Source organism: Sturnus vulgaris, chromosome 12, assembly GCF_052056855.1.
Source record: "Sturnus vulgaris isolate bStuVul1 chromosome 12, bStuVul1.hap1, whole genome shotgun sequence".
Classification (NCBI taxonomy): Eukaryota; Metazoa; Chordata; class Aves; order Passeriformes; family Sturnidae; genus Sturnus; species Sturnus vulgaris.
The window spans coordinates 5,275,174-5,347,262 of record NC_142254.1 but is presented as its reverse complement, the minus strand read 5'-3'; positions in this window follow the sequence as shown (position 1 = coordinate 5,347,262).

Below are 72,089 nucleotides of genomic sequence, written 5' to 3'. Positions count from 1 at the left end.
CATATAATTTGGCTGCACTAAATGGATCAGTGAGCACGTCCCTTGCATATTTTAAAGTCCCTCAAAGTAAAGAGTCATGCAGTCATCTAGCTTATTTTCCCTCTTAGTAAATAATCAATTCTTTCGAGTGTATATTTGCAATTACCTCCATTTCCATTTGAGAAACTAAGTTACAGTGAGTCTCAGTGGTTTGCTAAAGGACCACTCAACACTTCTGGCAGACCAGAGAAAAAGCCAGGAAGGGAAAAGACAGCTAAAGACTTGGATACTCAATGTTTCATCAAGCTGGCAGCAGGTTCTTGGACAAAATAAAAATACTGTTCCACAGAATGTTCAATTACACTTGGGAGTTCAGTATCATTTAATATTATGGACAATAAAAGTGTAAATGGGTTTGAGGAAGGAATTAGAAAAGTCGATCCCCATGACATGATGACAGATCCGTACCTGTTTAACTAACAGACTTTTTTTTGTATTGGACTGAGTACAAAAGTCCTCTTGCAACAGAAATTACTCCAGCCCATGGGATGAGGGAAGAAGGTTCCATACCTATTCCTTAAACACTACCCCCATTTTCCACCCTGCTCACTCTGGAGATGGGATGTTTCACCCCAGAGGATTTGTGTGGAGGTCACCACTCCAGCCAGAGGAGAGAGCAAAGCTCTGTTTCATGAGGGAGATCTGGCAAGCAAGTGCTGTTATGGTTCTGTAATGCAAACAGGATTTGCAGGGAAGGAAGAGCTATTTTTGTGATTTTCCTCCAAGGTTCAGAGACTTAGTTCCTATAAAAAGTATCATGTCTTAATTCAGGATGGCTGGTTCAGGACACACCATGGAAGAAGCAAACAACAATGGCAGGTTTACATCATGGCCAGAAGACTAAGCTGGTTAAGTCAATCCAAGTTTCCCCCTTCCACAGACAGGAAATTAGACCTTTCTGCCCTGATACAAACACCTACTGCACACCAGGCTGCCAGGTGTGGAAATCAATACGAATAAGAGGAGAATCAATAAGAATAAGAGGAGACAAAATTTCAAAAGGAGCCTTTCCACCTTTTGTGACCCAAGCATGGTGCAGTGGTTGTAAGGGTAATTTTGAAACTAAGGGCATTGCAGTGCTGTTTTTGCTTTGCAAAGCAAATGCCAGTTCTCCAAGTGCAGTGGGAACTGATGGCAGCTCAAGGCTATATCCATTTTTATTCCATGAGTGTACCAGGAACTAGTAGTGCTGGGAGGTGGTTGTGGAAAATGAGGGCATCTAAACAATTACTTGTTTACATAAATATTCTAAATATGCCTTGAGTAAAGCACTGGGGTTATAGAACTAATTACTCTGCCCATCTCTTACTGTCTTCCATGGCTCTACCTATTCCCTTTCAGGGTGGATATCTCATTTTTCATATGGATTTGTATTTGCCCTGGCTTTTATTGATCATTATGTGAAGGTCAAACCAGATATGTATTTTTCTCTTCTCAGGATCCTATTTCCAATGCTACAATTATTAAGCAAGTGCATTATTAACAAATGCAGGGAAAAAAAAAAAAGAAAAAGCAAATTGAAATAAAACCAAACACAATCAATTTATTTGCATGCTTATTCTTATTTAATGATACACTTCAGTGCATGGCTAGTTATATACACTGCCTTGCAGTTAAAGAAGACTGTACTCAACTCACACCTTTCCCTTTCTTAGCTCAGGGAGTTCTTAGCAGCAATCCCAGTGAAGATCTCCCACATCTTGGCTTTGCCTTTCAAAGGAAGCTGGACTCCCCACCAAAAACTCCTTATCTTAGTTTTCCTCTCATTTTCATACTGCTCAGTCATGCTTCTTACAGAGTCTTTACTTTTTTCTTTGTTTTTTTTTTTGTTCCCCACCATTAATTTTTTAAAGCTGGCAAAATTCTAGCTAAATAGAAGTAGCCAGAGAGAATGCATTTCCAGTTTAGTCCAAAATTATTGGTGTGGTGCTTTTTTTCTCATAATGAGAAAATCCTCCTTATCAATTGAAACATTTTGTTCATTTCACACCACTAATCTTTCAGGTTTTTTCAGGACTTTTTTCCCCTCATAATCTTCTAAGTTACATTTAAGTAAATTTATCCATATTTTGCTATTGTTTGCCTCTTAGAGGCTGAAGTGATCCTGTGCTTGCTAAAAGATATGTAGGAAGAATATCTGTGATAGCCCACTTCTGATATGGAATTGAATCCATTGTGGAGCAGCACTGTGAGAGCCCCACCACAGCCACTCTGCTCCTGAATAAATACAGACCAACATTGTCAGCAGCCTCTCCTCTGCTGCTAACCCTGTAACTTGGCTTTAAATGGACTATACTTTGGCTCTGAATGTTTTCATTTAGGTCCTTAGCATTACCAAACCTTTCAGATGCATCAAGGAAACAAAACTGAAACGCCAGTGAGATAAATCTATGCTCCCAAACAGGTGCTGCACAATCACGTGCAGCTCGAGATGCCAGTTCCCAACATCTTATTTCAGCAAGTCTTACAGATAAGAAATTTAACACAATCTCACCAAACACAAGCTGAATAAGCTTCTAGGATTCATGGATTTTAAAGTAAGCAAGGAGAGCTGTGATTATCCAGTTTGATTTGCATTGCACAGGCCAAAGAATTTCACCCAATAAATCCCACTATAAAATGAATTATTGCTTCTTTCCATGTAAGCAATCCTTAGATCCAGTAAGTTGTGGCTGAATTATAGCACATCTTGCAGGAGGGCATCCAGCTTCCTTCCATCCCATAATGCTTAAAAGGCCAGGCACGGAGCCCAACAAGCCATCTCCTTTCCCATTTCCTAGTGCTGGAACTTAATCCAGCTATGACGTGAAGGTAAACTTATGTTGTGAATATTGCTTCCATATGCCACTGGCCTTATCCCCTGCCAGAATGATACCTTTCCTCAGGGAAAAAAGTGTTTCTTCAGAAATGATGGCTGGGATAGTGGGAAGAAATCAGTCAACAAGAGGATTGCAATCTACAGAGGAAGTTCTTCCTGTTTGGATCTTATCCCAATTTCTTTCACAAACTTGGAGAAATTTGAAAAATAAAGCAGAAAATGGAAGGAGGTGTGAAGACAAAATGACACAGGGCAAGAATGCGAAAATATCTCAGATTTATCTTGTGGCCCTCACTGGAAATTTTGGAAAATAAAACCCTAGACATCGGGAGTGTGTGGTGGGTTTTAAAGCACACAGTCACTGGCTCACTGTCCCCAGGAGGATGAGGGAGAGAATCAGAAGAGAGAAAATACATAGGTTGAGATGAAGACAGTTTAACAGTAAAGCAAAAGCCGTGCACACAAGCCCGGCCCAACAAGGAATTCATTCCCTGCTGCCCGTGGGCAGGCAGGTGTTCACCATCCCCAGGAGAGCAGGGACACATCCCAGGGGAGGTTCCTCGGGAGCACAGACACGTTCACTCCAAACAGCAGAACTCGGTCAAACAGGCTCCGACTCCTCTTTGGGTGCCTCCTTGTGTCTGCCAACAAACAGCAGCATGTGAAGAGCAGTAAATTCCTCACCTGGAGCTGGTTTTGTGGGGTAAATTTGAACATTAATCTGAGCTATGTCTGGATGAATGCAGAATGAAAACGGTCCTATTTATTCTGCTGACAGGTATCTGAAATCAATTTGCAGCCTATTTTGTGTATCTATTACATAATTGCAACAAGGAATATGTTTAATAAGCAGAATCCCAACAACTCCAGGGTGGAGGAGATATTTTTGTTGCTGTAGGTGTTTGCCATTGGTGACATAAGCAAATACAAGATGTCCCAGCTGCAGCCCATTCTCCCGCCTGACTCAAGATTTTAATGTGAAAATGGCTATTTTTAGGCTGGAGCTCATTTGAGGTTGTTCTGTGTCCCCAGCATGTAGCTGATTGCTGATAACCTATTTGGGGGAGTGGGGGTGAACCAGTGTAATCTGCAAACATTATGAATCAGATTGACTGAAAAGCAGAACAAAAGCTGCAGAGACCTTTCTGAGATTCAAGTCCGATCTCTGGTACTCTGCCTTCTCTTGAAGATCCACTCTTTAGTTATAAGTGACACTTTTTTCACATTTTAAATAGCTAGCAGAAAATAAAAAGGTAAAGACCCTAAAATGCTTTTGCCAGACTAGTCAATGCATTTAAGATTAAGCTGAACATTTCTATACATCAGTGACCTTTAAAATCTGTTAGGAAGGTGAGATGTTAGGATTTAGTCTCAGCCAGGTGATTGATGTTTTTTTTTTCAACTGCAAAGCAAAGCTATAGCCTGTAGTCTAAAGCCTATTTATAATCCTCTTTAACAGCACTTGGTATAAAGATACAACTCATTTCTTTGTGAAAATAGCCTGGCTCTGCAATAGTGTGATATATTGAAAGAAAACAAAGTAAGAACCTGGAGCTTGGCTCCAAGGTATGTATTAAAGAAGTGTCAATAGTTGCCCTGCATTTGAAGGAATTTTGTTAATATGAAAACCTGATAACATTCCTACAAAGTAAGTGTCAATAAGGGTGTTCATTCATCCACTTACCTTCACAAACAGATTGGCAACAACAATAAACGACAACAGAAGCAGCTTTGTGGGTGGGGCGTTTGTTTCTCAGCGTGCTCCCCTGGATGTCACTTGGTCCCACTTGCAAGTGCCAGAGCAGGAGGAGCAGTGTGAGGGACAGTGCCCAGTGACACTAATGTTCAGTGCAGCCCTTCACTCTCCTCAGCCTGCTCGGCTCCTCCTGTGCTCCAGGAAAGCTGCACCCAGCTGGAAATGGACCTGCCCTTCCATCAGCTTTTACCACACAGCTTTTTCATCCTGTCCTTACAGAGGACGTGGGAAGAGGGAGAGAAGTTCTCTTGCCTTCACTGAGGTAAAGAAAAGGCTCAAATTCAACCCCTTGGCACCTGAATGTCCTTTACAACGACCCTGTCTGCTTTTTGCCACCTCATTATCTAACCCTGGATTGCATCTCCAATAGTAAATCACTGATAAACCCACTTTATACCATCACCACACATTTGCCTTCCTTCTGGAAGACCACACTGACTTTTTTTTTTTTCTTTTTCCTCCTTCATTGTGATTTTTCAATACACGAATCTGTAAATAGTGCATCTGGAAAAGTGTCAAAAACGGAAGGCAAAATCTATTTGTTTTACTTTAAGGGATATACCTCAAAGCCTGTCCTAATGCACTGCACAGGGGTTGAAGTATTAAGCACACATTATGCACTCGAGTTCCAACCCTGCCATCACTGAATTGCTTGATTGCGGTTGAGCTGCAGTAAAAATTCACGAGGAAACACATCCCTGGTGCCTGAGGGCAACTTCTGTTTGAATTTTCCAGTGAAGCAAGAGGTGGGAGCAGGGCTGAGTTATTGCAGGCTGATCTCCCGTGCATGAGGTCCCTCCTGGCCAGTCAATCCCTACGGATATTGTGAAAAACGAGGTTCACTTTCCTGGTACATTTTAAAAGGTTTAATAAAAGACAATAAGAGACAAACGATAAAGCAAAAGGTTATACGCCCCACACACTAACTCGGAAAACACTTTCTTAAATGCATCAACATGTTGCATATTCATAGACCTTCATGCATTATTCAAAATCATTCCCCCCAACCTGTAAACCAACTTTTTCCTTGTGGCTCCATCTTGTTACACATTCCCTGATCAATAAATTCCTTCCCTGGGGTTCTGGTGTCCTCACCCCTATCTTTATCCAGACAGGATAATCCAAGGATGTGAAGAATATCCTGATTATCTTTTTACCATTCTCTGAGTTAGTTACATGAACAGAAGCTTTTTACATCACCATGTTATAGTCCAAGAAAAATATATTTATCACGCTATTTCGAAGTTTTGTTAATAGCAGGACTAAAAGAAACTATATTCTCACAGCAAAATTTTCCAACATTATACCTATACATTCATTTTAATATTTGCAAAAAGCCAATAATACAACATGTACTTATAACAGGTGTGCTCCTGGCTGCTCTGTGCTCCCCCTACTCTTTATCTTACAGGGAGCAGCGTTCCTCCCTGCCAGCACCCAGCCTGATGGGGCTGCCTGCTCCCTCCACAGCTCACACACACCTTGGTCTTTACCAGGCAGCAGCTCCCTGCACTCTGCACCTACCAGTCACTATTTGCAAGCCTTTTTCATATTTGGTAACTAGGGGAGTTAATTCTGAGATTCCGCTCAGGGGAGTTTTAACATGAAAGGGTTGCTGTTGAATTTAACAGTATCACTTGTCTTTTGCAAGGAAACAGGTATTTGTACAATAGCAAAGTATTCTTTGCAATCACAGGCAAAGAGATTTTTAGATTGTGCATGGCCAGAGAACTAGGTGTAAATGAGCTAAACTAATTTAAAACCACATCAACCTTCAGGCTCTGAAATGGAACTTCAGTTGCTCTGTCTGAATACCACTGGGACTTGACTGCAGGGCAGACCCCCGAAAAAGCCCAATCAAATATATGCTTGGAAAGGGTCAAAAGACAAACTTAAGGGCAATGTGATCACATCTAGGGTTTCTGTGGGCAAAGAGAAGGAAATGTTAACCAATGTCTCAAAGGAAATTCTGAGTCAACATGCTGGAAAACATACCACTTTAAACGTTTTTGTATAACTTTAGTCAAGGGGTTTTGTTTGCCTTTGCCCCGGGAAAAAGAATGTTAAGTTTCTTTCCAGGGCATTGTTCCACCAGGTGAGGTCTGATGAACTCAAGTATCAACAGACTGGGAATAGCCCAAAAGATCAATGGCCACCAGTGGCCATTAAGGTAGCACCAGTGGCCATCCACAAACCCACCCTAGACTCTGCCTCTGGCACAGCTGGAGAACTTCTGGTCTGGAAAGGACTGAGAAAAAAATCGAAGAATGAAGATCTAATTAATGTCGGGAGCGAGGAGATTCAGATCCAATGGGAAACTGAATAATGGCAATTGCTCAACTCCTGACCAATGAACTTTAAAACATATCTATGGGGTTTGACTATATAAAATCTGGGAGGAAATCCTGCAGAATCATGTGTCATGGAATGATTCTGCACACCCGGGATATGTGTGGATGAGATGATTTCTGTGGTACATCCTGGCCAGATAATAAAGTAATGCCTTGATTCTCTAACATTAAAATGTTGTTGGAAGGCTTTTGTTTTTCCTGCAGTTTCGGTGACAAACATAGTGGCAGGACTGATTTTATTCTGTGTAGTGAGTCTGGAATGTCCCAGTTCCTCTGAAAGTATTGCTGGAGGAACATGGTGTATATATTTATTTTACCTGAAAGCAATACAGGAACATTTGCTGTTACATCTTGATATGAAAATGTTAACTGGTAGTGCTGCACTTCTCAGGGAAAGAAGCAGAAAGGAAAGAAAAAAGCTCGAGTAGCAGGTAAACATCCCTGCCACTGCATCTTTCTCTGCATGTCCAGCTTTTCTATTTTGGTTCTTTGCTGAAAGGAAGTACAGGACCATACTTAAGACACATGACTGTCAGCATTCATTAAGACCAGTGCTTAATCTCAGCTGACAACATCAATGTCAGAGTCGTAGCTGGGAGCTGGCAGCATTTCAATAGAGGATTCTTCTGAGCTCTTACACACTACTTCAATAAATAATCCTACCGGGAAATATGGAGAGGAGCATTTAAAATGATTTTAGCTGGCACGTCACTACAAGGTTGAACCACCATGTAGTGATGTGCCCACTGCCTAATTCCACTGTGAAATGTTGAAATACAGCTTTTAGCTCCACAGAAGCATGTAGGCCTCTATTTACATGCAAATTAATGCTATTCATGTGTGAACTACAGCAGGTACTGATTCTGCCAGATGGAATAATTTGGGGATGGGCCCATTCTCTTTCGATGAGGGCTGCATGTATTCTCACATGCTGAAAATAATTGTTGGAGTTTCTATGTCACCAGAACTCCCAATTAAATAGCTATTTAAATAATTTACTTTTTTTCCCAAGTGAAACATGGTCATGCATGCAGTTGTGTAGACTAAAAATAATGATGGCAGCAATCACACTTCTAATGCCACTATTAGCAATAACACCATTAGCACTGAGGGACAAGCAGGTGGCTCAGGACACAGTATCAGGAAACCTGGATGTGTCACTGCTCAGTGATTTTGGACATGCCATTTCATCCCAGAACCAGAGAATGTAACAAACTGGAAAGGACCCATCCAGACCAGACAGTCATTGTCTCTTTCTTCCCTTTGTTTTCATCTGTAAATTATTCACAGAAGGTAATACTTTACTCAGTTCCTGAATTGAAGTAGTCAAAAACCCCATAAATGTTACTGTGGCATTTACATGCATTTTGCTGCATTAGCCCCCACTTGACCTTCACCAGCAGAGAGGGTCACTTGATTTTAATCAATGGCAGCCCCTAATTCCACAGAATTACGATATTGAAAAGCAGTAGGTGGCTAAACTAACTGATGCTAACAGGCCTGGTTTGGCTGATGGTATTTTATTTGAAGCACTGATATGCTTAATATTTGTTCAATTATCATCAGCAGAGAAATCAGGATATCAGAGTGTGAACCTCCTCGACATGCGGTGGTCAACTTTATATGAGGCAGCAACAAACACAAGACCTGAGAGGAATCAACAATAAGATCTGCTGATCTATTTACAATGGGAAGTTACAAAGGATTTCTTAGCCAGTGATTTTCATTCTCTTGAAGTTGGAGATGCAGGGACAGATTTTGACAGTTCCGCAAAGAAAAGGATTTAATTAAACTGAAGAAAATGAGATAAACTTTGCATAACAAAAGAAAGGAAAATACACCCATCTTACATAAAGAGGCTGGGATGGGATGTGAGGGGCTGTCCCCACCTCCTGCTCTCCTTGAAGCCCGTTCCTATGGTGTGACCTTCCAGCCACTGACAGGGCAGTGCCCTCCCTGAGTCTGCCCAACCTTGTCTGTGTCTGCAAAGAGCATCAGCAGAGCAGCTGTGGAAAGCAGGGTTTGGAAAGGAGGACCCCAAGTGAAGAGAATCAGCTGCACATTCACAAATCCACAAATGCAAATGACTGGAAAGATCATAATCAAACAGCAACCAAAAAACCCAAACCCACATCAGAAAATCTCTAAATTCAGGCTAAATATGCAGCCATTAGGAAGGTCAGCAGAGCCCTTTCCTTTTCCAGTTTTTCTTATTCCAGAGCCATGTCATGAACATTCAGCTTCACTGCTCCCACTCCCTGGAATACTCCCAAATGCCTTTCCATGTCAGGGGCTCTGGGGCCAGTGGATGGGTTTGCTTCACCTGTCAGTGATGGTGAGCACTGCAAAGCACAGACTTACCATGGAATCATTGCAGTGGGAAATACAGCATCATCTTCCAACCACGGAAAAAATCCCCTTATGCTAATCCCTAATTCACAGTCAAAGATATTTCTCCCTAAATATAAATGGCCTTTCTGAAAGGCCGTTTAAAAATAAGATCAGTCAAATATTCCTGCAGAAGGGAAAAGAAAAACCTCAGTTGTGAGAATCAGGTGAATGGCACACATTCTGATACTACTGCCTGAATGTCTTTTTCCTTTACCAGAGATAAAAGCAAAACAAAACTAAACAGGCAAAGTCCATTCAGGGCTTTTGATATTTTTTCCCTCATGTGATTGATTTTAGGAGACTAATTTTGTTTTGTCTTTTAATTTTAATCTCTCTTGGTCAAGTCTATGAGATAATAATAAATTCTGAAAGTAAATAAAGGGCACTACCCTGTAGCTGGTGTCCATATCTGTGATTGTTGTGTCTTCAGATGGTTGCACAAGTTTGTGAATGAAAAGGCTTTTGCTTGCTTGCTAATCAGCACCCCCTGACAGACATGGAATCAGCACCTGCCTGGGACATGAGACATGGAAAGAAGCCCTAAAACCCAGGAAAAACAATGAGCAGCTATTGTGTGCTGCACCTTTCCACAGCCACTAAAAACTCCTGCAGGAGATGACATGAGAAGCTCAGCTCGTTCTGTTCTTGGTCTCTGAGAGTGACCAAGGAGGGAGCACAAGGAATGGGAATGCACAGGGAAATGCTTTCCCTGCTGTGCTCAATAATTCAGTCTCTGTGACAAAAGATTTGAACAGACTTGCTTTTAGCAGCCACTAATATGCTTCTCCTTAAAGAATTTAATTATATTTTGAATCCATGTTTAATTTTATTTTCCAAAAAATCTTGCAGCGATTTCACAAATTAATTTTACAGTCTGTGAAAAAGAACTCCCTCTTCTTTCTGTAAAATGTACTCACCAGTAAGATTGCTGCTTATGCTCCTGCACACCCATCTTGAAAGACACTAAAGTAATAATTCCTGATGCTTTTCCTTCATACTGTTTATGATGTTATCTTCTTCCATCACGTGCATCCCTTTCATTTATTTTCTAAGCCAAAGACTCCAAATCTGTGATCTTTCCTCCTATTTTGAGCATTCTTGTTGCCTTTCTCCTGTTTTAATATTCTGCCCTGAGCATTACTTTGGGCTTCTCAGTACCAAATTTTATCTGCTATTTCATTAGTTCTGTGAGTTTAAGGTCTAAGCTTTTCAGTTTGCAGTTTGACTATCCTGATAATTTTTTTATTGCCACTACACATGAACCTCCAGGATCTCAGATAATGTACTGATTAGTACAAATCCTAGCTGAAAGCCTTGGAGTGTTTCCCTTCAATAGAAAAGCAGTCCATGTATTCCTACCCTTTATTTCTTATCTTTTAACCAGTTTTTAATACTTTAGAGGACCTTTCCTCTTATGCTTTGACAGCTTAGTTTCCATGAGGGTGTCTCATGAGAAACCCTGTCAGGAGTGTTGAATGGAAACCACTTGGATGAAATGTTTGTTATCAGGAATTAGAATATTCATTCAGGATCAGCAACCTGTGGAATGCACTGTTTGATTTCTGGAGAAAAGGAAAAGGAACTGTGAATCATTTATAGGATGTTTCCTGACATCGTGTGTCAAAGTAGATGCTGCAGATGATATTAAAATAGCATCATTTCAGTAACTTAGCTGATGTTTTAGTAATGTCTGGTGAATAATGTAACTGGTATTTTTCTTTAAATTCTATATAATCCCACTTTCACGATGTCTTTATATTTTTAATTTTTTTAATATATTTTTAAACCGAAAACTAAAATGAAAACAGGGATGACCTGACATTAGATAGAAGAAGCTGAACTTGCCCTCCAGCACATTTAGGAGAGGCTGAAGAGAAACAAGAGCCAGAATTCAGCGCTGGAGCCCCTTGGCAGCTCCTGCCAATCCTGGCTCAGAGTGCCAGCCCTGCTTAAGGCTTAAGGCTGAGACAAGAGCAGCCTGTCCCCTTTGCTGGTGTCTGCTGCACTCCAGGAGCTCTGGCAGATGCTGCAGTGCCACACACAGATTTGGGGACAGGCCATGCTCCCTGCCAGCCCCTGGCTGCTCCAGCCTGGCAGCAGCAGCCACAAGAAGCCTCACTTTAGCACTCTGCCCAGCCTGGGGCCTCTCCTTTCCAAAAAACCTCGGAAACACTTCAAACCTGCAGTGCTCTGAGCTGGGGCTGCCTCCTCAGATCCCAGCAAGGGCAGAGAAGAGAGACACAAAAGCAGAGAGCAGGTGGGCACTGAGAGCCCTCCCTGGGCAGAGCCTCCCTGCTGACCTCTGTCCTGCACTGCTCCTGTCTGTGCCATGCACCCCAGAGCCTCTCTGCTGGCATTCCCAGCCCTTCCTGCACATCCCTGGGCACTGCTGGCACTGCTGGCATTGCTCCTGTCTGTGCCATGCACCCCAGAGCCTCTCTGCTGGCATTCCCAGCCCTTCCTGCACATCCCTGGGCACTGCTGGCACTGCTGGCACTGCTCCTGTCTGTGCCATGCACCCCAGAGCCTCTCTGCTGGCATTCCAGCCCATCTCAGGGCACTGCTGGCACTGCTCCTGTCTGTGCCATGCACCCCAGAGCCTCTCTGCTGGCATTCCAGCCCATCTCAGGGCACTGCTGGCACTGCTCCTGCCCTGCAGAACTCTCTGCCATCCCTGCAGAGCCACATCCTCTGTAGAACAGGACAGAGGCAATGGAAATTCAGGCTGCTGACACTGAGGAGGGCCCTGCCTGCCTGAAATAAAAGTTATCCTTTAAAAGTAGTTTGGAGACCTAAGCAAAGTGAGCAGAGAATCTGTATGAGCAGGCTTTCACATCTTATTTCCTTCTGCTCAGGGCACAGAGAAAAATAATTTACCAAGGAAATGATCTCACAAAGACATAACGTAAGAATTAGTAATGTCTAAATTTAAAAATAAAACAAAAAAACCCAAAAGAAACAAAAAAACTCTCTGTATATTTTCGTGTAATTTCATTTAAATAATCATTTTTATCTTGAAAAAAGCCAAGTTAGATTTATTTTATTTTATTTTATTTTATTTTATTTTATTTTATTTTATTTTATTTTATTTTATTTTATTTTATTTTATTTTATTTTATTTTAAGCTTGTGTTACTTCCTGATGAATAATCACATGGAGATAAAATTCAGATTCATGTGTACAAGGCATTTCAGGATATAAAATGTCATTGTTAATTCCCTAAGCCATACATTGCAAGATTACCAACATTAAGATTGCACTTAGAAGACATCTGCAAATGCTAAGGACAGTAAAGGTCATTAAATAAAATTAACATTTCCCTGTACTTCTAGTAGAATGAAGAGTTTGAATTCCGGCTGCAGGTGTCAAGCCCACTCTATTTTGCCTCTCCAGTCATGATCATATGGGAAGTTATCTTTATATCAAGGAAGCTTCCTACAAGGTTTATCTGGAGCTACACAACAATTTTAGAATAAAAACTAAACAGGAAACTTTTGAAGACAACCTCCCCCCCGGCCAATAATCTAGAAACATTTAATGAGGGAGAATTACTGCTCCTTAACAAAATGGAGAAAGATTAGAATACTTGATGAGAACATTGTTGGAATTTTTCCTTTCTAAGGTGTTCTGTGCTGGCTGGGAGCCATTTACTCCTGCACTGCAATTGAAGAGAACATTTGCCTCCTTGGTTTTCCACTCTAATATCTCATAGCACAAGCAGAGCTTTTGTTATGCATCAGCAGCTGCCAATATTTTAATGAAAGGCTCCAACAAAACTGGTTGTCCTTTTCTTTTCATTTCTTTTAGCTGGCAGCTCTTCAGAGTTCCACTCCCCAGTTCAAACCCAGTCTGCTGCAATCTCTATCCACCAGCATCTCCCAGTATTGTCCCATTACAAACTGATTGACTACACTGTCAGAGCCTCTCAACAAACTTCCCTGTTTCATTTAGTCTGCAGGGCTTTTGTCTTCAGCAAAGCAAATTCCCAATTCTACTCTTATCTCATATTTAACTGGAAGGAATATTCCACATCAGATGGGTTCTGCTGAATCCAGATATATTTAGCAAAGTCTCTAAGTCTCTCTTCATCCTATGATCTGCATTTGTTTCTCAACATGTGAGGCCTTTCTTTGCCTATTTATATAAAGTTTCAATTTTTGACATATATATATATAAAATAAACTATTAATTTAAATTCTTGTCCGAGTGTGTATTTCTCCAACACCCTTGGATGCTGTGGTAGGCACACAAGAAAAAAGCCTGTGCTTAAGACATATAAATCTGCAGAAGTTAAATACATGGCTACACGCTCCCTTGAACTCTCAGGGACAAAAAGGTCTGTGGGCTTTTTGCACTGTTTTATAATATTGGTAACAACAGCACTTAACCAGCTTCCTTTCTGGTATGATATTCCAAGGACCTTTCAGTAAATCAGTTGCAATCAGGGGAAAAAAAATAAACCCTTGAAAGATAATAAATGTCAATTCATTTGTACAACAAGAATAATGAAGCTGATTGCAAAACACAGGTCAGAAAAAAAAGCAGTGGAAACATTATGAATTATATTCCTATTCATGACATAGAATTTAAAAGCACAGAATTTGCCAAGTTTTAAAAAATTCCAGAGAGCTGATATTTTTTTTACCCAATTCTCCTTGCTTTGCTGATTTATCTGGCAGTGATATGTCTGCAGAGATGTAACACTGCTTGGCGTGCTAAATAGTGTCACTTTCTTCTGATTCTGTCGAGTTTTCATGTTGACTAGCACAAGGAAATGTTAACCTCTCCTGTTCTCACTCCTTCAGTGTGATTTCTAATACTTCTGACACAATCCCTTGCATGTCCTTATTTCTCTGTAATTACATTAACACGATGATGTGCCTTCATCTGGGACTTCATCAGGATTTCATCTTGTAAAGAAAAAAAGCTCTGGATCACTGAAGTACCTTTTTTTCTTATGGAACCACCTTCAAAGCCTTAACCCCAATGTTTCTAGAGATCTGTCAGCTTAGAAGTAACACCTGACACCATCAAATTATTGCCATTATCACATCCAGGGCAGTCACTTCTCCCTCCCCTGCCATCCCAAGGTTTTCAGAAAACAAAAAGCAGGGTGTCTTTCAACTTTGAAAGTTGTTAGCCACATGTGTGTCTTAGATTTACCGAATTATTCCAGTGTAGTGTCCCAGGAAGGTTTGGCAGAGACTGATTCCACCAAGGATGACACACATCAAACTACCTTCAGACATGCTCATTCACCCATCAGATTATAGAAGGCTGACCCCGGAATTGCTGAGAACTAAAAGGAGTCAAGAGAGACTTGGGTGTGTGTGATCTGGATGCCAGGTCATTAAGGCTATTCTGCTAAGACAAAACAGAAGGCTATGATGCAGACTTTCTACCTCAGGCTATGAACTTGTCATCTTGCAAGAGAAGTGGAGCCAGTCTGCCTAACTGCCTGAGCAATAAATAGAACCTCTTCCCTAGCACATAATAAAAGCAATGGACACCTTCTACTTCAGTTTTTCCTCTTCATTCTCTCATCTAACATTGCCCTGAGCTCTTCTGGAGTGCTTGTTTAAGAGTGCTCACTGTTGATACCCACAAGCAATTAGTCGTGGTAATGGGGCTGTGTTTTATGCCACAACTGTCATTTTATGTTTACAAACACAACATCAAAACTTCGTGAAGTAGGGGGATGCAGCTTATTTTTTTGCAACCTGAAAAAATGCCTAAGATGGGAAAGAAAAATACTGTAGTTATTTCCTAAAAATTTCCCACAGCATGTCATTAAGTAAACTGGAATGCAAGCAAACACAGGACCTGGGCCATTTTTGTAGAGCTATTTCTCTGCTGACACAGTTTAATAATAAATATATGTTTGATTAGATGTTCCAGTTTAAGATGGTTTCTTCCCTATGGCAGAAACCTGCCTGTGGCACAGGGGACAGACAAGAGGAAACTCAGCAAGGATTCAATTTTGAATCCATCATTAACAAAGCATGGTTCACACTGGACTAAGGAGAAAGTGTTCTGTGTGTGCACAAAAAACACATTTAGGGTTGATTAAAATAGCTGAAGGATAGATATTGCACTGACTGACAACACCCCTCTCCCCTTGATACTCACAGAATTTAGGGCAGCTGAGCCAATTTGGTCTCCTGTATTTGGCAGGACATTAATTTCAGTTATCTTCATGTTCAGCCCAATACCCTGGTCTGGAGTGAGGCATTTTGATCCTTGACAAACCTGTGGGGACCACAGACAGCAGTGTCAAAATCATGCTTCAGAGCTCAGTGCTGACTGGAGATGGAATGAAAAAAGTGGTTTGCATTGGCTCTTTTCCTATGGAAATACAGAAAGGCACACACTGAGGCAAGTGGCTGTGCTCCTGCTGTGACTGCTGCTTTTGAGCTGCCCTAGCTTTGCAGTAATAACAAGTTGCCTTCCTTGCCAGATAGTCAAAACTTCATTCCATTGTGTCATGAAAATTGTTGAGTTTCTTTACAGGGAGCATTTGTTAAAGGCTCATATATGATCTTTGGTCTTCTCAGGAGTGTGTTTTCCTTGCCATGAACGGCTTCACCTTGACTTAATAAAAGCATGGCTTGTCCTCAGTGTGCTGGCACAGTCTGTGCACTCAGCTCCAGCCTCCTTAGGTCTTTAGGCTTTGAGTTGGCAGACCTTGTGTCTTCAGTTAGTGCAACAAAATTATGCTTACAAGCGAGGGAGATAATCAGGTCCCTTTAAAAATCAGGTTTATGGGAACTAATCTAAATGTGAAGTTAACTCATTTTTAAAGCGGCAGCTTAAACTGTCATTAAAGCAACAAAATAAAGGCCTTTAGAGAGAAGGGAACATTAAGAGGAAGAACAGAGACGTCAGGTTACAAATAAAGTTGTTTCCTGCCCAGCAAACAAGTAGTAGAGCTAACCACTTCATCTTCCACCTCACATAAACAAGTAGTTGATGATACAATAAACACAGCAAAAGTGAATGTCGGTGCTGCAAATGGCTTTATGCCAAAGCACAACAAAAATCAGGGCTGAGGCTGGATGAGCTCTTTACAAACAGGCAAGTTAAGACTGCAATATTGCACAAGATCATTTAATGCCTCTAAAAACCCTTAAAATTTCTCCCCCTCTTTCACTGGCACTTTAGTAAGGCAATTCCCAATATTTGACTTGTGAAATAGTCTGGAATATAACAGTTGTATCAGCAGCCTGTAGCGAGGCTGTTCCTTATTGGCCCTGTGTGTGCATTTGAAACCCCCTTTGTACCACGATGAAAGCCATACCCATTCCAGGGCATATTTGCACAGAGGGAGCAGTTAAAAGTTTTGATTACTGGGACTGCAGATGGTGGGGCTGATTCTGGGAGTAGCAGGCTATTCTTCCAGTCCCCAGCGTCTGGAGACCACTGGCACTCCTTTCTTTTTCTGAACGAAATCCTTTTCATCTGATAACAAATCTGTGACTCACATTGTTCACTTCAGCAAGCCAGCACAGTGTCACATCAGCTTTGTCCCCATCTTTAAATATATTCATGCCATCTGTCTCTTGGTCTCAACTGGTGAAACAATTGCAACGTAGGTTACGTACAATCAATTCCCAGTTGTTCTGAACAGCTTGAGATGTCTCACATCTAACTCAGTGGCTTGTGGAAGAGACTGGTAAATGACTTTTCCTAGGAAGATGATCAGTTTAGGATTCCCTTTGCAGACATTTCAGATGGCAAGAAGTTCAGATTTTAGCTTGATATCTTTGCACTTTTTCTCCATATGGTTTTGATTCTTCTTGCAAAAATATGTGTTTGTCTCCATATGTCTCTTATCTTGAGATTTTTGTGTCATCTTTAATTAGAAATTGAAGATCAGTTGGTTTGATTTATATCACTGTTTGTCATTGCTGCTATTGTCTTTCAGGCAATCACATTCAGATGTTAATGTCAGATTAAAATTGTTCTTTATAGGGTCATAAATATGAAATATGCAATTAAAGCGTTGCCATTTTGAAACCACAGAGTGTGTGACAGACCCCTGCTCGCAGTGCCTCAGTCAGCACTGTCCTTGTGAGAGAGCACTGTGAATCCCTGTCACTCACACCTACCCCAGCAAACACAGATTAAATCTGGGACTGCAGGTGCGACACGGTTCAAATTCAGACACCAGGGGAGTTAAATTTGCTCTCAGCTCTTGTGATCATGATGAGATTGTCAAAGTGAAGGATGATGCACACCCGAGTGGAGAATGCAGGTGGTCCTTGCTGAAGGCTGGGGGTCAGGAGCCATTGGGTGCCTTCACATCCTTGGGGATGCAGCCCAGGGGGAGCACGGGGCTGGTCCCTGGCAGGACACAGCTGCTCCTTCTGGGGATGGAAGCCTGACCATCTACAGAGAGCAAAGTGGAGGCTGTGGAGAAGCACAGGCCTCAACAGGCAGGCCAGCACTTGCTACACTTGTAAGCACAATCACTCTCACAGAATTCAGTTTCTGCAAATACATCATATTCCTATTTTTTTTTTTCACTTGAAAAACTTCCAGCTTCCTTATGAGGTTACTCCACACTAACCTGTGGGTTCTGGTGACAATAGGTGCGTCCTTGCCTTGAAGCCTCTGCAAAGAACTGGGATTTGTCTTTTTCTTTAAGTGAAAGGAGCCTGAACAAATGTATAACTTCATTTTGGTAGGTCCTTTTTTTCATACTGTGCCTGTAACCAGCATTCTTCTTTCACAGGGAACCCTCTACAGTAACTGAGGTGACCCTTTTGTTCTGTTCCACACAAGCACAGGTAGCGTGAGGATCTCCAGCATCCCCTCATTACCTCTCCCAGAGGAGGTAATGGCCCCTCAGATAATCCATAAATAGTGCTAAGAACTGTGGGTGAAGAGCTGTACACAAAAGAAGCCTTTTACAATGAAGCATAAACCAAGGGACTTGATTTATCCTGCAAATCACAGGGACAAATGCTGCACAGTCCTGCATGCCAGCTACTGACTCGCTGTCTTCAAGCTGGTTATTGGAGCTGCTTATTTCCATTATTTCCACATTCCCAGAGGTCATTTTGCCATCAGGAATGGCTGCAGTCTGAGTGTTCAGGGCCTGCAGGGAGAATAAATCTCTTTTCCCCACAGCCCCTCACGTGGCAGAGAAAAAGGAACCTCAAGGCTCCTGGAGGAGTAAAGCAAAGCAAGAATTTGGCAGGACTGATGGCATGGACTGCAGACAGGTCCTTATAAGTTAGGGAGCAGGTGAGATATCATTTTAGCAAACTGCTAGAATTTTCTTAGATGCAGAGGAAAGGACACAAATTCAAGCACAAACTGCCCTACTGTCTCCTCTATCCATAATCAACAGTGTCTGGAGAGATGATAAATGCCTTTGAGAAATGGCCAGGCTCTAGTCTATGGGAATTTTATTTCTCTGTAACATTTTTGATCATTCAGTCCAGTTTTAAAGGGGAATTTCTTCTGCTCCTAGCCATCCTGGGAAACCCTGTTTTTGAGACAGGATGTCTTGGAAATTGTTGTACCACCTGAGATGATTCAGCTCTGTGCAGGGCTATGGGGACATTGATGATAAAATATTATTATTAGTAGTAGTAGTATTAATAATAGTAATAATAGCAATAATAGTAATAATAATAATAGTAATAGTAATAATAATAATAATAATAGCATCTGAAGCACTGTTTCTGGACACTGACCTGAGTAAAATCAGTCACATTTTTGGAAGGCACCCAAGTAGTTTTAGCCTCCATATTTTCTTCTCTCCTAGTAGGTAAGCTGAGAATAAATCAGGGTTTTTCACTGCAGTACAGCAGAAACTACCTGTTACATTGGGCTTTGTGGGTCAGTGCTTTGATGTCTGTGCCAGTGTAAATCTGAGCTAAAATGCATTTCCTAACTACAAGGGAGAACAATAAAGAATATGAAGGGAGCTCAGAGGATATGCAGACTCGAACATGAGGCTTTCAGTGGACACTGCATTGATCTGCATGAATAAAACAGGTCTGGTTTGGATTTGCTTCCATCCCAGCCAGGGCCAGCACTGTGCCTGGAGGAATGGGATCCCTCAGGGTGTCACCTGCTGTGCACCTGCAAATTCCTGCTGGAACAAACTGGTGCAAACAGAGCTGAGGAGAGGAAGGGATGGATCCACCTGCTCAGCTCCTTCTCAGTGGCACCTCTGATGGCCGGGCAAGCCCTGCCCACACCCGAGTGGCTTCTCACCTCTTTCCTGCAGCTCCCCTGAAACATCCTGGTCGAGAAAGAGGGAGAGATGGTGACAAGACATTCAGGAATCTGTCTAGTGAACCGTAAGAAGGGTCAGTGAGATTGTGGAGGCATAAAGTTTATTGAGAAGCAAATTAAAATGCAAAATATGGTGGGCTCTTACTCCAATGTCTCCAGTGAGAAGTCCAGTGAATATCAATCTAAATTAATTTTGGCCTCTTTAATCAATCATCTCTTTATGAAATACAAATAAAGCCACATCAGTATGACATGTTATTAAGGAAGAAAAGACAGTTGCCCTAAACGTCTGGTGACAATTTACATAAATGTCGTTTGAGGCAGCAAGGTTAAGACCTCCGGCAGAGCATTATAATATTCTAAAGATCATCAGCAACTTCACTGTATACAAACCAAGAAACAAAGAGGATTGGTGCCCTGGAACCAGGGGGTGCTGGAGGAGTGAGACAGAAGGAATTTAATTTGGCATCTCTGCAAATCTTAGGGAGTTTTTAAAGCATAAAAGGAATGTAAACAAGTCATCAAAATAAAATGGCCTGAAAGAAGAATATTTATTGTATCTTTTTTTTTAAGAACTATGATCCTCAACTCATCCAAAAGATCTGTTTTTGTAAAAGATCTGTGCAACTAAGGTCCATGGTTGGTGTATTTATTTTATTATAGTATTACTGTGACAGGATTTGTATCACTGTAACTCCCAAGTCACCAGATGGAAGTGAGACCCTGTTATGTCACACATTTGCTATAGAAGAATTTCACATGGGGAATTTTATTTTCTAAAGAGTGGAGAGATGGAAGGAGACAGATTTCCTAGGGATAAACTGAACATGACTGGTTAAACCCTAATTAAAGTTCAGGAAATGCCCTTCACAGCCAGTGCCCAGCCCAGCTCTTGCACTTCTCTGTCTCTCATATTCACCACGGGTTTTCTTCACAGAAAGGTCATCGGATCACACCAAGTCTCACTCATGGCCAATTTCTCTCATCAGGTCTCTAATGTGTGTTTTGCTTTCCTTTCCTCAAGCCTGTTTATCATTTATTCCCATTCTCCTGTATGAAAAAATGAACAAAGACGCTTTCTAAAGGCCATTTCACAGCTTTAGGGAGCTGTATTCAGGAGAGTAATGTGTGATCTAAGGCAAGCTGAGGAGCATTATTTTCCTATCACCACCCCACAGATGATGGGGAGTGACAGATTACATGCCAGTCACAGCACACTAGGCAAGGGGCCAGGCTGCCAGGAGTTCTGTCCTTTCTGGCTCCAGCCAAAGCATTGTTGAGAATGAAAGAATGATTTATAAATAGCTCCCACTGAAGTCAGTCTATCACAGAAGCTGCAGATCAGCCTGGTCTTTATTCAGGCTGTTCAAGATGATGTCTGTACGCTCTGTACGTGCAGGTGTTGCAGACAGAGCCTGCAAGGATCATGTCCCAGAGCTATTCCCTTCCTAGCTGTCACCTTTCTTTGCAAGAAAAAGAAAACCTACTGCGAGCACATTTAGCTTCACTCCCTTCATTCCCTTTTAGCTTCCCTCTCGTTTGATAGATTCCACATTAATTTGTACTCTCTTAGAAAGACTTCTTTCTAAAAAAAAAAAAAAATAAAAAAAAATTCAAGTATCTGTCCTTTCTCTGAAGAACTGACAAAGAAAAAAAGAACAATATCTTATTAACAACCATGTTACCAGATCTCCCACAGAAAGTGTAATATGAAGAGTTAGGATTCAGTGACAGAAGTGAGCAGAACCTTCTGCCAAAACTGAACAGAGTCAGTCTGGAGCCATCACAAATGAGTCATTATTCTCTAACCCTTCCCTGAATGTTCACACACAGAAACGATATGTTTTTTCAAGACTTTCTGCTTATTCTATGAAACGAAACCTCTCTAAATCAAAGTATGAATATGCTCAGTCTGATGAAAGAATTTGTTAGCAGTCCCAGTGGGCCCATGATGCCTTTATGCAGACTTCCTATGAATTAACCTGTGGGCAGACCCCAGAAGACAGCCCCAGCCTTGCTGTCCTGAACACAGCTACCAAGAGGTGTCTCCTTTTCCAGGTGAGTGACAGGGGACACTGGTGTGGAGCCAGCTGCAAGACACCTGCAGCAGCATCCCCTGCTTTGAGGTGACCCCTGAAATGCTGGGGTGTGGTGTTTTTACATGAAAGGACCTGAAATCGGACTGCCTTTCTAATGGATACCTTCACCTGGTGTTTTTTTAAGTAACTTCTCTGAAATTAACTTTCTGCATTATCCATTAAACTTCTTCTTGGCACTGCCAAAGGAGGGAAGATGAATAAGGGCTATTTCTTTCAGAAGATAACTCCTATGCTATAATAAAATTTTATTGCCAAAAGCAAACCCAGAACAGATTGGAAGAGAATCTGTGTCCATTGAAGATTTTTTTTTTAAATTATCACTAAATATCATTTATCCTGTTTTAATCTCATGCACAGAACATCATTGCTCCTGATATATTGACCAAGAATAAAACCTGACAACTTACTCAGGAACTGAAGGTGTAAGATGAAGCCTAATGAATTATACATATGTTTTGGGCATAGCTGAAACCAAGACAGTACAGGTCTAAATGGGTACTTACAGCTACCAAAATCATATAATCTGAAATTTTCAGCCACGTACCTTCTGCCTGTTCTGCCAGCCATGACTGACCAGCATATCAATAATGGTAAAAAAGAGAATTACACTGCAGCTCATCACATTGTTTGTGGACTTATTCCTTTGGGGTGGGAGAGGAAGATGGACAGAGAGACAGAGAGTCAGACAGATGTGGTGCAACATTCTTGTTCTACCATGTACACCATAAATCCCTGAGACAGACAGTGCCTCTTGCCAATGGAAGGGTGTGAATGAAACCCTGGCTGCCGTGGAATGGAGAGGTCCCCATGTCAGCTTCCTAATTTACCCTAAAAAACCCTCCCTACAATCAAAGGCTGCTTCTAATGGGTGCCACAGAGGTTTTAATGCCACAGTCCTGCACGTTAAATCTATCCCAAGTGGAAAATGGACCCAGCTCCTCTCCAGTACTGCAGAATTCACATTTCAGTGTTTGTGGTGTTTTTCCATTAAGTGTGGGTCTGGTTCTGACAGTGCTTCCTAGCAGGAGCAGTGCAGGGACACAAACAGGACAATTCTGTGCTTGCACTGCCTGCCCTGTTTCCTGCTCTGTGCCTGCACAGGGTAATGCTGAGCTGGCAAACACCAGGAAGATGGTGACAAGCAGCTCTTTGTGCAACAGCTGAAAATAGATCTGTCTTAAAAGAGAGCCTAAGTGCTATTCATTGATCATGTCTGTTATTGTCTACATAAATAGAAGCAGCTGATTGCAGAAGTCCTCCACTTTGGGAAAATGAGGATCACGCTGCCAGTTTAAGGCCAGATTGCACATGGCTGATCAGCAAACTAAGGGCACAGGAATGGGAAGTGCTCTGCCCCAAGGCAGCAGGATATTACACGAGTTTTGTGGCTGATCCTTTCCTAGGGGTTCTCCAAAGCAATTAAAAGTCTAGGGAAGCTTTTATTTATTAAGAATCTGCATAGTTCGTGAACTTGAACCCCCAGAAGCTGATTTACATGGGTGAGTGGACAGTTACACTGAAACGTTGGAAAACAGAAACTGTGCTAGCAAGGATAACTAAGAAATCTGGGCATGAACTGAATCAGCAGCAGAATTCTGAAGCTTCTGTGCTGCTGGGTATTTATATGATGTGCACTGGGAGTGGCAGTGTCCAAGGCCAGGTTGGACATTGGGGTTTGGAGCAACCAGGGACAGTGGAAGGTGTCCCTGCCCATGGCAGGGGGTGGAATGGGATGAGCTTTAAATTCCCTTCCCACCCAAACCATTCCATGATTCTATGATCCTATGAACATTATTGTAATAACCAGTTACAAATAAAATTATTTGATTATTTGATTTTATTTACCACTCCTATGGTCATTTTCCCCCTGCTGCTCCCCTGACAAGAGGAGGCACTTATAAAGTTTGGCAGTGACCCTTCATTGTGAAGACTGGAAATTGAGTTAAAATTCTACCTGTTTTTTTTCTTTAACCAAGAACCTTATTATTGGCTCATCTCAGACAATAGGCCTGCGATTTTCCCTGAATCTTGACACAAGATGAATTCTAAAGGTTGTTAAGTGCCCCTAAATTCACAGCAGGCATTTCTTGCAATGAATGCAAAATAATTATGTTTTACTCCGTTCCTTCAGCCTTTTCAGTGGTGGGAGGTCAGGACCTGACCTACCATCAACTGGAAGTTTCAGAGGAAGAACTTGGCTTGCAGAAGGAGAAATGTAGAAAACATTGGGTCAGGCATTTCAGCATTTCTCAGAAGCCCAGCAGGGGCCCAGCAACATCATTTGGAGGCAAAACACTTTTCAAAATCTTCCTACGATGTTTTAGAGTCTCTTAAACCTACAGCATAAAGGACCATATTGTCAAAGATTAAAACAAATATCTTTTGTCTTAGTGTCCTCTGAGTCAAGCTATTCTTAGAGGAGTCATAAAAAATGGAAAAGAAAAGAAATAAAAGCTGTACCACTTATCTCTTTAGTGTATAGAAATAGCAATGCTAGGCTAATCCAAATATTACTTTGCCAGATCCTCGTTTGATATTCCAATGGTGCATGTAGTTCTAAAACAATATTTTAATATTGAATTCCCATAATAATTATTCTCTGCAAAATATATTCAGCCCATAGAATTTTTCCTTTTCTTTTCAGGGATTGAATCTGGAAGTCTTTATTAAGGTAAGATGCTGCAGAAACCCTCAGGGTTTACCTGAGTTAAGAGCTCAGGAACTGGTCCTGCATATGCACATAAATTGCTTTGGGAGCTGGAAGATTGTGGTGTAACAAAAGAAGAGTCCATAATGCATGCAGGCTTCTGACAGTTTTTGCAAACATCAAGGAATATGACACCTACCCTTAATATGTTTCTGCTCTGATTATGAAACCCAAACTGCAAGGAGTCCATCTTTGCATATGCCAGATAAATCAGTTTTCCAACTTGAGCTGTCTGGCATTTCTTTGAGTGGATGATGAACTTGTTAAAAATGAAATAGAGAGTAATGGGTACTTATAATTTAAATGAACCACTGCATGCAAAGTAATTTCTTTATCTGCCAGGTAAATCTTGAATCACCAGCATGACACATTTGAAAATTTTAAAATGTGAACATATATTATTTAAATATGAGTACCATTAATTGAGATTCAACAGAGTACAATTCCTTGTTTAAGGAGAAAATCTCAAGCTGCCTGTGCAGCAAGAGCTTCCAAAGCCAAGAGAAGTTACACCTGCAGATGGAGAACGGATTACAAAGGTCCCTGTCAGACAGGCCAACCTCATGTTTACCAAACTGCAAGGAAGAACTTTCAAACTTTGTATGATGCAGGGAAATGTTATCTACCCATCACCTAGCGACCTGCTAGTGGGCAAAAGGCTACAGCAGGCTCGGGAAGGTGAGCTGTGAGCTGCCCGGAGCTCAGGGTGTGCTGGCTGTGAGCTGCTGGCAGCAGGAACCCTCAGTGCTCACCTGGCCACAGCTGGGTCAGTGCAGAGGGAGTCTGAAACACCTCACTCTAAATGCAGCCTGACAGCTCTGCAACTGGCCACAATCGGTTATTTTCACTATAGACAGTCCGGATTTGAATGGAAAAGATTTAAGAACAGCACATCCTTTTAGGAAGATGTGGGTAAGAACACGAGGAGGCTGGAAAGGATTTGAGGTGGGGAGTTTGTGTTCAGGGAGATTTTCTGCAGTGTTGTTTTGCAATCAAATTTCCATCAGCCCCAGCAGTAAAATCCAGGCATATTTTCTCCATAGCTGAGTGGAACAGCCAGAGCATTATGATGAGCAGCTGTGCAGATGCATCAATCTGTGCAAGACCTGTTCAGGTCTGAAGTGAGGATGGGCGAGGTGGAGATGAGTGGTTTTTTGGCTTGCAGGTATAATAACCTTCCCTGTGAAATTGTGAATCAGTGCTCTGCAGTGCCTCAGGTACATCCTGAGCTCCTGTGGCATGGACTAAGGACACTGTGGGGTGCAGCTCCAGCACAACAGCAGGATCAGGCTCTACGTGGCTGATATATCACAATGTGATTGTTAATTATGTCTAATATTTGCCACATCTTTCCAATATAATAAAAGGCAAAAAAAGTCAGATTGCTGATAGGTGGGTTAAAGCAAAATATTTTTCCTAAGAAGCGTTTTTCCCATGGACATTCTTTCTTCTGAAAGGGTGAGAGGCTGAGAACTATCATGGGTTTAGCTCAGGAGCATCACTGAGACTGAAAACAGCAATGAGGAAAAAAGAAAAATGCAATGTGTTCAACACAGCACATTTAGAGATTTTAAAACTCTGTATTCCCTTGACCAGACCTAAAGCAAAACAATGTTCTGTTCTGCTAAGCCTTCATCACTGGGAAATCAGAGTGGATTTTTAAAGTGAATTAAACAATAGGATGGGGGTCACATGAGAACTGATGCTAAATTGAAGAAAATTGAGAAATCTGTTCTTTAACTGTGGTTTTGTGTTACATTTGAACTTATTCTTCCCATGGTGATTTTGAAACTCTTGCCTCACACTAAAAATAATTAACCTAACACTCAGTAATGCATTTGAAATCAATGAAGTTAAACAGGTATACAACTGGTGTAACGAGTTTCACCTATTAGTACAAATTCTGAAATTATTTAAGTTGCTTTATGTCAAGGGGTAGTATCTCATTGACTTCAATGAGCTTTGAATAAAGCTTTAAAATTCTCTGTCTCACTGGATTTTTTTAATGAGAACTAGATTTGTTTAATGAGAACAAAACAGGATGGTTCCACCTAAATAAATGGAGCTACGCTTGTAGAAAAATAAGGTAGAATCAGAACCGGGATTACTGAAATTATGGTTTTGACAGTCACAATATAAGGGTTCAAAATCAATTCCTATTATGGCCATTCTGGAATAGCATTTTCCTTTTTTGTTGTTGTTTTGGTTTGGTTTGGTTTTTTTATGTTTGGTTGGTTGGTTGGTTGGTTGTTTTTTTAAATATTTTTAATAAAAGTATTTTCTAGTCATCACTCCATCACATCAAAAAGAACTGGAATTGCAATTTCTTTATACTACCACTAAAAGCACACTAAGTCAAGTTTTGGATGCAGTGTAAGGCCATGGAACAACAATAATCTTGTTTTTATAGTCCTAAACACGTAGAACAGCTTAGGCTTTCTTCTATGGAATACAGCCAAGGCATTGCACTTGGTAAAGGCAGAAGTTGCCTTGCTCTTGCCTTCATGTTTCTATAAACAAAAAAGATTGAGCCAGTGCTCAGGCTGCACAAACCCTCTACACTTTCAAGGCATTTCAGCTACAAAGCTGTGACTGTTTTAATTCTGCATTCAATTACAGTTCTCAGAAATTCTGCAAACATGACAGGTGGAGTCACCCGAACAGAGAACACTTCAATAATGTTTAGATGTTTGCCCAGTTCACTGCTTGGCTTTGTTTATACTCAATACCCATCTTTCAGTGTCTTTAAACCATCTCTTTGAAGACTTCACTAACTCTGACCCTGTGGGAAAAGCCAGCTAAGTCAGGTCAGCACTAAGACTTTTTGCTAAATGAAGTTTTTTTTTGGGAAATAATATTCTCAGTATAAATAAGCCACTGAAAACCCAACATTATTGGAACAAAAGACGACAAACTAACAAATCAGTAAATGCCAGAGTGGAGGCTGGATTGCAGGTAGAGCAGGCAGAGCCCTCTATCTTGTCCAGAAGATGAGAAATATGTTTGGAATTGAAAGCTGCTGGAGGAGTTTTCACCCTGGGAGGCAGTGGGGTGCAGGAAATGAGGATGTGGGTGTGCACAGAGCCTGAACAGCCTCAGACTGGCACAGATGTCACCTGAGCAGGGAGGGCTGGAATCCATCTGGAGCCACATCCACTCTCCCTAACACTTTCATCTCCAAAGCACAGAATATTTTGCAGTTTTAACTGGATGATTGGCACGAGGAAGAGGACATAAGCAAATCAGAGAGAGATCCTAAGGTCACCTGCTGGGCAGGTGTCATCAGGGAAATTGCCACGATGAAGCTGCTCCTGGGCAGTTCAGAGCTTGCTGTCCCTTTGCAAAGGATTGTTAGGCTTGATTGTGCCTTTCCAGGTGATTTCACAATCGAGGGATGGCACTGATGAGCAGGGAAGGGATTAAATGCAGGGAAGCTGATGAGAGTGGGACCTGATGAAGATGATATTTCCACCTGTCCCTGTATTTGACACATTTGTTCAAATAGAATTACAGGAAAGAGTTATATTCTTTTGTAAGCTCTGTTTGATTGGTACAATTTGTGTTTAACATCTGCCTTTGATTTCGTGGCTTTTTAAAATGACTCCCATGGTTCCTATTATCCAGCCCAGGCACACCACTAAGCTAAGACTGGCAAGGTGGGAAGGGCGAGATTGAGGCTAGCAGCAGAAAGCCCTGCCAAGCACAAACTACCTGATCTTTAAACAAAGAAAGCAACTGACAATCTTTTATATACCTGCTTGCATGTATATTTTGCCATTAAACTGGACAAAAAGTTTGTCACAGAAAGCAAAAAGTGCATGAGCAAATGTGCCATTGCTGTATTTTGAAGTGTATGCTTGGGGGAAGTTGCTGGAAGACAGTAGGGGATTGTCACTGTTGAAAAATGGTTGGCTTTGTTCACAGCTGTGTAATTTCCAAGCTGATTGATAGTCTACACACAGAGCAAATATGTGTTGTCCTGAAATCCTGAACTTTCTTTTTGTTTCCTTTTATAATATTTTTTTCCAGTGTAGGAACCTCGGAGTGCAAATGTAATTTCCCACTGCTAAAGTAGAGCCCCCATAACATCATCGTGTCCATCATTCTTACCCAGGAAATGGTTTCTTCAATGATATTAACAAAATTGACAACTCAAACATTTCCCCTAGTGGCAAAGGGGGATATTTCTGGATTTAACTTTTATTCATTATATTATTGTGTTACAATTTAGCCCTAAGAATCAAATTAAGACAATCATCTGCTACATTGAAGAAGTTCTACAAATGGGCCATGGACTCAAATAGTTCTTGATTACATGTAAAAGGGACACAAGTACTGGTCTTTTTAGGATGAGCCCCATCATCCTCTGGAATCTGTTGTCCTCTGAATGCTTCAGCTTGTGCTAGTGAGAGGTGTGACATGGTGACTGAAACCAGTGTCAGAGGGACAGGATGTGGAAATGTAAAATTTCGGAAATTACATGATAGGAAAGGACAGCAAAAAGAGCCATGGAGGCCCGGAGACCATTTCAAAGTGTTCCCCCTAACCAAGATTTTTATTTCTCTAACAACAGTTCCTGATATCAGTAAAATCACAAGTATTGCCCTCAGAGATAAAACTGAGAGCCAATGACTGAAGTGATCTATTGGCCAGGTGCCACTCCTGCTCCTGCACATCTGTGCTCCTCACTGTGCTCCACTAGAGTGACTAAATCCAGAACAACTCCACTGGCCCCATTTTTAATTAAACATTTATTAATAGAAAGTTGTGGATGTTACTGATATACGATGAAAGCAGGGATGGTCCACTCTACATCATTTTCCCACAGCTGGTTCATTGTGTATCATTTTGATGATCTCTAAAACATTCTTTGCAGGTTTTTTTTCCTGAGGTAGTTTATAATACAGAATAAATCATTGTTATACCATAATTGTTTATGTCCACTATGTTGGTGACCTAATCTTCCAGAACTTCTTAAGTAGGCACAACAAACACATAGCTAGTAAAGTTTTAAACTTATAGAAATATAGACTCATGGAATGGTTCGGGTTGGAAAGGACCTTAAAGCTCATCCAGTCCCACCCCAGCCATGGCAGGGACATCTCTCACTCCCACTGTCCCCATGTCCAGCCTGGCCTTGGGCACTGCCAGGGATCCAGGGGCAGCCACAGCTGCTCTGGGCACCCTGTGCCTCCCCCACCCTCACAGGGAAACGATTTCCTCCTAATACCAATCTCAACCTACTGTCTCTGTGTTTAAAGCCATGCATATTGCACATACCTAGTGGGGAAAATGCTGATTTACTTGAGACTTGATGCCAGCCAGTCTGGGATTTTCTAATTAACAGTAAACTAAGTATACCCAAAGATAAAGTTTCTAAAAATATTGTCTACTTTGTATCTCTCTTCATTCATCGGAATTCTGGTCTTGAAAAAGAAAAAAAAAAGAATTTCAAGAAATTCCATTTCTTTGTGCTTAACAACATTGTCTCTTTCTTTTTAGAAAAAGGCATTTGTGAAAAAAATAACTCATGCAATAAGACACTGTGCTTTGTTATTCCAGAAGGATTTCCAGTCAGAATGTATGGTTTGTGTTTGCTTTTACATTTTCTTTTTCTGAGAAAGGCTGGGCTGCTAGCACAGCACTAATAAAGCCCATTGTTTTAATACTCAGCTGTGTTTCAGTGTGCCTTTTGATGAAGGAAAGGATTTGGCCAGCCCTCGCTAGGTTAACAAATTAATATGCACAAAGCAACCAACATGACAGCAGGCACTCACCCTCAGCTGTAATTATCCCTTTTGTGCTATAATATTGTTGGAATTCTGTGTCCTAATTGCAGACAGGGGAGTGTCCTGGAGCAGCAGGGCTGTGAGCAGAGGTGCTGGCACTGCCAGGGCTGCTCCTCCTCCTGTCCTGTCACTGCCACCAGCCACGGGCTCTGCTCTGCCTCCAGTGCTGCCCCCAGCCCGAGACATGAACTCAAATTCCTGGGCTTCACCATTTATCAAATTCACCAGCACTTCCTCAAAAAAAAAAGTCTCAAGCCAAAGCAGTGAAATGCTTCTTCACAAGCTCCACATCGTTTGTAGGCTATCAAAGTAAGGTGTGGAGCACTGACTCTCCTTCCTGCCTTGGGAGACTTCTGCTAAAAATAATGTAAGTTTTCTTATTTATTACATTCTGCCCAGAGCAGAAAGGGTGGCCAGGTCACAGGACTGAATAATCCTTACTCAGATGGCAAAAACACCTTTTTCAGAGGAAACTCTGGGACAAATTTTCCCTGTGAAGCCTTGCATTTCTGTCTTGTCCTTACTGTGTAAAGGATAAAGGTGTGCAATCTGCCCCTCACACCACTCCCCAAAGATAATGCAGGTGAAGGGAGAGCTTGGAGCAGTTTGTGGGAATGAGGGACGATATAAAACTGACAGAGGCAGTTCAGGTGGGACAAAACACAAAGAAATTAATGAAAGATATAAAGAATGATGGGTGATGTGCATGAGGACAATATTTATAGTATACTCCTCTTAAAAGGACTTCATAATGCTCTGTGCCTCCTAAAAAGTCTCAAGAGATTTTTGGCAACACCCAATTGTGCCATAGTTTGGGAAATAAGTCGAGAAAAAAAAGCCATTTTGCTGCCTTTCTTAGGTAGTTAAATTATTCATATTGGCAATATAACTAATGAAATGAGACATGAGAGACAGCGTTGGCTCTAGCACAATTCCAATGCTGATTGATTGGTCATTCTTAAGAAGGGATTGATTTATTTTATCCCAGAGTGATACTCTCTACCATCTCATTCCCCTGAAAAGGGAGGTGTGAAGGTCTAAATATCACCTATGAGAAAAAAAGCAATTAGCATCTCCAACACAGAACTCTATTAATCTCATGGCTACAATATTTAAGCCCCAAACAATTTACTAAGATGATGTATCTCTATTTAAATCTGAAAAAACCCAAAACAAAACAACTCTATATCAATCTGGCAACTTGTAAGGGTGTGGTTAATAAGAAATACACATATTTATAGGGAGTACTTGGCTTTTATAGAGCAAAATGCCCAAGGATAATATTGCCTCCTGATAATCACGTCCCATGCTGGGTTTTATTGCTTATAATTCTCACTTTCTTATTAGAAAAAACATCTTCCATTAAGTTTTTTAAATTATCAACCAGCATAGGCAGTAACTGAACCTTATCTCCTTTCTTCAAAGTAATTATTAGGAGAGTTCAGTTGTTGATTTAGAAATCAATTATTTAGAAAATTCTCTCATTTTAGTGCTTCTCTAAAAGGGCTGGGGTTTATGGTGTGCTTGCGTTTTGCTTGCACAGCAAAGCAAACTCCCCAAATCCATCTGTCAAATTTGTGTGCTGTGCAAATACATTTGTGGAAGTAAACTAGGATATGTCTGAAAAATGATTATTATATCCAAAACCTAATAGGTGAAACTATACAAACAATTTTTTAAACGGTTCCTTGCTGTGACATGTGTTGGGGAACAAGGTTTAGGTCCTTGCCCTGATTCACTGGTTTATGTAGCATGATTTTGTCATGAGGGAAATGGATCATAACCCTCATCCCCATTCAGAGTTCTGAAATGCAGGGGGACTGTGACTGTGACATCTCAGGATCTGGTGAAAGGCTGGGTCCCAAACTTGGCTTTCACTGAGTGATTGAATTTTTTGTGCTGTTTTCCTACAGGAAATCCTACAGAATCCTGCAGGAGGTAGAAGTGAAAATGTTTTCATCCTTTGTTACTTTTTCTATTTTAAGGCACTCCTTACTTTTTAATATTGGTCTGGAAATATTTTTCCTGAACTTGATATAACTGACATGTTAATAAATACTTCTGATCTGATATAAGAGAGAAAAAAATCATAGCAAGGGTAGTTTGGCACTGCAACAGGAGTCAAATAAAGCAGTTTCCAAAAGGTGGAAGTTCTCAAGTCAGGCCTGGTCTGGCTCCCTCCCAAGCAGACCCTTCCTGTGGTTCTGTGAAATGTTGATGAGGCAACATAAATTCAATCCAGAAAGGAACTCCCAGCTCTCTGGGCCATGGGACTTTGGCTGCTGACTCTGCCATCAGCATTTCTCAGAAAAAAAGGATACAAACCAAATAAGTAATAACTTATCTACCCTTAAAGCAGAAGAAGCTGACAAAGAATAAATAAATGAATAGCAAAAGCTCGAGGGTTATAGTCCTAAGAGATGTACTGTTTGAACTGCACTCACTTATCTGGGAGCTGAAAACTGAGAGAACTTGATAAAACTGTAGGGTTTTAGTGTGTTTAGAGTTTTTCCTTTATAAAAAGAACCTGGTCAGTGCCTCAGGCAAATTCCAACTGGTATTTTGCATAACCCCTGCAAGAAAATAGGTTTCATTGCATGGCATGCTGGTTGAATCTGTCCTTGCCAAGGAGTCATTTTTGAGGCATCTGAGTGAACATGCAGTACAAACTCTATTCATTCAGTACAAATTCTATTCCAGCTGCTGTGGTACCAGCCTGTGTTAGACAGATGGGAGTAACACACAGGACTGGTACCTGCTTTGGAAACTTGCTGTGAGAGGTTATGGTTCTGCCAAAGCAGCAACTGGAGAAGCAGCTCATTTTGCAGGCTGAAATATCAAAATTTTGAATCTAAATCCAAAGGTGGGGTTTATTTTTCAGTCACCCCCTGGTTGTAGCACATCACCTGCTGCTGACACAACGTGCTGCTCTTCATCTAAAGTCACAAGGAGACACAGAATAAGACCTTGAAGTGTGTTCCAATGAGGGGCTGAGGCAAGAACCCATATTCAAATTCCTGGAACAACCCCCAACCCAATATCTGACCTGTTAGAGTTGTTGAGTCATGGGGTGACCATGAAGACCAAAATAATTAAGGTGAGGTGTGTTGGTTTTTTGTTTTTTTGCTTCTTCATCAGGCTTTTAAATACTCTAAACCAATTATGCCAGTTCTGACTGCTGGTGGTGATGCTGGTGCCCAGATTTACGTGCTGCAGATTAACTCAGCCAGTCCAGATCAGGGTGCAATATTAATTGAAGCAGAACTGCATGGAAAATCTGCTCTGCTTACATTTAGTGCTTACTTGTGGCAAATGCTTTCAACATCCTATTTTTGTCACAGGGCAAGTGAGCAGGGAACAACTTAAAAAGCACCAGAGCTGTGACAAGAATGGCATTTTCATTTTTCTGAAGAATTTGTAATTTCAAAACCGGTTTCACGCCCATCAGGAAGCAAATCCTATCACTTCAAAATTTGCCATGAAAGAAGATTCCAACCGTAACAAACCAAAATACTGTCTCAGGCCAGCTCCTGACAGATTTTATTTTGACAAAAATCAAAATGCTTCATTTGGTTGCAACTGCACTTTAGTGTAGAATACAGAATAGAAAGGAAGGCCTCATTTGAAAGGAAAAATAAAAATATTGTTGGAAAATATAACAGCTGAGCAAATAAAAAAAAGTACTTCATCGGCCCATGCCTCTATTTTTCCCAAAATAAAATTTCAACAAAATTAACAATCTGTTACACCATTGAGGTATGAGAAAAGGGCACTTCCCGATAAAAATTCAGAAATATATTTTCAATAAACACTTACAGAAGTCCTCAGGTGTTTTTGGATCCATCAGTTCCTGGTATGCCACCTCGGAGACACCAGAGCCAAAATACCCTTTTTGGACCCAGGCTGCAGCTGGTTGCTCTCTAAGTGCCTTCCAACATAGCCATGGAAAAGATTCCAAGGGGTAAAACAAATGACTAGAGACTCACAAGTTTACCAAGCACCTGCTACTGTGAAAGTCTTCTGAGCAACACCCTGACATGAGAGCCCTTAGGAAAACCAGTGATTTTGTTATTAAATGTGTAATTGCCTGAATTCAGTTTCTGCTTGAATAACCTCTTGAGTACAGCATTGCTTTTTAGTCAAGCTGTTGGACTGTAACACAAAATAACCACCAGCCTTTTCTTTTGTCCTTCTGTCCCTTGAAATAGGATCCCTCTGTTCTTAATGCAAGGAAAGATATTTGAAAAGGAATATGTTGCCATTTAGCAGGTCAGGTTTTAACAGAGTCTCCAATGTAAATTGGGAAATGCTCCAATGAGCTGCACGAGTTTACACAAGTAATCTGCTCATACCCTTGCATTCCTAATCAATGCACAGGACCACGATGGGGAGACTCTTAAAGGTTAATAACAGTCATTTATTTGTACAAGGATGCAGCAGTTCTGTATCCATATTTCACAGGCTGCTGCAAGCAGATGTAAGTCAAGGAAAATATTATAGGCAAAGAAAATACACTCCTACACAGAAAAAAAAAAAAAAAAAAACTGCTGGAATTTTACAGACATTTCTGGAGTGCAGTCTCAAGGAACATAGCATTCATCAAGCTACTTATTATTCTTTACATTTAACAGCCACACTGGAACTGTTTTCTCTTGTTTAAGAAGTCTAATGTCTGATTGACCTTAGATTTGTGAAAATTAGGTGGAATTAGGTATAGTATGTCAAACTGGAACACCTGTTAAGTAACATAAACATATTTAAATATCAACCTTTCCCTCTGATTGATTTTTGTGGGAGCAAACACTGATTAGAAACAGAAATTTCAAACCATGACCTTCCATGGCAGGAGCTAACACATCATGCCATTAAGTTCTGATATTGAATTATCTCATTAACTAAAAAGGGCAGTTTTCTTTTTTTTTTTTTTTTTTAATTTTTCCAAGCACCATGACTTGTGGTGTTGTAAGAAAACCTTGAAAGCAGAGTTTATGTTTTTTCTCTGTGCTTGCACAAGGCACCATGGTCAACACATCTCTTACAAACAGAAATAGACCACACCAAAGGCATCCCTCATAATGAAAATCTTTTTTCCTTTAGAGATGTTTTCAAAGAGCAGTGTTTTTATTTGTGGCACAGTTCTCTCCACTGCATTGGAAGAGAGAGAGTTCAGAATATAGGTGAGATTGTTGGTCTAAATAGCACTTGATAAAAGGAAATCTAATTTTTGTTGAACATTTATTGCAACAAACATATGCACCAACACCGACTGCATTTGCTAATAAAGACTTTGTTGGTGTTAAAGTTCAAACTTGGAGCAAATGTAGATGCAAAGAAATGATAGATTTTGGGACATTTTTTGAACCATAATCTTGTCAGAAGAGATTATCAAATGATCAAAGCAGTAGCAGAATGAATTGGGGTTTAAACATTTATGAAAAAGCAGTTAAATTGTAGGATCACACTTTTTAATAGACTAAAGGCATTAAACAGACCTTGTATTAGGCTTTGAAATTAATGGGTCACTGTATAACATTCCAGTCTTCATAGATTGATAAGATTAATGCTTGCTTATATAGCAAATTCAATGGCACATTTAATTTCATATGAATGTTTAAAGTTAAATTGCTTTTGGATTAAGTCTAAACTCATTATTAATTTTAACGTCTGAAAGAACTTCCATTTTTCTTTCATTTTATTTAATCAAGTGCATCATCATTAAGTAAAGGCTATGAACTTAGATAGTGGAGAAATAAGGAAGTTTATTAATTTAGTTTTTGAAAGATCTATTTGTTAAAGTTTAATTCAGTGGCCATTTTAGGTTCCATAAGGAGTTAGGAAAAATAGTGACTGCAGCCTATTCAGTTTTCCTGTAATAATTTAGAGGGAGAGGGTGCTTTTGGGCAATATGTTTGCAGCACATGAATCCCTCTGAGAATGTCAAAGGTAAATTTTGTATTCACATCTCTTTGGCACTTTGAAAGACTGATCCCCCTTCACTGTAGCTCAGCAAGACTTTTGCCCACACCTGGCTCACAATGCCCACGAATTAATTGATTTCAGTGAGTACCCCCCAGTTTACACCAGGTGAGACCCTGGCTCTGTATTTCCCACTGATGTTCTGGCTGAGAAAGGATTTTTCCTTAATTGTGCATTAAAAGTTCCAAAGTGTGAGTCCCCAGATTTTGCAGTGAAGTAAGTCACTTATCAAGAGCAGCCACGCTTGGGTTTGTGCAGTCACTCCCTTCCCACACACAGGCACTCACCTGGCACAATTAGACACTCTGCACTAATTACAAGTTCCAGAACAAATATCTCTTTAAAAACACTCACACATCCTCTTATTATATAAAACTTAATGCATTTGATGAGGAGCATGGCTGAGGGACCACAAAACCCCTCTCTGGGATTTAGCTGGGACTATCAGAGTTTAAGAGTGTTAGCTAATGAATTATTCAAAATGAATTAATAGCTTGGGAGAGTCCTTCACCTGTCTGACACAGCTTCATTTTCCCTAGATAAGGTTTCTCAGCAGAGTCAGACACTGGCAAACAACTTTGTTTTCCCTTTCTAATGTGTGTGAAAATGTGCACTGTAGACAATGAAAAAAAAAAATTTCCCTGCATAATAATAATTTAACCTAGCTGCAAGGTAATTTAAGGATGGACTTTTGAATACTTTGCAGTGGAGACAAAATCACCAACTGATACCTGACCATGTCCAAAACTCAAGAGACAAAGCAAACCCAGGGCAGAAGCCAGGCTGCTGTATCCAGCTGAGCTCTCTGTTCTCTAGACAGCATTGCTCATTTTCTCAGAAAGCAACCACAACTTTCCATAAAGTAAGAGATAACATTTAAAGTTACTTTTTCTTGTCCATTGTATACAAGATGCATTTTTTAATGAGAAGAGATATTATACTTGCATCATATTTGTCAGTTCTTTCCCACTGAAAGTCTTACTCAGGAGCTGAAGAACAATTTGCCTTTTGTAGTACTGCTGTCTCCTAATTATTTATGGGTTTATTTAATTAAGAAGAGGAAGCCACTTTTCTTTATAATTGACTTTGCATGGTGTGTCTACTGCCAGTATCTCATTGTTTGCAAATGGTGAGGATCTGTGTGCACAGACACACACACCTATGAAGAATTGTGCCTGAATTCATGGCTTAGTTTGTGATTTACTGTAAATTGTTAAGCACTTCTAAATCAAAACACTTTATTATAATGCTATTTACAACATTTGAAATAGTGCTAATCACACAGTAACAGAATAAATTCAAATGAGTTCTCTGTTCTCTTGCTGGATGTTCCTTTATTTAAGAAAACAGAAAACAATTCCCAGAGCTTGTGGTAGGCTGTCACCAAAACTGGACGTTTCTAACTCGATAATGACTTTGACTCCATGCTGAGTCAGGGACAAAGAAAATTAAGATTCCTCCCCCCTTCACCTCAAATGTCATCCGTGTGGAACATCAGGATGGAGGTGGGTGAGTTTTATGGTGTCTACTCCTCCTGAGAAGCCACAGGAGTTATTGCTGTGCTTTCTCTCTTGTCTCTCATGATGGGCAGACGAGCTGACCCTCTGTCAGGATGGGGAATTTGTTGCTGCCTCTGCTTTACAGCAAATTACTGCTGCCCTGAAGCAAAGGAGAAGCGTGGCAGGAACGTGTCTGTGAGACACATCTCCTTTGAGGTTATTCCAGGGGGGACGCAGATTATGCACCTTCCTTTTCTTCTTATTATTTATTTTTATTTTTATTTTTATTTTTATTTTTATTTTTATTTTTATTTTTATTTTTATTTTTATTTTTATTTTTATTTTTATTTTTATTTTTATTTTTATTTTTATTTTTATTTTTATCAACAACTATCTTTGAAAATAAATCTGCTCGAGTCCCAGGAGGTTTGTTACAGCCCCTCAGTCACTCCCAGCTCTCTGGGGATCCTGCTGCAGCACTGCCAATCCTCTCAGCCCCCTCTCTCCTCCAGGGAAGGCCAGCTACTGCTGGGGTTAAAGCAGACAAGATGGGAAAACAATATTGGCTGTGGGCTGGAATAATGAAAATAGTAATGGAACATGGCATCAGTAGAGACATGGAGGCTGAAAGAGCAGAAATGTGGTGGAGATCAAGGCAGTTGGGAACAGTCCTTTGTACTATTAATATCTCCCATATTTTGAAAGTGGAGGAGAAATGTAAAAGCAAACAGTGCAGTGCTCTCCCTCAGGCCAGCACCATTAGAGCACTTGATAAGCCTTGAGAACTCCTGCAAAGGACAGCAGACCACTGGAGTATAGAACAGAACAGGCACTATCTAAAAAGCTAACATGACAGATACAAGGCCAGGCAAGTATTCAATTTGGGCTATCATGAAAAGAGAGAAAAACAAGAGGGCAATCTTTAGTGACAGCTTTGTGAGGAGCTGGCTCTGCTGTGCCTGGGAGCAGAGCTCTGGGCCAGGAGGTAAGGCAGTCCTAACCAGGAGCAGGCTGGGCAAACACACACCTTCCCCATGGTTTTTGTCACGTTTCTGCTTTCCTTGCTCCTTGTTCTTGATTAAAAACTCTTCAAGGCATTTGTCTTTTATTTCTAGCCAAACCCAAAATAAACTGCATCATTTTTCCTGCATTGCTGCCCTTCACTGGCACCCTGAAGGGTGACACGAGGCAGGACCAAGCTTCACCTGCTCCTTACTAAGCCAGCTGTGCCTTTTCTTCCCCAGGGTTGGGCTGTAGATCTTTCTAAACCATGCAGAATGTAGTTTTCTTGCCAAGCAATTCACAAAAATGGATTAAGAGAGAACATGGATGTGTAGAAGTGGCAAAAGGTGTGTCCTCTGGTTTGTTTGACTCTGACAGTCCTCATTTCCATTACTCTGCTTCCTGTATTTCCCTCTCTGGAGCCAGAAGTGTCTCTCCCATAACTCATCAGGGCTGCAGGAGAAGGGGTTTGATCATGGCTGTATCCATGGGTAACATCAAGGCACAAATAATAATTTTAGAAGCACGATTACTGAGCAAAATATTTGCCAAAGAAGCCAGTGGATATTGTAACAGCAATTCACTGCCTGCTTGACATAGATTGAATATAAATGTATCCTGAGATTGTAAGTGAAAGAATTGGTTTAATATATTTCCAACAAAATAAGCTTCTCGTGGAAAATATCAGTGAAATGGAGCTTTGCTTATTTTTGCTTCTTATTAAACATTTCTCGTTGAAACTTCTTATAAAAAACCTTGAACTCGTTTTATCAAAATTGTATATTTATTTCAACATTAAAATTTAATTTAAAATATTCCGTATGTTTATTCATGTTATTTCATGATCTGTCAGTAGTGAAAAACGTGAAGCTTTGTCTCACAGAAGGATATAGAAAACAACTCCTTCTCTATTGTACTGCTAAAAAAATCAGCAGTCTCTGATGATGCTTTTGTTCTCAGCAAATTCTTCCATACACTGACATTTCTTTAACCAAACTATGACATTGAAATAATAAAAAATAAAAAGACAATTTGAAATCTAAACTTTTGAGTTTGAAATGCACATTAGTTTTTGAAGCAGCTATTTAGAATTTTCCTTTTGTAGGAAAGATATTTGTTCCATTTCTGAACAAAATTGAACTTCAAGATGTCCACATTTCCCAAATAGAAATTCTATATTCTATTCAGCTCTGTTTAAAAATTCAGCATGTTACGTGCTCTCATTGCTCAGAATAGTGCTATTTAGGATTGTGCTATTTGTGGAATATTTGGCAATTATTAACAAAATATCATTTCAGCCTAGCTTATAACTTCAGTTCAAATTCTACTTGATAGTGTTTATGTGCAGGCTGAAGTGCTTTTCATGTGTTACAATGACATCTTCAGATGTCTTGCACTATCTCACAATTTTCAAATGAGGCAGCTCAAACAGGACTCTTTTTAGTGGCAATTTCATGAAAATCATCTAAAGAAAAAGATTATTTAGAAGTAAATGGAAGCGGGGAGAGCACAAAAAGTAAACGAGGCAATGCATTTCCAGCTAGGTTAAATGTCAGATTAAAATTCAAAGAAGCAATAACAGGAGGCAACTGCTGTGGGATTGGAAAGACTGAGAAGTGATGGTTCTGATTCTGTAGATGCTGCAGAAACTGATGTATTTGGGCATTTCAAAGGCTGAATGGGGCAGATTCTCTGTGGAGGTAAAACTTTAAAAGTCCTCTAAGATGTCAAATGGAAGATGACAATTTATATGAGCTGAGATGTGACTGGTGGTGTATTTCTCATATCAGAATAAAGGATCACATATTTGTTTGGGGTGGAAGGGACCTTAAAGCTCACCTGCCATGGGCAGGGCCACCTTTCACTAGAACATATATTACACATGCAATATAAACATACCTCTACAAGCACATCTAATATTTCATATTACTTGTACGGCCTTCCCTTAGTGCTAAAAGATGGCCCTGTCCTAACACCACCAAAACCCTATATTTTTTTTAGACTAAGTGATATATCTGTGTAAAATCCACTGTGCAAATAAAATGCAGGCTGTGTATTTGTCTGGAGCTGTGCACGTACCTGTGCTTGCCCAGGCATGCTCAGAGGCACACCCTGCTGCACAAAGGACTTGCTGGAGCTAAGAAATGTTTTCTATTTGCCTTTTTCCTTTCCCAGGCAGAGATTTTGGTAGTGCAGGATCATCCCCTGAGTAGTAGCACATAAAAACATCATATAACAAATTGCCAGATTGGTGGTGGAACAGCACAGACCTCACGGGGTGCTTTGGCTTTTAGGAACAAACATGCACGTTTCCCTGGTGGTCTCTAGCAAAACACACAAAGAATATTTTTTTTTTTTCCTTTCCCTTTGCAATAATTTGTGAATTATGGAGTAGTAAGCACATTTTTAAATACAGCTCTGCAGACACTGAGATACAGTTCTACTCTCTGCAAGACGAATTGAAGCTCATTTATGAAAGTACATCTAAAAATGCCAAGGGAGTAGACTTATCAAAGAGATGACATCAAGTTGTCACTAATTCTTTGTACACGCACCTGTGATTGAGAAAAGTGTTTTCTTTAATATAACTTGATATTTGAAGAGAACATGACAAAATGAAGTCCCATCCCTTCATCATTTACATTATGCCTTAGGGGTACAAAGCTGATCTAAGGCATTTTGATTTATGCCTATTAGTGAAGCTGTACCTACAGATGATCAAAAGGCTCATTCTGATTCCTATAAAATAGTCAATATCACAATTAGGGAAACATATTAGGCATAATTAAATTACAGCTATAAATGACATAGAACTGAGATATTTTATGATAAATATAATTTGATATACCAGCCTTTTTAAAGAATTCATCCCATCCATCCTCCTTCTAAAGACAGATCCTAACTACAGGACATGAAAAATGATGCACATAAAAAAGAGCCTTAGAAATAACCCAGCAACCTCTTGTGCTTTCCCATCTGGCACTGGACAAGCTTTACCACGAAAGGACAGGCATAAGGAAAGAACCTTTTGTTTTTCTTTCAACCATAAGTATCCTTTGCAATCCAAGATGTGGTAGAGGTGAGCTGAGAGGGAACACAGGGCAATCCATGCCATGGGAATCCAGCAGAGCTCAGTGTGCATTTTACAAGAGTCGGGGTATTTGTATGCAAAAAAAAACTTGGGATGGCCCAGAGGCAAGGAAAGAAAACACACTGCAAGAAGTTCATTCTTCATATTCAACATGTCAAAGACATAGGCAATTAGAAATATCCATCTCACCATGTGCAATGAGCTCGGGGACACTCAGGTCAGAAGTGCTCAAAGTTAGCCAGGCACACAGCAAACGCAGCTGCAAAATCCTGAGTGCCTCTGTTTGCAAGGATTAGGTTACCTGTGGAATACATACATCTTTTCAGTTTCTTTCAGGAGCTAAGATGTGGAAATTATTTCCACAGGGAGAAAATCCTACTTAGCCAGTGACACAAGGGCATGAGAGCAAACATGAGAACTGCAATTATGTTTGACCTGTGCTCTGCCTAGTCTGTTGTACTCCCTGGATGCTGCAAGCACCATATCCTTGGGCTAGGTGTGAGAAGCTTCCAGTGAAATAAAAGCCTAAAATTGTGCTAAATCCCATTCACTGAAGGAGTTCTTGTTACCCTCACTCTTGATAGGCAGATCACTGTAAATGCACATTGTATAATCCTTGTTCCTCAGGACCTTTCCCCTTCCCAAAGCCTATGGAATGCGACTGGAGGCAGGTTGCAGTGCCCTGAGCCAGCTGCCTGCCATGCTGGGAAGTATCACTTCCAATCCTGTTCTCTTTCAGCAGTCAGCATCCTTCTGTCAGCTCTCATGTCATTTTTAGGCTGCAGCTTTCCTAGGTATAAAAATGATTTTTTTGTCTCTGTAGGAGAAGACACGTTCTGGAAAGCAGCTGAGCACCTGACTTCTTTAGGGCTGCCCATACCCAGCAACTGATGGGTCAGATCAGTCACAGGGAATACCAGAGTAACTGGAAATCAATTCATACACAGATAAGAGTGTGCAAAAATGATCCAAGAGAAGTCCAGAGCCAGCTGGGAGTGCCTTAATGGAAAAGGACAGTCTGCAATGTGGCCAGGCCTTTGAGAACCGTCTGAAACAAGCTCCCTGCTCAGGCTGCAGTTGAGCAAGGGTGAACATTTAATTGTAATTGTTTTGACTTCAGTGAAAGTGCTCATCTGTTCAGCACTAGACATCTGCTTAATTTCCTGGATGGATTGAGTCCTACAGAGCTAAACATGCAGGAGTGACAAATGCTGGTTCAGGTGTGGGATTATGCTACTCTGAGACAGATGCTCCTAAGCCACCGCATGCATCAAAGTCAATGGCACTAAAAGAGGGCTGAATTTAGCCTTGTTCCTGTTTATCCATCCTGCAGCATTATGTGTTTTCCTTTCCTTCATTTTTGTATTCTACTGTCTCACTTCAGTACAAACTGTATGAGACAGAGGCTCCTGGGGGAGCAGCTGGAGATTTGAAATTCACATCACTGCTCCCCTTAAGCCTGTCAGATGATCAGATAGCCGAGGAAGTGCTAATAGCTTATGCTCTGGTGAAATATGTTTTTCTGTACATGATTACCTTTGTATTTTGTTCCCCTTATCCCTGATTGTCAGCATTTTAATTAAAAGTAGAGGTGTGAGAACATGGGAAAACCTGTCTGCAGAACAAGGCTGACTTTGATTTAAGTTAGTGTACTAAGTTTGTAAATGTGGAACCCAATTTTCTGCTGCTGTCATCTATCTGGAGAGAGATCATGGAGCTGGATGCTGAGGAATTCACTTGGCTTCCTGAGGCCCCTGCATCTCTCCAGTAGGGCAGAAGGGGGTACACAGCAAGCAACCCTTGATGGAATTTTCCAAAGGTGCTCTGAGCTGCTATTGCTGCTCTGAATAAAAGTTTCTGTACCTACTACAACGGTGGGAGACCATTTGATGTCAAAACAGCTCCTCAGCATCTCCACAGCCAGAGCTCCAGTGCTCAAAAGCTCTGTCTCATCAGCTTTATGGCTGGGTTTAGGAGATTAATATCCCCAGGTTTTGTCTTTAAGGGAGTACTGACCTTGTAGACAACACAACAGGCAATGTGCCTCATTTCTCAACTGCTCTACTTCAGACCTCCATATTTTGGTGCAAATTAATCCAGTGGTTAGTATGGAGCACACTGGTGTGAATTCAGTCACCCCTGCCAGTGGCAGAGGGAAATCAAGGGCAGGAGCAGACAAGTTGTGCAAGGAGCACAGCTTGGGTCTCTGTAGAGCCAAAGGGCAAAAAATGTCACCTCAATCTGCCACCAAAATACCTGCTAGTGTACTGCCAGCTTCAGTGGTGCCTCACATAGAAATCCCCAGTAGCCCAATGGAGTGACAGCAGCCCTGGCTCTGGCAGGCCTGGCCTGTTCAAAGCTGTGCCTAAGTACAGGCATGATCCAGAATTAGATCTTTTCCATATGTCCTGGGAAACTCAACTGATAGGAACCACAGCTCTGTACTGGATTCAGCTTTGTGTAACTCACCCACTTCTGGAGATGAAGATTTTCCTCCTGGGTAAGGTTTTTTAAAAGTAGCCAATTTCTAGTGGGGACTATAAAATAGAAATTGTGAAAGAAAGAGAAATCCATATGATTTTCCTTGTTGTACAGTACTTGGGATTGTTAATTTATTTTTCTCAGGGTTTTCATGATCAAAAATACCTTTTTGATGTTAAAACAAAAAATTAGCACTTCATCACAAGAAGAAAATGTACTATTTTATCATAAATCTGTGTGAAGATTACATTTTGGTGGGATTTTTTAGGTGGAAACATGCTGTGAATGAAGGTGCCAGGGCACATATCTGATTGTTGAGGTGACACAATCATTTGACAGAAAAAATTACAAGATGAAAGAAAGTAAAACAATATGACAAAGATGAAAGATGATGCAGCAAAAATACCACGAGGGAAGAAGTGAGCATGAAATAATAGCATTAGGACACAAGAAAATACAATGTGATGGAAAAGAATTAGCCTGATCTGGTTCCTGATGCTGCTGCATAGGAGGAAGATTATGAAGATATATTGCAGAGACAAAAAGCAATGTTTGATTACTCAGAATAGGACACGTAAATGGACAAAGCAGAAAAATGCTGCCATACACTGCAAAGAAGACAAAGTGTTTTGATATTTATATTGTAATGATCTCATTCTGATTCTCTTGAGCTCATGTGAATATCAGAGTTCATATGGACACTTGTTGATTGAAATATTCATTTAATATGAATAATTTTAAGGTCTCCTCAGGGACAGAGGGAGGCAGGAGAAATTCCCTGTGAGTGCAAAAGCCCTGCTCCCAGGATTGGTGCCTGGCTGGGGTTTGGGCTCATCAGGAAGGGCCACCCCTGACCCCAAATGTGAGCACTTTATTTGTGCTTTATTTCCCTGGCAGCTCCCACACTGCTGGGGCCTGACAACAAACCCCAGTATCTCTGCTCTGCTTATACATTGCCATATTTAAGCCCAGGTGAAATCACTGAAGTTTGGACAAATCTCTGTCTCAGATTGTCTCTGTGACTTTTTGGGTGCTGTGTCTCTCTCTGTGGCAGGAAAGTAGGTTGCTGATATTCTCGGTTCATCTTTGCTTGCAGAGGTAAAATTAGAGGCCTTGAGATTCCTGCTGGTAGAACAAGCTCTCAATTTCTCACTGTCGAAATTCAATCTGATTTCTATCTTTTTCACTAAAAAGCTGTCAACAGAAAATAAGCAATTCCCATCAAAGAGCTATATTAGTTTCTGAGGCATATACATTTGGCTGGTGGATGAAGAAAACCTCAAAGTAATTTAAATTTTTTTTTTTATTTGCATTTGCATTTCCTAGCAAACTAAGCAAAAATATTAATGCAGGACATAACTATAAGTCAAGAAAGAAAAGAATCAAAAAGAGAGAGGCTGATTCACTGTTAGATCACTAATAACTTCTTTTCTTGCCGTGGCCCTGGGTGTGATTTTCTCCTCCTCATGCTGGTGTAACTCTCTCGTCCTGGTTATCCTTTATCTACTGTGGTGGAAGCAGGAAGGCAGCACATATTTGCAATGAAGAACATATAATTAAAATCAAACCCAGAAGCTCTCTTTACAGTATGCAATAATATGAGAGCTATCAGGAGCCAATGGGACTGTCTTGACATGCCAACAATATAACCCCACTTTTCATATGTGGAATAGCAGCTTTCAAATGCAGAGACTATATAAATTAGATTTCAGGTGTGTTTCTGCATTTGCAAGTCACATTTTGAAACCTGATTTACGTTTTATTTATAAAGAAATGTTGAAAAATATGTAATATTTTCAACTTTTTAAAATCACAAAGAATGGTGGATTTTTCACTGCAGTTTCTGCATTACTCAGAATCTTTAGTTTGGAGTTAAATCCACACTGTGAAGTCCCCTTCAGCTTTCTCGACCTTTGAGAGTAACACCTGAGCTGCATATAGCTCCCTGTTTTTTGACAGACAATTAAGTAAAAATGGTGTTCAGAATAGAGTTCTGTGATTATTTAAGATTTTCTCTTTCTTTGTTACACAAATGTATTTACAGCTTTTTTACTGTGGCAACTGCCCTTCTGATAGATTTGCCATAGGGTTGAGAACCTCCTTACAGGGACAGAGAGCCCAGGGAGAGCCCAGCCTGTCCCTAAAACCCAAAGGAACCAAGAAACCCAGCCCTGACCTTTAAGAGTTGCCTATTTATTGTTTTCTCACCATCTGTGTTCTTGCTCATTTTTTGCTCCTCTTGGATTCTTCATAAGAACTTCAGTCACATTTCTTCCTTCCATAGCTTGAACAGCTCAGAATTATCAAGATAGCCTAATTAACTTCAATTCCATTGATTTTGTTTGCAATATAAAAGATGAATGAAAGAGAATGGTAGTGTTCCATCTAAATATAAAAGTCCAACTGCAGTAGAGAGCATGAAATCCGTAAGAAAACCTGCAACAAGAATTCCAATGCTACAGAGCATTTCCCTGTGCAAGACCTGGATCCCAGCATGGACAAAGAGCAGCCTAAAAAAAGAGCAAGTGAACAAATAACTGAAATAAATGAAAAATAGAGAGGAAATGAAGGTGATACTTGATGAGAGTAGGGCAAAAACCAAGCACAAACCTGGGCTTGTTCTCCACAGCTTCCTGAATGGGAGTTGCTGAGGTCCTGCAGAGCAGAACATTGTCTGAAGGAAAGCAAGGAAGAGAACAGAGGGCAAATAAAGATCCCAGTATTAAACTCAGTGTCTTCTCCTATGGGCTACACTGGATGCTTGCAATGCCCTGGGGATATTTCTGTGCAGCATTTACTGGCACTTAAAATCATGCTTTCTCCCATGGTGTGTTGGGAAGTGCCCACTGTGTAATGGAAAACCTGTAGGAGAAGGAGATTTATCCACAGATGCTAATGGTTTTCTTTTGCTCTCTCTGAGATTCTTTATTCATCCAAATATATTGCTTTCTACCTGAGAAATATTTATCAGAATGGAAAGACACACTAGGAAGCTTCTTCCCAGGAGAGATTAAATGACCACACATCTCACAATTTTCAGGAAAAAATGTAAAACTGTGTAATTTGTCTTAGCTTTTTAATAAGTAAATCAACAAGAAAAGAAGAGCTGAGAAAGGAAACAGAAATCATTGACATTTATCACATGAATGTTTAAGGCATTTCCGGATTTAACAGGTTATAACTACAGAGAAAAATAAGCTGAAGTGCTACATACAGAAAAGTTTAAGTGAATTGAGATATTTCAGTGAATTCTACTGTTTTTCAAGAGAACAGGTCCTGTGTTAAGATTCAGGACAAGAATGTATGAGATCTGAAATCAGGTTTATGCTCTGTCCCAGAGTGTCTGTGTGGCTTCAAGTCCCTTTGAAGCAGATTTCAAAGCTGCTTACACACCTAAAGAAACAAATCGAGGTGTGAGTCCTTCAGGAGGGAGATGGACATTTTCATGCATTTGAAAATCCCACAGCAGCCATTTGACTCTGTAAGTCTCCAATGGTCTGTAAAAAATTCAGGTCTTCAACCCTCTTCACCTCAGTAGTAAAACAGGAGCAGCAGCCTTTTCTTTCCTGTCCAGTCTATTTAGTTTGCAGCTTAAATCATCTCAAATCAGCTTAAAGCAGGGGTTCTCTCAGTAACTACAGCTCTGTCCTCCAGCCTTCCACCTGCATCCTCAGTCACAATATTCCAGCACCCCGGGGCTGCAATGCAGACCTGGGGGTCTGGTGAGAAGACAGTGAGTGATGTAGGAGGAGAAGCAGATCCAGCTGTGTTCTCATGCAAAGAAAGGGTTTTGGTTCCTGATGCCACCAGAAAGTTGAAGGGTAGAGAGGGATGAGAGTGTGTAAAGGTGGAGTGGTGGGAAGGCAGAAAAATCACTTCTTTTTTAAAGCTTCAGAAGAAAACAATTTCAGTTTTGTACTGAAATCAAAGCTTACTGTGGAAAACCTTGCAGAAAATCCAGGCAAAAAATGCAAACAGGCAACAATAACTGTCCTTGTAACACATGCCTGGTTTTGTACCTGAGCACTATGTGAGGCTGGGGATGGGCTGGGAGAAGGGAGGGAGGGAGGGAGAGCAGAGCAGACTTCCAGCCAGGCTGCAGGGTGTCACCCTGGGGACTGGGATGGGCTGGCTCATGGCAGGGAAGGCAAGGCAGAAAAAATCCCCTTGGCAGCAGGACTGCCCTTCCAGCACGGGAATTCACACCTGGGACACCAACAGGATCCTGAGGGTGTCTGAGCTGTGAGCAAACCTGAGCCCAGAAGAAAGAAAACTCAGAGAAGTAAGAAAGTGATAGCCCTGAAAATGCATAGAAAAGGCTATGTAAAACAAGATTCTGTGATAAACAAACTCAAAATATGAAAACAAATCTCAGCAAAGAAAGACAAGAGGCTCTAAACTTAAAAAGCCTTGGCAGCTGGGAATGTTGAACAGTTGCACTTATCAATACTCTGCTCAGTTCTAGATATCTGCAAAGCAAGATTTTCCTTCACCCAGGACACAAAGCACCACTCTGCTATTGTTTTCTGTAATAGTTTTGTGCTCGATTGCTGCAGCTGATCTCAACCCTTTCTAGTGTTAGTGATAAGGATCCAATCTCCCAGCTGGATGTCCCTCCCACATGCTGGGAGTGCCATCTTCCCATCCCATTGTCCAGACAGCCACAGCTCCACTGCAAATTCCTTTACTTTTGAATACAGGGATCTGTCTACTTCCTTAAACCCTCCAGAGAAGGGTTGAAAAAGCCTTTTTATGGTACCCTCATGGGTTTGATGACTATTCCAACAAGCCAGTGCTTCTATTCTCATAGCAACAAGGTGAGGCTGAGGCACACTAATATTCATTCAGAATTTACAGACTAAGAGCCACAGCACAGACAGACTCAGGGAATTTGTCTGCATGATAAGGGTGAATATTCCTGAGCCCTGAACTGGTATAAGGAGAGACAGTTCTGGTCTCAAAGCCATGAAGTTGTGTTATTCTGGGACTTCCAAATCAAGACAGGCTCCCAGTGCATGGGATCAGGGGGACCCGAGGCTCTGAACTGTCTTTTCCTGACTACACTGACAGATCTTAATCAGCCTTCTCAAGGTCAGCAAGAACTTTGGCAGGAATTCCTCCTAGAAATCAAGCTTTTTGTTTCCCCCTCAGGGAGCTGTAAAAATACAAACAGATATTTTCATTTCATGCAAACATTTTACATTTTCTTCCTTACTCCTCAATTCTTTCTGATATACTACTGGAAGTTACAATTAATGAGAAATTTGTGCCATCATTTCACAGAGTTTCAGCTGCCTGCATCTCTGCATTAAATTCCATTGCCTCATTCACTGTCATGTCTCTTGTCATCCTACTTTCAGCTACTTGAAAACAAAGAAACAAACAAGAACATCATTTTCTTGCAGATGAAAAAGACTGAGTGTTTGTGGAACTGAAATAAAAACTGTAGCTGGTTGGTTATTTTGATTAGTTCAGGAAGAGCAGAGTTGGCCACAATCAAACAGCAAACAAGGCAGAACTCTGCAGGACAGAAGCCAAATGAAGAAAGAGTGGTGTGTTAAATGAAGAGATGTCACTCAAAACATGTTATGCAAACTATTTAAAATAGTTAATAGACTTTCTCAGAAAACTTTAGAAAGAATGGATTTGACATACTAAGAGATGAAATCAATTAAATTTATTCTGATTAATGTACTCAAGCCCCTTAATTCTTTACTAATTGATGATTATTTTTCAGACTGTCTGAAAATATATGTAGCCTGAAGAAGGGGAAAAGAATAATAAAAGCCTCAGCTGCAGTGGTATTAAATAGGCCACAAATGAAAAAGAGCTCACTTTGACAGTCCAGAGGACAGCTTTACACTCAGTGTTGTGAAGTGAAAAAAAAATTTCAATCAAGCTGGATTTCAGAAAACAGAAAAGTTCCAAACCTTATTAGGGTCTGTGTTTTAAAAGCTTTTTCAGCAGCACCCACCATCAGAGGCTGCTAGCAGCTTAAAAGGACTGAAAATTGCATTTTTTCCTGAAACTAATGCTGGAACTTTTTCATCTTTCCTGACTTATAGAGAATTTATTGGAGCCACACACAGATCCCTCAGTGAAGTTCCCATAGCAGATTCCAGTTGGGCTCTGTGAACAGTGCATTATTAGTGCAATATTAGCAATAATCCACTGATGCAGAAACAATATTAGACCACAGATGGACAATGGACTGCAATACATTTTAGGAATCATTACTTTTATCACCAGTGTTCATATTTGGGGATTCCAGTTCCAAAATAGGAATTATGATGGTAATTTGAGCCAGGACAGAGAAAACATTGTTTGTGACTAAGAAATGGATATTTTTTGGAAGCAAGGCATGGCTTGGTTTTAATCAGGCTATTCCATCTGCCCCTTTCTTAAGAAAAACAAGATACTACATCAGGAAACTTAAAAATGAGTGCACAAATGCTGGAAAAACCCACGCTCAGTGTGTAGGAATCAGTCAGAAAATGTCCTGCTCTGAGGACACACCACCAGTGATCTCACAGGGATTTGCTCCAGGTCTGACACAATTCAGTGTATTTATGGACCCATTGGTGCAAAATGAGATAAAGAATACTGAATATTGTGGGTGCTGGGAAGTACTTTGGACAACAGGCTCAGAGTTCATAATGACTTTGACCTTACTAATTTGGAGAGACAGCCTGGAGTCAGTAAGATGAAATTCAGTAAGGACAAGTACAAAGTGTTTTACTGAGGAAGGCAAAATAAACTTGTAATTACAAAACTGGGGATTAAGTGGCTAAGGCTGGAACATGCCACAAACTGTTTCTGGCTGACCAAAGTAACACTTTGGGTAAAAAAGGAAGGAAAATCTAAATGAGAGATGTAATTAAGAGACACTCCTTCAGAATACCAGTGAGATAATTATTGCACTTTGTAGGCTGGAGGCATCCTTGTCTAGAAGAGCTGGTCTTCACACCAGGAGATATGGAGCCAAATTAAAGAGACTCCTGAGGATAATAACAAAAATTACTAAGATCTTAGAAAATATTGCTTATATTAAAAGGTTAAAATAATTGGATTTGTCTGAACCAGAAAAGATGGAGTGGGACGTGATAAATGTTTTTAAAAGTCAGGTTATTATAAAGGAGATGCTGATCAGTTGCTCTCTAGCTAAACTGAACTTTAAATGAGAAGAAATAGGTTTAATTTTCATCACAGCAAATCCAAGTTAGACATTGAGAGAACTGTGGTAACTGTTAAGAGCAGGTAAGCATTACCTGAGAGTCCAGAAAATCCTCTTCATGGAATTATTTTTATAAAAACCTAAGGAATATTCTTTAGCAAAGATCTAGATTTACAAGATTTTCATTTACTGGAGACAGAATGAGACAAATTAAATGACTTTTGTTTCTGAACTCCTACAGCTCTTTCACAGGTGAGAATTCTGTCATATTTAAAGAGACTAGAAGCAATCCCACTGATGCTGACAGGATCAACAGCGCTGTATTATTTTGCTACAGGTCTGACCCTTTTTCCTAACCTAGACACTATTTTAATAGCTTTTTTTTAAAAAAAAAGCCAAATTCCTTTCCTGTCCTTTATAATGACAAATCCTTGGCATTAGCACTAATGAAAAACTGGTGTAAGTGAAAGAAAACTGAGATCCACTCCATCTCCAAACAAACACTACAGATATTCATTCAAAATTCACAAACCTCCCAATCTTGTCTTACAACATAAATGTATGAGCAGCTCAGCAACAGTGCTGCTGATCACAAATGCATCATCCAGTTCTCTCCCAGCAGAACACAAGGCATTTCCTAGTCAAGACAATTGAAAAGGCTGCAACTTGTGATAAAATCTTAGAAAAGGCTGGCACATGTCTGTCTTCCCTCCTCTTGACCTCCTTGCAGCTCTATCTGCTGCCTCATTAATTCCACTGGTTCTCTTGTACTCAGTGATAAATTCAGTCAATAAGGTCAATAAGGTCAATATCTTTGTGTGACAGACACAAACCAGATTTCCATCTCCATTGTAGCTGATGACAATATTTCCAATGACTTCAAAAAGTTTCTCTGACAATATTCTACATCTGTGGGGCCAGGCCTAAAATTTGCTTTTTTGACCATGCATTGATCTAAATGTATTGCACTGTTTGCCTGGGTAAAGTAAAATCCCTCTCTAGCAACATTTCTGTCAGGAGTATCCTGTGCAATTTATTTTAGATTATTTAGAGAGCTTGTGAGTATCCCAAAGGACAAAACACAAATATCTTCCTTTCTGGGGCTGAGGTGCTTCACACTGACCTGTCACAGTGATTCTTTTTTTTCCTTCTTGTCAAACACTGACTGAAAAGATTTTTCATCTGTTTATGTTGCATAAGAGAAGGAGATGAAGAGGATGATTCTGAAAAGGTTTCTGTATTTGTCCAGCATGACACAGATTTGCTCTTTGCAGATTGCAGATTATTGATAAATACAAGTAAAGGAATAAAATGTTGTGATGCTAATTGTTTGTGAAGTCTATCATAAAGAGTACAGCTGAGTAAAAGATGGATGTTACCAATCATGCTTCTCAATATTGGAAAAGACATTTCATGCAAACTCTATGAAGAGAACCCAAAATAAATTCACTACAAATTGAAGTTGTTGTTTTCCAGTGATCTCGATCCAGGGTGCTCTCAGATAGATCCACTGAAACACCCACTGCATTTAAAGGAAAATGAACCCTACTCTCTCTGAATGTGACAGCCATTAATATTAACTTGCAGTGGTATTACTTGACAAAAAACCCAAAACTTGTTTCATAATCTCTGTGACCTTTCCCTACTAACATTAGAATTCTTGATAAAGTCTAAATAATATCTGCTACACATAAATACTGTGATATTTCTTCACTGTTGTGATAGACAGTTTCTCCATTGAGCATCCATAGGTGAACAGGCTGGTACATGTTTTATGCATAGGATTATACCTGGAAAACTTAAGAACTCCATGGGATATCTGAAAGAGAGAATAAAAACTAAATGTTGCATTGTCTTGGCTTCCTTTCCTCCTTTACAAAAGCTCAGAATGTGGTATTAAGAATGACTTATTTCCTGCAGACCCATAAAATATGAAATCATGAATATTTGAAAAACTTTCCAAAAAATAAAAAAACAAAACAACAACAACAACAACAAAAAAAAACTAAAAAAAAAGGACAACAGAAACAAAAAAAACCCAACTACCACCATCATGGCAAATAAGGGGCAAGGTCAGGCAAGGGGATGGGTGTGGTGAAGTTGCACATTCTTTGTGATACTCCAGAAAAAAATGCCAAATTGGAGTGGATTTGGCCAAAAAAAAAGGAGGCCAGCTAAGAGCTCGTGTGTCTCTGAGCAGCCACAGACAAGTATGATCACATTTTAACAATATGACTCGGTGAAGCCCCAGCAGCAGCAGGCTGAGGGGCTGTGTGCAGTCCTGGCAGAGGCTCTCAAAGGTGATGCTGGGTGGTGGCTGCTCAGGGAGGCTCTCAGCAAGCACCAGCTGTGCCTGGCTGCAGAGCAGGGCTGGCTCACCCACACAGCACACAGAAAACAGCCCGTGGACTGTGCTCTGTTATTATCAGGGAAGAAAAGTTCAGGTGCTCACGTGAGAATAGCCCTAGAACCTGTGGTAGCTGTCTTTATAGATTTAAACAGATCCAGCATCCCATCCCAAACACTGAGCTGAAGCAGCTCAGAGAAAGTTCACCAACAGGGCACAGGGAAAACACAGAAGTACAAGAGAAAATATGCCAAAACTCTAAATGAAAAAGCAAATTCACCAACAGAATGCAAAAGAAGACCTATTGATACTGTAGAGGGAAAATATGATAATGGAAAATGCCCTGCCTAAGAGGTCATAAGCAATAATTGTAGCAAGAGAAAACATCGTGTCAAAGGTTGTAGATGAAAAAAACAAAGTACAAAGGCATCATATCAAGGAAGCAGGCAGTGACTCAGGGGGTGAGATTTTGCATGTCCAACATAAAAGAAGCACAAAAATAAATAAATGGTTTATAAAGCTGAGGCTGGCATAAGATTCAAGGGCAGGGACGGAAACAACCAGAAAACTGAATGCCAATGAGGAAGGAGAACATCAAAGACTCTGCTGGCCTGTAAAGTCTCACTTACCCTTAAATAAAGAAAAAAACCCAAACAAATAACCAAGGCAAAACTGCACTGACCTGAACCGAATTAAAATTCGACTAGTGCACAGACATAATGCACAAGATAATGTAAATTGTAATCAGAATACAAAAGTATAGTACATAGACCAAGGTGTGGACTGTAAAAATGAGACACAGCTACGTGCTGAAAGAAGTGAACTTAGGAACCTAAAGAAATTATTAATGAAGTACAAGAAATCCCAAAATACAAATATCTCAGAGCAGGCAAATCTCTGTGGTATTCCTGTACCACAAAGCTGCTAAAAATTACCAAGCTGTATTTGAAAGACTGGGACACTTTCCAAGGATGTTATACCTGAAAATAAATAAAACAATTCAGTCTGTACAACATCTGTCTTGCAGAACAGCCATTGCATTAAAACAAACAAACAAAGTAGTGGGAGCAATAGAGAAAATGAGGGGAAAAAACCTAACCACCCCATCCATCATTGCTAAACAAATAACGAGGCAGTCACGGGGCTCTGGGCAAGCTGGGAATTCACAAACGTCCAAGGAACTTAAACAAAGTGCTAAGAGGAGATAATTACCAACTACAGCTGCAAAACCCTGCTTGGTTTAACAAAGCCCATGATGCTGTGAAGGTAGGTGCTATCTGAATTAGGAATTCTCCATACACCAGCAGAGACAGTTTTCCTGTGGTGGGAAACAAAACCCTCAGCTTTCCAAATTATGGAAGAAAGACTTGAGGATGGAGCAGAGAGCCCTACACAGGCAACAGGTCCTCAGTATAACCTCCTTGTATCTTTGTAAGAATGAATCAAGAATAAGGCCCTAAATAAGGTTAAAAGAAAATTGCCAGAAAACAGAATATAATCTGTAGCTTTGCAAGGGTTGTTAATCCATCTCTGAATAAAAAAAACATGAATTGATGGACCATACTCAAGAATTCAGGTCAGTTTGAGGATTACAGAGGTTCATCAATCACATGCAAAACATTATTTCCACTGTCTCTCCTGTCTGTGTTTGGGCCATTTTCTGGTCAAAATTCAAATAATATTAGTGTTCACTTTGTATAGTAACAACTGACTGAGATACAGACTGAAGACAGGGAACCAATATATGGAATACCTGAAAAAGAGGGGCTGCAGCAGTTGTTTGTAATTGAGATCAGTATTTGCCACAGATTTCCACGTGAAAACTTCAGTCTGCATTCTGGGAAAAGAGAATCTTTGGGGCAGAAGATGATATAATTTTCAGTGCCTTGAGCACATTCTTCCACTTTGCCTCCCTGGGGGCTTGGCTTCCTGGGCTCAAGGCCAGCTGAAATAATGCAGCTGTGTGGCCTGGAAAAGCAAACCACAAAGTCTCAGTTTATGTAGGAGCTGTGTGGCCTGGAAAAGCAAACCACAAAGTCTCAGCTCATGTAGGAGCTGCTTGGAAACTCAGTCTCTCCTCCTTGGTCACTGCACGGGCTGCTCTGCAGCCATGGCCCCATCCCTCACTGAGCTGGCCCCAGGATTACTTACCATGATGTGGGACACACATTGAGAAAGTAAGAAAATTACAGCCTGAAAAATATTCCAGGCTGAAGCTTTTCAGCTCTGTTCTCAGCCGATGAGCTGGTCCAGCTCAAGGCTAGGGAGAATTTCTCCCAGGGTGATCATTTGGTCAAAATAAAAAGGAATTAAGAACAAGATAGAACACCTGTTGTGGTGTGTGACCAGGCCCTGGCAATGGGGTGTCTTCTCTCCAAACCAATCACCTTTTCTCTACTCTGGGAGTTGCAGTCATGCTATAAAACCAAGTGTGTTTCTGAATAAACTTGTCTCTTTCTTCCTGTCATGACAGACGACCATGGAGCTGTGCATCTTATTTCTGCCTCACTTAAAGGGTTAAAACCCCTTTCCACGGCTACACCATGACCTCTGGAGCTTTGTGCCATGGTCTGGACTCTACACTGAGCTGTCCCTGTCCTTGGGCTGCTCTGTGTCCTGCTCAGGCACTGTGGACTCTCTCTCCATGGCAGTGCCACCCCTGTCCCTGCCTGTCCTGCTGGCACTCGCTGGTGACAGCACTGGGAGAATGCTTTTGTGACCACACATAAGGATTCACAAAATCTCCAGTGTAATCTCTTGAAATCTCATGAATTATGTTTAGAAATATGCATGTCCAGGAAGGATTCAATTTCTATTTGCCTGCCTGCTTATCCTTAGCAGAACAGCACTGTGAGATCAACAAACAGACAAATTTCTGGAAGCATTGTCCAAGTCAATTGTACACCAGGCTCAAGACAGGGCTTGGAAAGAGTCCAGGAATCCACTACAGACAAAGATTTACGTGTGCTGTGATCCATCATCCTGCTCAAACTGCCAAGCACTGCGAGAGCAGCTCCACCTGCCACCAGACAGCTTCAGAATCAGTGGGATTATTTGGACATACCAATTGCTTAAAACAAATGGGCAGGAAAAAACTCACAATCCTGTTTCACGTAGCCAAGTACATGGCTGCTCTCAGGAACACAGAGATCTAGAACAAAATGTATCCAGAAGGCCAGATATGTTGGACTGTGATAAATTATGTTAATGGTTGTTAGTGGAGACAGAGACGACACAAACTCGCTGAGCATCCTCAACAAACAGCGTGTTTTATTGTTCAGAACTTCTTTTTATAGGGCATTTGAATTCCCAGGGTTCACATGGCTGACTGGGGATCTCTCTGCCCAGGTCTCTGGCCAGTGGTGTGCCTGCATCTAAGCTGGAACAGGGTTGGCTGAGGGGTCCCCTGTACAGGTTTGAGTCCAACCAATCCTTCTTTACCCAAGGACTTGTTTTCTTCTAGGCTGGTTGAGTTTTGGGGGGCAGCTTCAGACTAGCTTGCACAGTGACAATAAATAACAGTGTGTGAGGTCTGGCTGATGGATGTGGTACTTAGGAAATAATGCAAGGCAAGTGACTCAGAGAAACAAAATACTTTGGTAGCACAAGGACCCAGACTTTAACAGGAACATTTTTTTCCCCTCAGAACAACATCATGCAAAATATCTCATTATTATAGACAAGTCAGAATTTTTAAAAGTAGATGAAGTGGCAGACATGATTGTAATGATAGTCACTAGCATAACAGTGCAGCATGCCAGCAGTTTGATGGAAGAACTGGGTTTCCTTGCAGTGACCTCTTGCAATCTCCCCATAAATGAAAATTGGGATTCATCATATTATCACCACTTCCATAATCACCCTGTCAAAAGCAAAGCTGGACCAGTATTACAGTTTCAGATCTCCTAGTAAGGAGGTGTGCTAAAACCTTACCCCAGGCCAGAACAAATCATTCTGAAGGGGTAGGACAGTCCCACAGAATGGCCAGGGAATATTCTGATGTTAAAATGCACATGCATGATAACACACTTGGTGCCCCTAGAGCTCCTGAGAGCTGAAGGGTTATGCACCAAAAGGAGGAAGAAACATGCTAACAGCAAATTCTACACAAGAAACTAAAGACAGCTAAAAACACAGACTTGATATCAGATTTGGATCAAACTGCTCCTTATTTACTCAGCACTGTGAGAGTTAAGAGCAGCTTCCCCCAAACCAGACAGGTTGGCTCAGTGGTGACACAGAGAGGGGCTGATCCTCCAGGGAAAAGAGAGAGGCACCTGAGCTCCAAAGCTGTTTTCTGCTTGTGAAGCTCATCCATCCCCACAGTCCCAAGGCAGGACTGGTGAGTCCTTTGCTCACCCTCAGATCTTGTCTTTGGTGTGACTTTCAGCACCTGCACACTGCCTTTGGAAGCCTGCCTTGCCTTGGTCAGATAGATCACACTCCACTGAGAGGTACCTAACTCTCGCTGAGATTGCAGGAGCTACACTCAGGAATTCAGGATTTCCCACTGGGAGTCAAATGCTTCAAAGTTAGAGGCTTCACACTGAGTTCTCCACTAGATTTGTTAGGGGTATTTGCAGTCTGCATTTTTAACTTGGAGAGGTAGGAGTAAAGCACCTTAAAATGAAATAATTAAAGGAGGCACTGAAATGCACAGAGATAAAGATAAAGCCAACAGGACTGTGAGAGATAATAGTTATCTGCAGTAATAAACATTAAGTGAGAACAATTCATGATTTGTGATAACATTTAATGTGAGGATATAAATCAGATGAAAAGAGCACAGTTGAAAGATGGAAAACACATGCAGAGCTAGGCAGAAATAAAGAAAATATAAAGAGCCTTTTGTTATCTTCACCTTGTAATTGAGATAATGCTTGTCTTTAATGATGCACCCTTAGAGCAGCTCCTGCACTCAGCTGCAAGGCTGGAACAAAGACAGAATAACTGGGAGCTTTATGGATATTCCTGGTGAGCACAGGTCTGTGCTAGGCACTGCTGAGCCTGTTGCTTGCTGAGTCACACTGAACTCCTCCCTGTGTTCCACTTTGGAACACTCAGCTGTGAACCTGAAGGTCAGCCAGGGGTTCCAAATTTATTAGCCTAATGATGTATTCCTTGACATTGTCAAAGTCTGATGTGTAAAGCAATTCATATTTGCAAGGCCAAAGATGCACCTGCACAGGTGAAAGCAAACAGGTGGGACTGAGGCAGGGGTGTCCTGTGGCCAAGGGTCAGGATCCTGGTGTGGATCCTGGCTGTGACAGGAGGTACTGCAAGAGCACTTGGAAAGTACCAATTTCTTTTCTACCTCAGAGGAATAATATTCAAAAGAAAAAAGAAATTGGAAAAGCCAATATGCCAGAACTATAAAGAAGACAACATGTTCATACTGGTTCCCTTGCAGCTGCTGACATTGCTTCACACAACATTTTCTAAACCCGTGGAAGCATCTTACAGATGAAAGAATTACAAGGGGAGGGAAAACAGAATGGAAACTTTAGCTTGAGATTAGTTATGAATATTTCATGGCCTTACTGAAAGGATATTTCAGGTGAGTCTCCATAGCAATCTGCTTTGTATCTGGTATCATGAAATAATTTCAAATTAATGGCTTGGTTAATGGAGGAGACATGAAATTTGCACTGAAAACTGGGGTGGGAGGGACAGCTAATTTGCAGGAGCAATAAAAATGGCAATACCAAACTGGAGAAATGCTTCAAACAAAGTGCATTTTTTTGGGTGTGAGAACAAAGCTCTGCACACTGATCAAGTCGGAGGAAGAGTAAGGCAGGAACCTGTCAGTGGAGAAAAATCTCTGTGAAAATCCAGGTGTGTTAACTGGCTCAGAATCTGCACAGGCTCAATAAAAACTTGCTGTTGTGGAAAGGATGCTGCTGGATTGTTCAGCAGTGCTGGCTTCAGCTGGAACACTGCTTTGGGCACTGGATGGCAGCACGGGGAATAATTAGAAATACAGAGAACCCATCCTTCCAGGAAAATGGAATGGACTGTGGCTCTGGAGCCGAGGAGGCTGAGGCAGAACAGAGTGTGAGAGGAATGATGGATTTGTCTTTGCAAACCAGCTGTAGGTCTGCTGGTTGATAAGACTAGCACTAGGAAGGATTCCACTGATAGATAAATGGAAAAAGATATTTGCCTTTACAAACAAACTGTAGCTTTGCTGAGAAATGAAATTAGATATTGAAAGATGAAAGAAGCAATGGGGAAAACCCATGGATTCCATAAGAATTAAAAATTAAAAGGGAGGGTTATGCATTAGAGGGGAAACTCAGGTATCAGACTTTCCAGAAAGTCTGTACCTCTCAAGTACCTCAGCCCATGGGGAAAGAGAGAGGGAAATGGGGATGGGAAATTGGGATGAAAAGGAGGCTGTGCCCTCCAAAAATTTGAGAGATCCCAGGAGAATGTCCCACGGCCTCTCCCTTTATTCAAATAAAGTAAAAGGACTCCTCTGTCTCCTTTTGGACATAAAGCTCTGGTGTTTGTGGAATAATTTTCCTGGCATGTGGCAGCTGTGAGGAGGGAGCAGAGGAGCAGTGCATATGAGAGATGAACATGGGAAGCAGAGGCTCAGCCTGCAGCACAGTGCTCGGGCTAGAGGACAGAGAAACAACCATGGAATAAATCACCAGAGGAGAGTGCAGAACTTCCACCTCTGGGGCTGTGTAAAACACGGTGGGCAAGCGTTTATCAAGGAGGACAAAGAAAGAGACTGACTTCCTGAGTTATTCCTAGCCCTCATTTTCCATTTCTTTGCACCTCTCAGCAACCAAGTTTCCATGACTCAAAAATCATAGTTCTCCAGTGCTCTGTTCTCCCACTTAAACCTTTCTCTTCATATTCAAAAATGCTGTGACTTTCCAAGACACTGACTGTGCACAAAGAATTGTCATGAATATATATGGACTGGGAATTTTCTTATGAGTGGCACTGAAACATTAAAACTCATTCTTAGAAAATGTAAGTGTCCCTACCACTACTGGTTCTTGAGAAATCAAAGGGCAAAATGTAATTTCTCTTCACAATACTTTTTAAGTGTCATTTTTACAGCAGGGAGTACAAGTCCATCATTTTTCTTTAGAAAAAACCCAATAACAAACCCTTAACATGGATTTTTAAATTCAGATTGGTGAAGGAAAAGAGGCAGGAGAAATGTCTTAATATGGACAATGCTCTATAGGGCCTTGAAAGAAAGAAAGTCACATGCAAATGCAAGATTCAAATTATTTGGAAATATTTTTTTCTGCCTTTAGAATTTAACTGAGAATACAACACTTTGGGACCACTCATTTTTAGATGCCTAAATATTTTTTTTAAATGTAATCATATATAATACAAATACTGTCAATATTCTCTGAGGCACATTAAATTTAATGAGGTGGTTTTTTTCCATTTTTATTGGCCAAAGAATATAAATTTTCTGACTGCTCATAAACAAGTATTAACTTCAGTTGGGGAAGCTCTTCTATTACTCACCTTTATAAAATGAAATATTTATTTCCATTAGTTTTTCACATGCCTTCCATGCATGATTTTTAACTAGTCAGTTTTGTTTAAGAAAAAGCACAGCAGGAATCAGGATCCTTTATTATTTCAAGAATGTTCCAAAGATCCCATGGAAGTCAATGCCTTTGAAAATCCGTGTCTGTTTATTTGCTTTTTGGATAACTATTCTGTATTGTGAAAATAATTGTAGAGTCCTTTATTCACTGGTAAAATGTTACTAACACTTTAATTTAGTGTCTCCAGCAAGCATTTAATTCAAATTTAGCAAGCCAGATACTGCTTTTTAATTAAATATAAGATGATTGTTAAATGAGAACTTACTGAGTATTTAGAAGATAAATCTAATAGTCTTATAATTAGCTCAAAATTACGAAAGCAAGAAATGCCTAATCTCATTCTTAGTAGTCATGGACTTTGTAAGGAGTTTGTAGATACTTAATTAATAGTTATCAAAATGGCCTACAGCAAGACAGGTTGCTATTAATTGTTAAAATAGTGATATTTAATAAGCTTGTTAAATGATAATACACTTGGGACAACAGATTAATTTAGTTTTTCAAGTGTTCCATTGTTATTCCTCAATGTCTTTATCAATATTTCACATTGCTGTTTTGTTCCCTGTAACCAGTGATTTTCCATTGTGAAGTTTGTGAGGAGGTGCCACCTTCAGCAGCAGCTGTTCAGTTCCATTCAGTATCGCCAGTTCTTGTTCATTTTTGCTGGTTCTGATCACAACAGGTTCAGTTGTAGCTTTTGGGCAGGGGGCAAAGCCTCTCCAGCTGGTTTTTTTTGCAAACCTGGTCTGTTCATCTTCCACGAGCAAGTAACAGACAGGGAAATCCTTCCCTTCCCTTCCCTTCCCTTCCCTTCCCTTCCCTTCCCTTCCCTTCCCTTCCCTTCCCTTCCCTTCCCTTCCCTTCCCTTCCCTTCCCTTCCCTTCCCTTCCCTTCCCTTCCCTTCCCTTCCCTTCCCTTCCCTTCCCTTCCCTTCCCTTCCCTTCCCTTCCCTTCCCTTCCCTTCCCTTCCCTTCCCTGTGCCTTTCATCTCCTCCTTCTTGCTCCTATAAACAAAGCGGCTTTTTGGGTGAAAATTAAGTTTTTTTTAGCATGAGGAAATCTCCAAGTCGTTTAGAGAGACGATAGTGACGCTGAGTACTTCAGGAAGGCTTTATTCTCCTGGGCTGAGCCTGTTTACCCTTGCTCCTGGGATAGCACTGCCTAGAACACTTCCTCCTGCTGGAATTTTCTGCAGGATAACAGCAAGGTCTAATAATTTTCTAGCAGTGTAAATGAGGTAATAAAGGCTGAGCTTATTACCAAATAAAGAAAAATATACTGATGATGATATGATGTGGTCATGACCAGATTTCTGAACCAGTGAGAGAACAGAGCACTGTAAATCCCACAGTTCCCAGGCTAAACTGTCCACTAAGAACCCCTAAATGCTGTTTACAAATAGGAAAAGATTTGTTAATGCAAGAAATAGTAGCTGTATTTTTATGAAGTTAAACCAAAGAAAACAGAACACTGTTTCTTTAGAGTTCAAAAGTGTAGAAGTAATAACTTCACCACAAATTTCTTAGAAGGACTTAGAAGATAATATTTATAGGTGTTTTTTTTCATTTACTCAAAAAAGAAGGGATTTCTGCAGCTTCTCTTCACTCCATAAATGAAAGGAATCATATCCATATAAAAGAGATTTGAAGGAAAACAATTGACCTATATAATCTTTTACAGTGAGGACTGGCTTCCAAATATATTTTCTTCAGAACGTCCTTGAGGATCCAAGCAGTGAGAAATTACTTTAACCCAAGTAACTCAGCGGAAAAGTAATTTTCTGCTTCTTTTTTTGGTTTGTGGATTCTTTTTGTTTGCTTGTTTATTAAAGAGCTGGCAGCCTGGAGAGCGGGCAGTGCCCCACGGCCCCTGGCCACGGGAGGTTAAATTAATGAGAGGAGTTGGAGCCCTGAGCATTACCCATTGCACAGTGTGGGCCATACATTACCCAGCAGGTTTCATTCTGAGGGGCTCAGGCTGCAGTTGCTGTGTTAATTCCATGGTGATGGTTGCCCACAGGGTCCTTCCCTCTCTAGGGGCAGCAAGAGAGCATTTCCTCCTCTGCAAGGGGAATCGGCTCTCATGACACCTGGCAGGATGAACAGAGGAACAAGGGACTCCAGTCTGAGCAATTCCAGCAGCAGCAGCTGGACACCTTGCAGGTTAAACGGGGACTGGTGGAGAGAATGAAGGATCAGGAGCTGGCATTGCTCACACCAGTTGGAATTGGAGCATCTGGAGAAGTATTCCTGCTGTTCCCCAGCACAACAAAGCTGGCTGTCCTGGCAATGCCCAGTGGATCACACAGAATGCCTGCTCAGATTGCATGTTGATGTGTACATGTTGCTTTAAATGACACTTATTATCTCACAAGTAGCATGGGAGTCAGTGATGTGGTAATTCATTTAATTTGTTTAACCTGTTTAATATACTGAGGACACTGTATAAGTACTTGACAGTCCATTAGCTGCTACAGTTCTAGGGGCTCTTTCATCTACATTTAAGCCTATTATGACCCTAAAATGTTGTACAGAAGTCCAACATTATGGACAGAAATCTTCTTCAGGCGACATTTATAAAGAAAAATAGAAGTATATCCAGTAGCATCTGTGGTAAATGCAGTTGCAGCACAGATAAAATGAATGTTTGGGGCAAGGGGGCAAGGGGAAGGGGGAGGCAAGGAATAAAGTCTGCCTTGGGTTTTTATTTCCTGGCTTTGGAAGTTTGACATCAAGAAAAATATAGGCAGAAGCTTAAATGTTTAATTTAACGATATTTTGGAGAATTAGTTTTATAGCTTTTAATAAATGTTTTAATGTTTACAATGGCTTGTGTCAATAGGAGCAAGAGCTTTGTGAAATAGCTTCTGAAGTTTTGCCCCATAGGGGCAACTTCTAATACAGAAAATTAAATCTGAGTGGAAAGGATAGTTGCTGATGGAGAGGATTTTACCTGCAGAGGAGCACAGATACTGCCAAAGCGGATTTTATCTGCTTGCTAACAGAAAAGATTTTACCTGGTAGTGAAGTGCAACTATTGACAAAGAAGATTCCACTCATCAGCAGCTGAACTACTGTGGCACATAAAACTTTTCTGTCCAACACTGCACATAAATTTTTTGTCTCCATTTTAGGATAAAATCTAAGGAAAAAAAATTTAAAAAAGGAAGTTGCTGCAAAAGCTTGTGTGAATATGTGATAGGAAAGAGTTCACTAGCTGTGGCATAAATTGTCACCAGGTGAGAACCTGGCCCTGTTATGTATGACAGACACAAATAAAGCATTGCTTCTTGAAACAGGAGCCAAAATACTCCTAAACTCCAGGGAAGTAACTTTCTTATGAAAAATATAATATCAACATCATAATGACTTAATATTTTTGGAGCAGTGGTGGAAAGAAGGATGCTCAGCTGTTATTGCTGCAGAAGCAGGATGACCTGTACACAAAGAAGGAAACCAAGAGCCCCAAAGCAGCCTTAACTCAAGTGTACCTGTGTTTGTCTGCTTTTCAGCTTTGGGTTCCTAAACCCAAAGCCATGCATTTTGCTTCTCCAGCTTTTTTTTATGAGGTGAATGTGTGAGTGAAGCCTCTGTTTGTGTGGACACAAAGTATTTGTGCATCCAGGAATGCCCTTGGAAGGCACAAATATGCCCATGGCCACACAGGGATGTGCAGACAGCTGGCAGAGCAGGAAGTAGTAAAGGCTGAAGAAATGTTATGTTATTTAAGGGAAAGGAATTGATTGGTATTAAAGACCTTTGTCTTTCTAAGCACACAAATTATTTGATTTCATGGGTCTCAGGCAGATTTCCACTTCCTTACAACTCATTAGCCACTTGCTCCAGTTCTTTATTTTTCAGAAAAATGCAGGACTGCAAGAAAACCACATATCTCCCAGAATGCAAAATGTACATATAAAAGACATTCCCCACTATTTTGGGTTTCAGATTCTTTCCACGTAGGCTATTGAAAGAGATGAAAATGGATAAATGTGTAGCCACCAATGGCGTCCGCCCCTCACTTTATAGAGAGCTACCATTTCATTAAGTTTGAAGTTTTTGAAATAATATAATCATAATGAAAGGAAATACAATCCTCAGAAAGTTCTCAAAGGAGTATTAAAAGATGGGATTTGAATAAGACTGATCAAATGTTGGAATGGAAGATGCAGATAGGTCATAAGCCTTTGCTTTTTTGATTGCCCATATTGTCTCGAAACTGTTCAGCAGAACAAAGAGTTTTGTGGATGAAAGACTGGTGTGAAGAAACATGAATGTCAACTTCAGTTCTGAAAGACAGTCTGCTAATGAAATATTCTAAAAGTCATTTTCAAGGTGGTAGAAAGTTCTCACTGATGTGCATCAATGCTTCTGATAAAAAGCATCAAATAGTTATGCAAGTATTGGCTTTTAGGTCTGAGAAAATAAAGCAATGCTTCTGTGATTCCAAGTGTTGCAGCAATGTGTTTAGTTTTTATAATTTCTGGGGATTAAAATTAATAATTAGGACGTAGTTTAGTTTCTAGGTGTACAAAACAATTCTGGATCAGTTAATTTTCAATATAACAAAATTAGATAATATATAGTGAAAATGAGTACACTGAAAATAAAGATGGATCCTAAATGCATTTTTAGTCAAGGAAAAATAAATCCACGCTATTTGTTTGTGCAATAAATAAAATAAGTACAATTTGAGACAAACAGTAAATAATACATTTGGCTGCTCCTAGTAGAATAGACTTCTGAATCTGACACTGTGTGATATTTAATAGCTTCTTCATAATAGGAATTCATAAGACAGAAAGATCTAAAAGCAGTAAACATATTTCCAACAGTTCTAGGTGAGCAGATCTAATTAAATTTTGGAATATGAAAGCCTCTGAAGTAGTGCTGCCAATTCCTATCTTCTACAGGGATTTTCTTGCACGCTTGAACTAGCTTCTAAAAATCTTCCCTTATCTCTGGTTTCTTGTAGGGCCAAATTTTAAGAGCACTGAAGTTCACAGAGGAGAGGCCTCGTGTGCCTTGAGTGTCCATTGCTTCCCCTGGCACCCTCTCATTAAAGCACTGGGCTGGGATGTGAGGATGAGCTGGGCCAGACCAGGCAAGGGGTTAAATACCCAAAGGGAAATTTAAAGCAATTTAATTTTTTTTTTTTCTTTAAGAGTGAGCCATGGGAGCAAGCAGCAGTGCTGCCTGTAGATACCTGAAGCCACCAGGGACAGGGCAGTCACCCCAGTGCTGGTGTGGCTGCTGTGCCCACTCCTCCCTGCCTCTCACACCTGGGACCCCCAAACCCTCCTGGGCACTGGAACCTGCTGGCACGTTCAGAACATGCAGCCCCCAAACCAGCAGGGGATGGGATGTTACAGAATTAACTCGGCACAATCATTTATTTGCCAACTGCAGCTGGAGGAGAGGTGGGCTCAAACTCAGCTCGGTAATTAACACACTGCAAGAAATGAGAGAGCTCCTGTCAGAGCAGCAGCAATCCTGCCTCTAGAACCTTCCAGAAACCCCCAGTGACAAAGCTAATTCAATCCTGCCTCTAGAACCTTCCAGAAACCCCCAGTGACAAAGCTAATTCAATCCTGCCTCTAGAACCTTCCAGAAACCCCCAGTGACAAAGCTAAGGCTGCTGAAAAACAGGGGAGGGTCCTCCCGACCCCATCTTGCTTAAGCTATTCCACAGTATAGGAAAGAAATCAAGTTCAAATCAGTCAGAAAGGAGGTACAAGAAATCGGATTCAATGATGCTTGTGGGTCCCTTCCAACTCCAGAGAATTCTGTGAATATTCTGTTGTTCTCAACAGGTGAAGTAAACAAGGTTGGTGAGATGTCTGGCTGTGCTGTTGCCCTCCAAGGCTCGCTCAGAAGAGCTGCCAGGACCTTTCCTACCTTCAATCTCAAGTGAAGGCCCTCAGCTTTTGCTGTCACAGTCTGGGGACCTGGGCAGTAAGAAAGAGCTCTGAGCTCTCCACACAGGCAGCATCATTTTAGTGATGCCAATCTTACAAAAAATTGCCTTTAAATCTTCAACACACAGCCCTTTCCTTTTGTTTCTATTTTGAGACTGTCATAAATATATACATATATATCGTGTGAGTTACAGCTCCAGCTTTTATTCCTCGGGTCACTCTTTTCCCTTGGATTGCAGCAGGGCGTGGGCTCTTTGTTCCCAAACAATTCAGCCAGGTTTCAGAGAGATAATGCACATTGTATGCTAAGTCTGTGCTGCCTTTTATCAGGGATCCCCTTGGAAACAGGAAATGCCCGGCGGTTTTTGGCTGCCCTCCCTCATGATTTAGAAGAGGAACCGTAGGAAGGCTTTGCTGAATGGCCTTTGATTTTCTGTCAATGCAGTTTTGCCAGAATTTTAACCGAGGTCCCAAAAGTAGAAATAAAACATTAATCTGCTCCATCAGTCAGTCCCTGGACAAGCCTTAGAAACTGAAAATTTGTTTACAACAAAGATATCATAACCCTTTGAATAGTTAATAAGAATGATAACAAAGCAAGTAACTCTTTGTTTAAAACTAGTTAAAATGCAACGCTCCTGTTCTGATTCTAGATGAAAAAATAAAAGCCAAAGGTAGGTTACAGTTTATATTTTAAAGTTACTTGGCCTTTTTCTTAAAACTAGCCCTAAATGAAATGTTTAACTCTCTCTTCAAATGTGTGACACCATCCATCACAATTTTATAGTTAGACACATAATAATGTATAATCTCAGCTGGCTGTCCACTTGTAAAAATGGGAATAGACTTCAAGAAATAAGCAATTTCCCAACAGAAAATTGGAAATTCTGCCAACCAATTCCAGATGACCTGCCATCAATCAGTGTTAAATTCTCCCCAGCTATTGCTGAAGGGTATTGCCATTACTGACGGGCTTCACCTGGTGACTAATGGTATATAACAAACACATTCAAGAACTATAGAAATCCTAAGAATCTGTAATTGTCAGTTAACTTCCAGCAAAGACCTTCTCAGGCAATTCAGAAAGAGGGTGAGATTTCTATAACCTCAAAACTACTCATTTTTATTATAATATTTAAAAAAAATCAGAATGACTCGATGCCATGAAACTAAATTAAATCAGACTGCAAAACACTTATTTGTTGCAGAATAATTTCATGTAACTAGTTTGCTGTATGCACTGAATATGTGTTAATATGACAATTACTATAGACCTGGATTTATATTCAAGTTTCCAAAAAAATTTGTGTGATTAATAATTATGATTAATGTTTGAAGTGTGCTGTTCCAGGGTAATAGTTTCCTTCATTTGCCAGAGTATACATTTAGAATTAAGTATTCAAGTGTTCTGGTTACTCATGTAAAGCCCCTGTAGCTATGATTTACTTTACAGGTGAGAAACAAGCTGCAAACAAGAAATCCTGACTCTGTTCAACCAGTACCAGAGAGACAGAGGGAAATAATGATGGATTTGTTATGTGGAATCTCCAAGATAGGGAAATAGGGTTTTCACAGTTGTCAAAAACAGCATCTGTCAAGGTTTAAAGCTCATTGTGAAGCATGGAAACTTGAATTTCCACTGAACTTTTAGATTAAAAAATAAAATAAAATTGAAAAAAGTAGTTGGAAGTACTGCTGGGCTCACACTGAAATTGGATCAGGTCAGGATGTCTCCTGTCCCTAACAACCTTTTCAAAGTCACTAATCCTGAGTTTAAAGGTCCACAGGGATGTACAGAGATCCATTGCATCATTATGCTCACCTGATTTCCATGGGGCACTCACAGGGGTGGAGAAAAGGACACGATATTAACTGGATTTATAAAATCTGCAACAAGATGGGTAATTAATCATGTGTTAGAGGGGCAACAGATAGAAGTGCCAGAATATTTTTTTCCCCTAACTAAATCTGCTTCATGCTGTGTTATATTAGCATAATAATGATGGGGTTCTAAGATAGAGAGTGCAACATTTTAATTCATGGTAAAATGCTGTATTGTTCATAGGTTTAACATCCATGGAATGCTGGGCCACTCCTCAAAATAATGCAAACCAACAAATAAAAAGGTAATGAAAATATTTTATATGCATTCAGCGTCTGCTTTGTCCAAAAAGATGGAAGACAATGAAGACAGGGAAAGAGATGTGAGCAGAAAAGAAACAATCTTTAAATTCCTGATAATGTGCAAAGTAAGAGGCTTGCTCATGCCCTTCACCACAGCTCAGATAAAATGTAGACAGAAGAAGATATCACTGTGTAAAGAGAGACATCTGGATTTTCCCTGTGCGTGTGCACAGTGGAGATTTCATCCTCTGGGATGCCCGTGGCTTAGGAGTTCTGGTTTTGTTCCTAACCCATTCTGTGCAGCCCTCTCATGCCTTGCCACAGGAGCTGAGCCCTTGGCTCTCCAGAATCACTGCTGGGAGCAGAAATCCTCCCCCCAGCACAGCCAGAGCCTTTTTCTTTCAGATGATGTCACCTGATTCACTTGGTCAGGGTTTGCTTCTTGGTGAGCAGATTAAATGCAGAAAAGTCAATTTTCAGAAGAGCAGCCAGCTTCTCAGTGAATGCAGGGCTTGCCATGATGGGCTGCAAAGTCACCATGCACATTCTTTTCTATTGAAAAGCCACATCCTGGAGTGCTGGCACTCCCAGGTCAGTGCCAGTGAGGGCAATATTGGGAGGAGGTGCTGGTCATGAATACTGGACTGCAGTAATGCTGAGTTCTTAATTCCTAAATTTGGGAGATGCTCAGCATTTAATAACATTCTGTGAATAATCAGGTCATCTTTGCAGCTTTCCCACTGCATCCCTCCATCAGAGGGGTGTTACTTAAAGGCATGTACAGATGCAGTATGAAATGGAGATATGCTGTGAAAGAAGGATTAGTATCAGGAGTGGGTTTCAGTCTCTTTGACATTCTCAGAAATAACATGTCCCATTCTCTCCATAGCTGCTCTCCTCTCTCTGGGTGCTTAACATAATTTGTAAAAGAAATCATCTTAGATTTTCAAAGTAGAGTCTTAAAATAGCTTTAAATACTTAATGGCAGATTGAAAGACTGGGGAATAAAAGCAGAGATATATCGAACAAAATAGCATCTAAGATACTAATTTAATTACCAAGTCTCCTCTAAGGGTTGGGTAGCTGATATGAGGTAGCATGGACCTAATTTTTCCCCTCAAGTAGAGAACAGAGAGAAAGCAAATGACATGATCTTCTATTATTCTCTAGATATATATCAGTGAACACTGTATTGCTGCATTTCACAGAACAATGGCCCTGCAAGTTTAGTATCTTGTCTCAAGACATGTTTTCTGAGAGTACAGTCACTAATGAAACTTATTGAGAGACTTCAAACTGAACATATAGTAGATATAAAATTAGATTTGCCTTTGAAATCACATTTTCTGAGATAATTGCTCTTTTTAAAAAATTTAAAGGCAGTTTAAAAACTATTTCAGTTTTCTGAGCCAGACCCTGTCTTGTTAGAAACTGGAAGACTCCCTGTCATGAAGCAGCCTTAAATATTTCCAATCAGTTCAGTAACTCCTTATAAAAATACTGATACTCAATTCCAAATGACTTCCTGTAAAACATGGACTTTGGTTATTTGGATTACTTTAAAACAAATGAAATGCAAGCATTTCTCTCATTACCCTCAGCAGTATTAATGCATTTCAACACACTGAAGTTTTCAAAACTCTCAAATTCTGACTGTGAAAATTCTGTGAGCAAAGGATGAATTCTCTGTCTCTGTTCCTGGGTAAGTCCTGCTGATTACACAGGAATAGCAGGAGTGTAAATTAGGTGATTTAGAAACAGATCTAAAGAGATTCAGATCTGTAAGTAACAGATCTGTGTATGACAGAATATATTCAAGAGATAACCATAAAAAAAGACCTTTCTTCTTATGAATACTTGTGCCAAATTCACAGCAACAGCTCGGGCAAATGTATTCTACTGAGCAGGATGAAAACTGGGTCTGTGGATGCTGACATCTGAAAGTTGAAATAAGCAGGTATTTTCAGAGGACTTTTTTCCTGCATTAGACAGAGTTGCCTCTGAAATGCAAAGACATAGCATTGGTTATGACAAATACTAATTAAAACCGCTCCAGCCTGCAGGTGTGTGCTCACTTCCAGCTTTTCTGCAGCTCTCACAAAGCCCACCAGGCTTTTCAGGCCTGTCCCAGACTGTTCACACATTGTGCACCAGCACTGCCATCTCTGCTGCTCCTGAGTTGTGGCACACAGGAAAGGCATCCCAAGGAAATAAGGATTATGGATTGCTGACAAAAATCAGCTTGTACAAAAACCTACAGGAAACAGGGCTCCTTGCACCTACATGTCACAGCTTTCTATCTGACAAGTCTCACAGTAAATGCTTATGGGAACCAGAGGAATACTTAGCAGTGCATCGCCATGAAGAGTTCTGCCATGTCTGTAACTCCAGAAAAATTGCTGATAAACCTTAGGATATGATAAAGAGTTTAACTCAAGTATTTCTCTCAGAGCATCTAGATTTCCTGCAGGGGTAAATTCCAACACCTGTATCCCATGCTTAGTAGAACCTCACTTCACGATTTTTCTCACTGACTTTATGACTTACTCATTGAAGGGTTTCACAGAGGTGTCTGGAGGCCCATAAAAAAGCCCCCACTTCTTAATGCACAAAGACTGCTTTCCAAATCCTTCCTCAGCTGACAATTCCCTCATCAAAGGCAGAACAACATTAAAAAAACCTGTAGCA